Source organism: Juglans microcarpa x Juglans regia, chromosome 6S, assembly GCF_004785595.1.
Source record: "Juglans microcarpa x Juglans regia isolate MS1-56 chromosome 6S, Jm3101_v1.0, whole genome shotgun sequence".
NCBI classification, from domain to species: Eukaryota; Viridiplantae; Streptophyta; class Magnoliopsida; order Fagales; family Juglandaceae; genus Juglans; species Juglans microcarpa x Juglans regia.
Window position 1 is genome coordinate 19,286,700 of NC_054605.1, and position 60,948 is coordinate 19,347,647.

The following is a 60,948-nucleotide window of genomic DNA, read 5'->3' on the forward strand; positions in this document are numbered from 1 at the left end:
TTAATTAATGTATAGTGCCTTTTGAAGCTTATAATTTGAACCACTTTAAAAGTTAGAACCAAAGATAATGGCCATACCATCGGGTTCAGTCGTTGAGAGATTGCACGATCGTGATTGTTGCTTAAAGTGCAATCAATTTAGTGCATGCGGATCATATAATAGATCAGCTTTAATTTATTTATTTTCCCTTCCTTTTTGTTCTCATTTCTTTAATATTTTTACTTGTTCTCGATCGAATGTCGGATGCCCTTTGAATGATGACAAATGTGACAAGTTCTTTTTTTTTAAAAAAAAAAAAAAGAAATCCCCAATGCCCAATGGAGTATATTAATTCCTGGCCACTTTGAGTCTTTGACTTTGTCACTCGCTAATTATTATATATATACACACATTATCTAATAATTAGCGTAGCCGGCGGCCTGTGTAGCACGATGAGATCGAAGCGTTTAGGATAGAACTTAGGCCAGCACGCGCGCTTAAATAATTAACTATATCATCTTAATAAACTGTAGTCAAGAGATGGTATGTGTGTGTGTGTATATATATATATATATATATATATATATATATACAGTACTATTAGGTCAGTACTATATATAATTATGTGAACATGAGTGATTAAGTTGTAAATTGAGTAGTAATCACAAACATGAATATATAAAAATATTGGGTTATGGAGATGGCGATCTTTCACAAAATGCACCCAGCATGCATGATCTCTTGAAGATGAAAGACTAGCCGGAATTCTAATAATAAGCGTCATGCTTTACATATCATGCACATTCATTTTAGATGAAACTGATATATATATATATATATATATATATATATATATATATATATAAATGGTAAAAACAGTATAAATATCGTACCGAAGAAGTGTCACTTTGTACCCTATACTAGTATTGATTGCGATATATTTTATTCTCTAATGTATTTGGGTCATGATCATTTCATTGGTTGGTTGGTTGGATAATCATGAAGATCAATTCTTCTTTTATCATTGTACCTTGAAAAGAAAAATGTAAAATACACGTATGTCATTCAAGCAAGGGTCATCATGCGTCAAGACGTTGGTGGGACGTATGAACTACGTCTTAATTCTCAAAGTTTGACAAGCTTAAAGCTCATTCATAATCAAATATGTACACCATGTAAAGGATGTCGAGCAAGTCAAAATTGTAGGGAATTAAGTATATTTTCAAACGTATATATAGAATGATTATGATGAGAACTTATACTTCAACCGTCAAAGCATGATCACAAAGTTATACTTTGGTGGCGGCCTGGATCGTTAATGTGAAGGATTTATATTTAGTTCTCGTTGTTTCGAATACTATAATTAATGCGATCTTTATATTAATGACACAGAGTTGATCAACCGATCGAATATTTAATTAATGTTACACAAATTAAAAATTCATAAGGACAATAATAAATTATATTGTAGAGTCTACTTGACGTGTCTTTTGCTCTGGCCCTCAAGAATGGATAAAAACTTGAATGAACTTTTCTCCGATTTCTCTACTGTTCAACCTCATTTCTTAATCTAAATTTTCCAATATTTGAGTCTCTTTATTTGGAATGAAATCATAAGAAAATTGGGCAAATTAATATTCGTTTTAAAATGATGTAACATATCATGTACTGATGAAACACATCACGGTAAAGGCTAATTATCATAACTAACGAAATATATTTGTAGTACCTCTGCAGAGGGTTCGGTTATAACGCGTTACAGATAGAGCACTGCAGGCTATATTATATATATATATATATATCCAACTATATATATATATATATATATATATCCAACATAAACTAGCGTACGTAAAGAGAATCAGAAGAGTGCACAATGTTTTATTTTCCTTATAAGCAAAGTGATGATCAGTTAATTATAGTTAAGTAAGCAATTACAAAGTAATTAACTTAGTGTGCGGTAATCAGTTAGCTAGGGAGGGTTTTCCGCTTAATAGTAAACTTAGCATGTGGTTGTCACGAGTTAGCTAGGGTTTTTTCCGCTGTGGAAGTTGGGATGAGGGCATTGTTATATAAGTTGTATGAGTCAGGAGCTGGTAACTGCCCCATGCCAGAAGAAACTGTACCTACGTGTGTACAGCTAGGATCATGAGTCAGTTATTCATGACATCTTTTACACTATTTCCCAGTATATTGTTTTGTAGAACACATGCAATATTGTGCGTGGGTGATGCCATCATCATCCGGAAATCGATGCTTTTGAAGTTTTAAGCGATAGTAAAATCATTTTATTTTATTATTATAATTTTTTTTTAAAAAAAATTCATACAAAATATAATAAACAATTCAATTTTTTCAAATCTCAAAACAATAGTAATATTGAAAAATAATATTTTATTTAATTTTCAACTTTTATTTAAAACTATCTTATAATCTTACTATCAGCATTAATATTCTGCTTTATTAATCATGTTGCATATATACATTAATTTGGGCTTGTTCTGGGGCGGCAGATCATACTGATCATCTTCAGGTAGTTGGGGTTCGGATGTGGCATATCATAATTTGCTGAAGAATGAGAAAAGCTGCCCAGCTTGTGGTTCTCTAAGAAGTTAGTCGAGTTGTTGTTGGGATCCTTGAGTAGATTTATGGCATTGTGACGTTTTAGATCAATGATGGTGGAGACTAGAGATGCACAAATTTTGTGTTTTAAGTGAATTTTTCAGATAATTCATTTGTAACTGTGGTGCGTATTTTTTTTAATTAGTATTTATTAATAATAAAATCGGGGTATTTTTTTTTTTTTTATTTTACAAAAAACAAAACATCATGAAAGTCGACGTTAATGTGAGGCAAAATATTCCAAGAGTGGGGTCCTATTATTGCCGAATACTATTAACTGTTGAAAGAGTCACCTTAATGTTAGTTTAAAATGGATCCAAATTAACGGGGGGGATCCTGTAGTAAAGAATTAGTGCACGGATCTTTTATCTTGCCTAAAATTCTTCCAACTTAAAAAAAAAAATGACATACTTAATAAAAAACATAAACGACGTAATTTGATTTAGAAAAAAAAAATTAAATTTAAAATCTTACAAATCAAATGATCTTACTGAAGAAATTTATGAACTTAACTCATTTCATAAAATCGGTTCTACAAGAAATAATTGATCATTTCTTATAAACATGTCCAAGATTTTGTTTACAAATAATGCGAGATTATTTCTCAATACTTTCCATTTAAATAATATGGATAGTTTACTCTATGCACCAACTAAAATCGAAATAACTCTAAAAAGAGATTTTGGAAGAGATAGATCAGTATTACACAATATGGCTTTTTATAGGAGATTATGAAGATACTGTTTTCGATAAAATGGTATTCCCAATCTTTGATTATCAACGTTATACGTACGTGTCAGAGAATATGTTATAAACAAAACAAAAAGAACTTTTTTTCTTTATTATCTGAAACTTAGATATAATATATACATACTACAGCATGTACAAAAGGATATATATTCACATCGACGTACGTAGCCCACTCAGTTCACTAACACAACACTTAACATTGCTCACTTTGTCCATGGCTTACCTTCGACAAAAGACTACAACATCAATTATATAAGGAATCAGCAAATAATATCACATTTTTAATGATTCCTGCCTTTTGCACTATTGTTTACTTTGGTTGGTGAGGGACCTCAAAAGAGGCAAGGTACTTCACCTTCCACCTCCAAAGAATATTCGATCTGCAACACAATAGATAAAATTCACACCAACACATGAATGATGATCATGATCAATAGTACTCCAGTATCGTCATGATGCATCTACGTACGTACGACGTTCTAATGCTTTACTCCCATGTATAATATTCATGGGTTTAACACGTTTAATTCAATTTCAGTACTGAAAGAGTCGAAACCGAAGTCGTGAATACCGAAATCCTGACAATCCAATAACCATGAACAATTATCCTCCAGTGATGGAAAACCCAGATCATGACTGCAAATATCTTCCCCAGTAGGCTGCTGGTTTTCCCACGATGCTGCATCGACTAGGGGAACTTCGTCTAGCCACAAGCTGTTCCCTAAAGATTCAATATTGTTGCAGATATTGTCTGACAAAAGGGACTCATGAACATCGCTCGAACAGTTTTCGGTTGGTGAGCTGGAGTTGTTCTCTGAATTTATGATGCTGTATTCGTTCTCCGTCACACAGTGATTTCCGGCCGATTCTTGCGAGTGACTAGCAGTTGACGCCGTTTCCTCGGAAAAAGGTTGCTTATCATGAAGTGGTTCATGAGTAACGGGATCAAGTCCCATCTTAAGAAGCTTTTTCTTGATGTGGGTGTTCCAGTGATTCTTAATCTCATTATCTGTTCTTCCTGGTAATCTGGCTGCAATCTTGGACCACCTAAGAAGAAAATATTATTAAAAATGATGATCAGCAGAAGCACAATTATAGCAGAGAATTTAATGTCAACAACTAACATGCAATATTATGGCTTGCTTTGATGCTAAGATATTTAGCTCTTGAATCTTAAGCAAACAAAATATAGATGCATCATCTGAAAGCTAGCAATCAGACAAGGAGATTATAATGCACCGAGAATCGAACAACCAATAGGCTGTTAACCTAGCTAAATGATATTCTTCCATTTTCAAACCCATGACATGATCCGAAAATCCTTCCTTGCCCTGTTCAAGTTAACGTGCCATCAGAATGAAACTAAGCAGACGAAGGGTGTACGCTCTTGTCAAATGCGTCCGCTGTAAGTTGCCTTGTTGAATAAATAATTTTAAAATGAATTTATTGATCTATATCTTTCTCAACGTTATGATTGAAGACAAGAAAGTTGTATATATATATATATATATATAAGCTTGTATCTCACACAACGAGACTATTATTTTAACGTATCATTAAGGTAAAAAGAACATGTACACGAATTATTTCCACACCAAACACCATTAATTAATCAAATCATTTAAGTTCAAAAGTGCTCAAACACAACATAATGCAGAAGGATATTATTGAAACATGTAAATAACAAAGAAATTTGAGTGACCTATTGCCGAGACGCGCATGAAGATCAATAACCAGTTGTTCTTCAGCTTCACTGAGGAGGCCTCTCTTTAGGTCAGGGCGAAGATAGTTGGTCCAACGAAGCCGGCAACTCTTGCCGCAGCGTCGGAGCCCGGCGAGCTTAGGGACAGCACGCCAACAGCAGTGGCCATTGGTGAGAATGAAGTTGATGAGTTTCTTGTCCTCCTCAGCCGTCCATGGCCCTTTCTTTACCCCAAGCTTGTCACAGCAAGGTTGCCTCCCCATATCAGTTGCTAGCCTAGTATTGCTAATCTAATACAAATATTAGTGCTGATTATTGCAATATTGAGTATCCAAAAGCCCCACACCCACCTTCATATAATAAAAACCCCGACCCTTCCTAGCAAAAATTGTTGTAATATATATAATATGAACATACTGAAAACATAAATATATTATACAGAAAGAAAGAGACAGAGATAGGATCGGGGACCACCATTGGGGTTGTGAAAGGGACGTGAGAACTAAAATGGGGTTTCTCTCGTATGTGCTGCTACACGAATGTGTGATGATGAAATATTGGAGACTCAAAAGGCAGAGCTACATGTAAGCATCCAAAAAGATTTGTACTTGTACTTCTCATTTTCCTACACAAACCCACTACTCCAGATTGCACTCTTACTCAACCATTCCATCACCCATTTCGTCATCACCACGTTTACGTCTCCTGCTTCTTGTTGTGGAATATGGTATTGTTCTGCCTGCCGTTCTGCAGATTGCTACTATTCTCCGCATCCACACACAACGCCCGCCTGATTAACCCTTTGTGTAGATCAGGATGATCACTTGAAGCCCTAGCTAGCTAGCTTGGATGGGTTAATAATTGAATTCACGTCGGTCAAGAGATCGATCGATCTTACTTTGCGTAGTTATTATTCTAAATTATTATCTTGTTGAATTTTGTTTAGGCATGCATGCAGCTAGCTACTAGCACGTGGCAATGTTCAGAACAATTCATCATGTGTTGCCAATCTAGTTTGAAGAATACTTAATTAATTTGTCTCTTCAATTTACTCAATCATTTTGGACCGTTAATGCATTTAATTTTTTTTTTTTTTTAAATCTTAATAGTTAAGGAAGTGACTAGCTAGCAGCTAGTAGTGCATTTATAAATTTTTATTTTTTAAAAATATTTAAACATGTTTAAAAAATATTTGAAAAAAAAAGAAAAAAAAAAGTATAATTTGCACTAAGAAACACAATGAGCGGTCACTTGCAGGCAGTAGAGTAGCACCGCTCATTTAGTAATTTTGTGGTTCTTTCAACTGGAAGCCAGCAAAATATACTTGTAATTGTTCCGAGATTGACGCCTCTACAATTTAACGCGCGAATTGCCTTAAACTCGATCTGGCCATATTGTATCTAAGTTTGAATTAATAAATCCCGACGTCTCCATAACCAGAAATTTAGTGGGAAAATCAATTTCTTTCTTGCTCAACGTGGGGATCAACGGAATGATCACATTGATCTCCTAACGTGGAACTGATTGATTCGACAATATTCTCCTTTTCTCATTGGATATTCAATATGATCCGATCGATCATATATATATATATATGCAATTAGTACGGATCGAATTAGAGAAAATCAAATCATTAATTAAACTGATCTTCGCTGACGTATTTTTTAAGAACATGATTCTTGATGCTAGGGCCACACCCCACTCGATAGATCTAATATATATATATATTTTTTGAAGAAAAAAGCGGTACTCCAATTTTATTAATAATCCTCAACTTTATTGATAGATCTAATATACATTCGTGCAAATCTAATTGGTAAAAAAAACTCCCAAAAATGGTTTTAGCAACTTCGACGAAGGCCACAAATATATGCATATCTGGTACGTAACATTATTCTTAATAATATTCTAATTAACCTAGGTTAGAATATGATGACAATTAGTTTTATAATAATAATCAAGAGTCCAATCGAGCTATAATATATACTATATACCCTGATCATGTAATTAATAATATTGTTATTATATTTAGCCGTACAGATGAGATTTCCCAACATTTAATTAATAACATGATTTGATCTGCAGAGAAACCTTAATATATATCAATTCATATATATAGTTGATTAAGACGTACTATATATATACATGAGTAAACTCTCATGATCTGGCTGTAACATGTGTTGTGCCAGGAGAACCGCGGGAGTACCCCACCTCGAAATTCGAATCAACATGAACAATTTCTCTTAAGTACTATATATCACGAGTCATGAGTTTCCTCAATATTGTGATGAATTAAGTTGTTAGGTTTTACAGTATATTATGGCTAGATTAATGGGGGGTAGGTGATAATCCAATTTGTTGGATTTTGACTTTGTTAGGGGATGTAGGTGGGTATAGTTCAATGTGGACCCTTTTCCCTCAATCCATCCCAATAACTGATCAGTTTCCCACTTAATATAGTTACGTAATTTAGATCATGATCATCTCTAACCTTTGTACGTACGTGAGCTCTCACTTCTCCGGCCATTTATCTCTTGCTATATATACATATATAAATCAATCAAGTTATTATATTATAAGTTGATCTTGGTAATAGGAATCTGATCCAATTTTTCCTTCATGCGCGCCTTTGTGCACTTCTGCAGTGCCACGCATGCAGCTTGTGTAAATTATCAAATGGAAAAGTATTATGTAATTACTTGCAAGCCACTGCAACAGATAATTTTTTTATGCGTTTTATTTTCCTATACATATCTATATTGGGTTTTGTTTTGTATATAGGAACCACCACGTACCCATAAGGAAGATCAGGAATCGTGGGGAAGTCATATGCTATTTTACTTTAATAATTTACATGCAGTACTTCACCTATATATAAAAACCACATGTACATGACTTGCTGGGTTCTCCCATTAACCATTGTATTGATCATGCAAACACGACCACGTACAAGTTCTCAAATCCCGAAATCTCACATTGATTGACAGATGACCTTAATTCAATGGTGTTCCCTCGGCGGGCCGCAAGCATGCAGTTATTAAATCTATAGATTTTTCTGATATCGTGAGCAGCTGATCAATTAGGTTCATGTATTTCCCACGTACATGTCGTGTAGCAAGGGATCAGCAAACGTGGCAATATTGTATGGATTCACAAGGATGTTGGTGTGATGCTAATTATATACAATATTTCAAATGTGTTAACAAAATCGTACGTGCATGTTTAACGAACAAATTGCTGGCCACACATGATCGATACAATTATGCATGCATCCATTTTTTAGTGATCAAGCTCATCACCGTAAAAATTGTGCTGATCATAGGTACAGTACTTCCAAAATTTTAGAAAAAGCTCTATATATGTTTCAAACTGCATGGTGGGTATACGTACCTATGCATATAGTTTAGAAATTAAATTGTCAATTAAAAAAATGATATTTACAATTGAAAAATACTGTGCAAGTCTCACACACTCATTTTAAAATATATAATACTGACTGATCATAAATAAACCATGCACACGTTCTTTTGAGCTTATATACAATGAGACATGAACTATATATCCGGCCTCTTTTGTTTGATGATCATGATCAGCAGACAGCCAAAATCACATCATCAATTTGGATCCAGCAACATCAAAGCACTGCATCTAAAAGTGACAAACTAGCTACCTAGCTAATTGAAATTTCCAAAACGATGAAATTAGATAAACGTGCACCAGATCAGAGCATTTGATTTATGTACTTTAATATTGAAAATTAGTGGATTATAATATTCCTTAGAGGAGCTAGTTGCGTAGCTAGAGAGTAATGCAGTCGTCATTAAGGTTTAGATCTAATTAAAATAATAACAAAAAAAAAAAAAAAAAAAAGGAACCAAACAAAGTATGGAGCTCGATCGACGCTTGTCGAAGACTTATTTGGAGGTCTTTAATTAGTCTTGGGACATGGGAATATATAGCAGATATATATATATATATATATATATATATATATATATATATATATGTATGTATGTATATATAAAAGCATCTAATTAGCGAATTTCGTGCACACACTCGAGAACCAATCGGTCCACTGAAACATCGAAACATTCAATTAGAAGCGAGACCATTTTCCTCAGAAATTGAAAGGTTGGCAAAAATCAATCCTGTAATAAGTACTGGTCTAAGGATATGACATGTGAAGGGTGGAATATCTTGATCTCTTGGATGAAACCCAGATTTTGTTGGTTTTTGTCCTAGCTAGCTACAAGACGCATGCATCAGAGGTCGTATAAATGCCAAATGGAAATAAAAGTTGGTAGCTAGGCCGGAAAAGTAAGTTTGTTGTATATATATACGACGTTGAATTGCGGACCAAAAATATTGCCCATTAATCAAATAAGATCATGACAATTAAGCAGCTAGTTATATATACATGAGGCCGTATTATAAATATATGAACTCAAGAACTTTTACTAGTACGTACTCTTTGAGTATACATTAATTTCTTCGACAGTACGTAGATGGATTGCCTCCTGTCATCTGCTTCGGTTGGTTGGTTGGCTGGCTCTAAATAAAAATGTTTATTTGTTTTTATTTTTTCCTTTTTGGTCATGAGATCATGAAAACATGAAAAACACGCGCGCACGCACACATGATATATAGCTCACGGCCTACGGCCGGGGTTGCTCGGAAACATGACAATCACCAATAAATTAAGCAGCACAGGTTGCGCAAATTTGCTGTTCTTTCGATTCAAAGATGACTAGTTATATATATGTATCAATGTTCTTAATTGGTAATTAATTATACGGCCAACGTCGATCGATCATAGTCAAAATAAAAAGTCGATGATCAGGCCGACCGTGTGAAAACGAAGTGGCTTCAAAATCATTAATCATGCACCAGATTTGCCATTTAAACTGAATCTTGATTCAGTAGGTAAAGGATCATGAGGCGCTTTGCTTTGGTACTACGGACCTCCTAGCTATAAAGTTTTGCGTGTTCACAGAACTATACAACAATATGAAATGGACGAATGAACGAGAAATTTGGATACATGTCGGTACCAAGATGAATGGACTGATCATGTGTTCAAAAGAAGAAAGAGGAAAAACAAAAAAGAATTATTAATTCTATCAAAAGAAAAGCAGCATTAATTTCCAAAAGATGGGTTGACTGTTGGGTCGTGAGCAAGGCAATATTTTCTTACCCAACATTATGACGCATCCGTAAGCAAATAATTTATGGAAATGGTGTCAAGCTTGTCAATTAAAACAGATTAGGATTAAAAGTAAACCCTTCTCAAGGCTAACCATCATCATTGAGGAGCATTAATATAATTACTTGGCTTAAAATGGTGTCAAACTGTCATCGAGTGGGATTTTATGGGCAAGGCTGACTATATATACCACTCTAGAACGCTATTATGACGCTGATGATCAAGTGCATACCAGACCAAAACCACCCCTCGATCGCCGGCTACTCCTTACCGACAGCGTACAATACAACCTAGCTTTGTGAAGCCGACGACATGAACTAGGAATTACAATACGTTGTATATTAGTGACAGGTCAAAGAAGAAAAAATATTATACCGACAAGAAAATCGTCCACATTTTCCTGGGATCGTCACTCTAATTATATATATATATATATATATATATACACACACATATATATATAATTATTTTTGTTCTTTGTTGGTACATGAGTGTTATAATATTAACGTACGCTTATTGTTACGGGCGGCATGCATAGGCCATAGAGTCCATTATTGACCAGACACCCCATCCACGAAACATCGATAAAATAAAAAAGGGACAGTCTAATAAGAGAGAGAACACTTTGTTTTATCAAAATTAAAATAAAAAGGTAAGAGTCTAATGGAAACAGTTATAACGTCAAGCGATGTCATTGATCATCTGCATTGTTGGGGGTGTTGGGCAGCTTTGAGTGCTATTTCTCGGCTTCTGCCTTTGTACTTGGTGTTGGTCGTCTTATCTATGGGTTGCTATGCTTTTTTAGATATTACTCTCATGAATAATTAATATACTCTTAACTTACCCCCCTCAAAAAAAAAATAAATAAATAAATAAACGAGAAAAATATAGGGTATGTATATATATATCAGGTGATGACCATCGTGTGTGTGTCTATATATAATAATTCTCCTCAGCAACTCTACACCACGTACCTAGCAGAGAGAAAAAATAAAAAATAAAATTCAGAATGTAGTGTGGGGGTAACTTTATATGGTCATCACCTGATTTGAACATAGGCTGCAAGCCCAAGCCCAAGAACGGGCGATCCAATCTATCAATAATTTTCATGTAGAAAGACCGACCTGAAGAAAACTGAATCGGAGAGGTACAAGTGGTGTCTGACAAACGCATTCCTAGAGTACTAAAAATACATGCTGCCTTACCAGCACATATCGGCAAGATAGATTATCAAAATCAGCATTCAATTACAAGAAGGTCTAAATTGGTAAGTCCGAAACAGCCACACATCATTCGTACCACCATGGTTTTCGATGTTGGAATGGTTAATACAACCTCAATGTATCGTGAAAGATCCTGCCTACCTCAACTTACAGATGGTAGATCTCCCACAATCACTATTTCGATCTTAAAACAGCTTACTGAGGTCCTCCAAATTTGCCCATCATCTTAGCAATCACGGGAGCCACCTTGGGATTAGCTTGATGCTTTGCCAGATTTGCAGGGTTCTTCATTACTGCAAAATCATCACAAAGAACAGGAAAGACAGTCAGACAAGGTATACGGCATTGCAACCATTCCGGGGGCGATGAGAGTTCTAGATACTATCAATGATACAGCACGGTAAGTAATTAAATCTGGTTTACCAAATTTTAGATAGAAATAGTACTTTTGAATATTTGCTTTATTTCTGTTTTTGTAATAGATACTTTGGAAGCTTGGAACTGTAGTAATAGTTTTTTTTCTTAGAATGCATGATTTTCAAAAGCTTTGGTTTTGGGATTTATGTAACCCCCAAAGCTCTTACACCACTTGTAAAAGGTATTCCTCAATCATAAGAGAGGGTATTAATAAAATTAGGAGTACCGTCCCTCTTCTTAAAAAAAAAAAGTTAAGCAACTTTCATGTGTGCACAAACCGTGACAGATCTATTTAATCCAACCATTTTTTTTAAACTACAATCTGTGCGGTTCAAGGAGAGACGGTAAGTGAAATAATCATACCAGAAATCAAAGGATATGGGAATAGAAAAGGTACCATCTTGAAGAGCAGCCATGACTTCTGGATCACTAAATGCTGTCATCAGCTCAGGGTCCTATCAAATAAAAATCAAAAACAAAAATATCAAAGAACCAGTCCATGATACACATCCCAGATTTAAATGCTGAATTAATATAACCCTATGGAGGAATGGACAGAACATATACAGGACATAGCTCATTGCGTTTAAGTTTTTTTTCCCTCTGTATTAAAGCCAAAAATGAAATTGCAAACATCAGTAATATCTTGTCAATTTTTTTTTTTTTTTTTGATAAGAAAGAACTTATTAATAGAATCTTGGCAAAGACCGAGTATACAGGAAGGATACAAAAGAGACACCTAGTTAAGAAGAATATCATGGTGTATTATCCAGTCCAACATTGAGGTTCTATGTGTTATCTTCCTGTGCATACCTTCCGTATCTTGTCAAATATTCAGACCTACATATACCAATAACTAGAAACATTGGCAACATTCACAAAAAAAAAAAAAAAAAATACAAAGTACCATCAAACTCACATTCAATATTTTGCTAAAATCAACATTTCCAGGCACCCCTCCTGGCATGCTACCAGGGAAACCTCCAGGCATCCCCCCTGGAAAGCCTCCAGGCATCCCCCCTGGAAAGCCTCCAGGCATCCCCCCTGAAAAGCCTGGCATGCCTTCATGTTTCTTACTGGAAGATGACTGCTCTTGCTTCTTAGCCTTCTCGTATGCAGCCTTGAACAGATTGTGCAAGCAAATTCTTAGTCTTATAGCAAAAAGATAGTGGATAATTTTGGTAGGAGCCACCCAAAACAGCTTACCTGAGCTTCAGCACGGCGACGACGTCTTTCACGCTCAATCTTTCTCTCCTCTCTTTCCTTGTGCAACCTTTCATACTTCCGACAATGTTCCTCAATCCTGTGCACATTTGGTCCCACCTGGAAAATCCGAGGAGAGAGAGAGAGAGTAAACAATTCAAGACTTACGCAACAATATGCCAATTTATATGCATTGACAAACAGTGATGAGCATCTCAAAATATATAATTAAATTATTGCCAATATATAAATTTTTACTCCACACATATACTCCTAATTCTTACAAGTTACATTGAAACTCTGAGAGTACCTCATTAACACGATATGATACAACTACACAGCACAAGAACCACACAATGGTATCAACATATTGGTAAAACACATTCTAAACCTAAAGCCAGCCAACCATATAAATACTCATTTGACTCTGTGCATGAGAGAGAGAGAGAGAGAGAGAGAGAGAGAGAGAGAGAGTAAACCTTCTTCAAAACAGCATTGATTTCCTCATCATAGTCTAACTTTGATGCCAGATGAAGATCCTTTGCAGCATCTTCCCATTGACCAAGCATTGCTTGCGCCATGCCACGAGTCTTGTAACCTTTAGCAGAATCTGGATTAATCTGCAGAAATGTAAAACTCACCTTCTCAGAATATCACATCCACATTGCAACTAGCTCTAAAACACACATTTGAATATGTGGCTTCACCAAGCATATGAACTCAAATGAATAAAACATACTTCCAAACAAAAACACCATAGACCCAATGCTTGGCTTCACCAAGCATTTGTTTGCGTCATGTTGTATCAAAATAAGAATACAATGTGCATGCTTGTGTATATGTATGTTTGATCAAGTTTTTTTTTTTTTCCTTCTAAAGTATGTATGTTTGATGAAGTTAGGATCAGTGCTTTTTAATCTATAATGCTACGTATTTGTAAGCCTGCATATTGTTGCTTGTGTTTGAACCATATGGAGAAGTAAAATAACATGCTTCATGGCATACAAGGAAACAATACCAACCTCCAAAGCAGCATTGGCATCACGGACAGCTGCATTTGGTTTCTTCATCTTGACATAGACGCTAGCTGTAAAAAAGCATAACATGAAATCCAAATTAACAGTTTAATAAGCCAAAAATTACCTCAGAAATTTAAACAAAAACATATAACATAGTGAGAATAATATTCCGCTACGCACACCCACCCAACCCAAATCATACCTCTGGTCGCGTACATGATGGCTGATGTTGGATTGAGCAAAATAGCCTCCGTGAGATTCTCGATCGCTTCCTCCACGTTACCTACATTTCCACAAAACTACACCATTCACAAAATGCCTCGCAACATACTTGTCGGTTATACACATTTAATATTCATAAGTTCTATATATACTTATCTATACCTTCAGAAATAGCTTCCATGGCTTTGGCCTTAGCAGTCTGCGCGGCATCACGGCTCTCCTCGGTGACCTCGACTGATGGATCTCCCATCTGCAAGCATATAATATCATCCATATATCGTTGTTATACCAGAACACCCCCCCCCCCCCCCCCCCCCAAAAGAAGAAAAATAGCATGGTGGAATTAAAATGTAATTTAGATTCGAAGAGGAAAAAAAAGACCTTCTGCGGAGGATCATTATCAGGCTCCACCGTCTCGCCCTCGAGCTCGATATCGGACTCGACTATCTCGTCCTCCTCTTCTTCATCGTCCGCATTCCCTTTCCCGACATCCGTGTCCGCCACGTCCTCGTCGCTCTCCTCCACTACAAAGCTCTTCTGCACTCCCGATCATAAATATTTACATATATATAGTTGCATATAGTTCTAAAAAAAATATGTGATAAACCCTAAAAATTACAAAGAGCGGCGAGAGAGTACGGATTTGGAGTCGCCGTGCTTGTAAGCGGAAGGAGGGAGCTGGGCACCGAGGCTGTTTGGATACAATCAAGCAGAGAAAAAGGAAATGAAAAGGCCATCTCTGGTTTGTTTTGCTTTAATCAGCAGAAATGGAAAATGAGGAATGAATTCATTTATGCAATTACCTTAGGAGGTAGTCGCGGAAGAAGGAGAAAGAAGGGTCGCTGAGAATGGAGGGATCGGACTTAATCTGCTCGACGAATTGCTTCAATTGGTTCAGCTTCGACTCGTCCATTCTCTCTGGTTCACTTCGATTGGATTCCGAAGGCCTTTTTGGTTCTGAGCTTTTTTCTTCTTTCGGTCTTTCGTTTCTAACGTTAGCGGGGAGTGGCGAAGACTTCAGACTGGGAGTCTGGGACTTGCCTCACTTGGACTAGCCAGCCTCTTCCAGATCTGGTAGCTTCTATTGGGAACTCTTTTTTCTTTTTCTTTTGATATTATCATTATCATTTTTAATGACCCCTGTTAAATAATTTTAATTAAGTGATATTTTAAATCACTTTAAAATTGATGATCACACTAACAATAAATCGAATTAAAAGTTAGATTACTCAAGATGAGGTAATAATTATTTTGATATCATTACAAATATGTAGTGCATGGATATTTAAATTAACTAATTATATTATATGTTATAGACTTATAGTTATCTCCAACTTTTACTAACAATATATATATTTTTTTCTTGCAGAGTTATTTCACAAATATTTATTATGATAAAAAAAATAATATTTAATCCCATGAATTTACCCCATCAAAATTAAACGTCCGATTATTTTATTTTATTTTTAACTCTATACAAAGATTCTTCCTCCAATACGTACATAAGTTCTGGCTTCGGTGGAAGTTTTAAGAAGTTCTCAAATGAATTTAAAAGCTCTTTAATAGAAAAATTAGATTGTTTGAACGTTATATGTTTTTCATGTTTTTTCTCAAATATGTTTTTTTGGATAATGCAGAACATAATTTAAATTTTAAAAAGACTGTTGATGGACGAAAATACTCATACAATTTTTAGATAATTACAACTTTTAAACTTTTAAAAATATGGTTATAATCTTTAAAAATTCAAATAATAGTTATTTCTACCTCAAAAATTATTTTTTTAATTTGTTTCCAAATAATCGTAACGTGTTTAAAAGTGTTTTAAATATATAATTATCAAACAATAAATAAATTTTTAATAATAAAACTTATTATTTGAGTTATAAGTTATAAACCTTATACACAATCTCAATCATTCACAAAAGGTTGGAGAACTAAAATAAAGAGTCACTCAATATCTATTATTTTGTCACTTTCCTTTTAAGCAGCGCGAGGTCTATTATATTTTTCTCTCATATGTTAAAAGATGAAAGTATTTTGATTTTATTAAAAACTCTCGCTTATAACTAATGAATATATTATAAAATGGAGCTTTGGACATCTCATAAAACTATTAGAGCACTCTCAATGATTTTTTTATCTTATTATTTAAAATATATCACCATTTTTTTTTAAATATTAGCTTTTATTATATGTCATCGATCAGTTTATCTATTTTTTCTCTGAATTATTTAAATATTCTTTTTAAATATTTTATTTCTACCAATAAATTTACAATATTCATATATTTTTTATATTTGCAATTTGTTTTTATATACAATGTAAAATAATTCAGTCCTATACACGTAGAACAAAAATATATAAGCCAAATAAAAATAAAATCAAAATATGAAAAATTGGTTTAAAAATATTTCCAAGATATTTTTTAGAAGAAAATGAAATATATGTGTTTTTAAATGATGAACAATAAAAAGAATTTGCTTACATGATAAAATCAAAGTAAAAGAAAATGAGGGAGTAAATAAAATCTCAACAATAAAGAAAATAAAAATTAAAAATTACAGGATAAACAATACCCACTACATGTAGCGAGTTACTGTAACTAATTGTATTGTATAATTCCTTTTATATAATCAGATGGAACTCATTTTTAAAATAATTCTTCTAATAATTTACATTTTTTATATAATACAAAAGCTATTAAGAGTGGTCTTACATTTTTCTCGTAATCTCATAAATCAAAATGAAAGTATTGGGGAGTTGACCCCGTGGCCTAGTTGAATGGATGAGTTTAGTGATAAATTTAAAGATTGATAGATAATAACATGCCATTGTAATAAAATAAAAAACAAATTAACTATAAGTCTTCTAAAACTATCTCACAATTCATTTTATAATTAACAAATGTAATTATGTTACAACATAAAAATCAGTTTAAATTTTATACAATTTCCCTTCATTCAACATAAAATTATAAAAAAATTGTATCATATTTTATACAAAATAAAATGAGAACTTCAATATGTTTGGGGATTTATACAAATATGGTTAACCTACTGTTAAGTGAGGTGGGAACTTCGAAACGGATGATAATATTTTTGTTTTTTTCGAATTAAGCCACTCTCAGAAGTCTTCATTATTCATGATCTATCATTTTTTTTTTTATCCGATTTGTATTAAACATGATATTATAAATCAAAATAATGTATTTTAAGATCCATCAATACACTATTTTTTTTTTTTTGTGACTAATCTGGTCTTTACTATTCCTGATACTCTATATAGACAAACCTCCAAGAGACAACATTCTCTGTCCAAACAAATACTCAACCTCACTCTTCATAGAAATAGAAGACTCAACATCTACAATAAGAATTTGACATTGAGTTAATAATTAGAGCTGAGAGTCTCCTCTCTTTTTCTCTCTAGAAAAAGAGGTGGTGGGAAACAGTTATAACTAACTGTGAGGAATGACTGTGAGAGGTGGCCATGGAAGAGTCCTCTGGAGGAGGAATAAAGAATCTGGAAGCACAATGGGAGAAGTTTAAGCTCTCGGAGGAGGAAAGGCTTGTTGTTGATGTTGGAGAAGAAGCAGAGGAGGATGTATGGGAGTGTGGGGAAAGAAGTATTGTAGGGAAGATATGTATGGAAAGATCAATTGGAAGGGAGATTCTAGTGGCCACAATGGAGAAGATTTGGAGGATCAGCAAGCCTGCTGAATTTCGGGAGGTAGGCGATAATAAATTCGTGATTACCATCCAAACTTTGAGTGATAAATTGCGAGTGCTAGATGGTCGACAGTGGTTGTTTGACAACCACCTGTTTGCACTTAAGGCTTTTGAGGTTTTTGCCCAGCCAAATGTGTGGAAGTCCGACAGTGAGTGGTTCTGGATTCAGATCCATAATTTGCCAATGTTCTGCATGACGAAAGAAAATGAAAGAGTGATCGGAGAGTCACTTGGAAGATTGATAGATGTGGATGTGCTAGGAGATGGAATAGGTTGGGGGGAATTCCTACAGGTGAGGGTGGAGATACCGCTAAGAAGGGCTGTGGTTAGAGGAAGGTGGATTAAGGTAAATGGTGCAAATGTATGGGTTAATCTTAAATATGAGAAGCTGCCCAAGCTATGTTTTCAGTGTGGTTGGTTAATCCATGGTGAGAAGGGGTGTGTGAGTGAGGGTGAGGGTAAGGGGGTTGGGATTGTAGCTCAGGAGCAGTTTGGCTCGTGGTTAAGAGCTATGGGGGGATTTAAGAGAAGGAATTATAAGGGAGGGGGAGTAGGAAGAAATGGGGGATGGAATACTAACATGGAAAGATCCTTTGGGCGTGAGGGAAGTGAAAATGATATGACTGGTGGGGAGGGGCGGGGGATCAGCTTCTATTGGAGGTAATGATGAGGAGGCTGAGTCAATGGAGGAGAGGGTAAAGGGGTGTAAGGAGGTTAGGAAAGAAGGGGAGTGTATAGAGAGCCATGAGGTGGAGAAGGAGAAACATGAGGGTGTGGTATCCATAATTGAGGAGAGAAGAGTGGGAGGGATTACAGAAATAGAAGAAGATGGAAAAGAAATGGGGGAATGGTAAGGGCTAAGTCATATTAACGAGGGGAGTGTGAAAGTAAAGAAGAATGAGGTTAAAAAGACTTGGAAGAGAAGAGCAAGAGAAATGGGGAAAACAGATAGTGTGGGGCAAAGGTTGGTAAGGAAAAGATTGTTGGTTAGGAATGAGGAAGAGGTGGGAAGAGATGGGGATTATATTAAGAAATTGAGGGTGGATACAAAAGAAGTTGCTACTTTACTTTCGAGGGCAGGTGCTGCTAGACAGCTCTGCCAAGATCAATGAGGTCTCTAAGTTGGAATTGCCGAGGGCTTGGCAACCCTCAGACAGTTCAGGTCCTTTGTAATCTGAAAAGTTGCCAGACTTTGTTTTTATAATGGAAACAAAGTTGAGATCTAACAAAGTAGAAATAATTCAAAGGAAATTGGGTTTTGAAGGCTGTATGGTGGTGGAACCGAGAGGATTGAGGGGTGGTCTGTTAATGCTATGGAAGAATATCGAAGAGGTTGAATTGTTGAACTTCTCTCAATGGCATATTAGCCTTTGGGTGAAGATGAATGGGGAAAGTAAGGGGCTACTGACAGGATTCTATGGGCATCCAGAAACCGCCAAAAGGAAGGGATCGTGGGAGCTTTTGCAAATGCTAAAACCCTCTTCTGAGTTAGGTTGGTGCGTAATTGGTGATTTTAATGAGCTGATTTCTCAAGATGAAAAATGGGGGAGAAATGAAAGAAGAGAAAGCCAGATGGAAGAGTTCAGAAATGCCTTATCTCTTGGTGGGTTGAGTGATCTGGGATGGAGGGATACTAAGTATACTTGGAGCAATGGCCACTCAGATGGGTCTTTTGTAAAAGAGAGACTTGATCGTGCTGTTGCTAACCAAGTATGGAGATGGGGTTATAGCAGGGTTGAGGTTGAAACTTTGGTAGCATGGAGCTCTGACCACCTTAATCACCCCTTCCCTTTGAGCTTTCCCAAATAAGTGACTTAAGCCTTCTGCACATATCAAAAATAGATAGGAAGAAAGGGGATCTCCCTGTCTTAACCCCCTCGAAGGAATGATTTTCTTCCCTGGTTTGCCATTTACCACCACAGAAAAACTAACTGTTTGGACACATATCATGAGCAATCTAGTAATCTTCTCCCCAAAGCCCAATCTGGACAGCATAACTCTTAAAAATGGCCACTCAACTCTATCATAGGCTTTAGACATGTCAATCTTCACAACCATACTACCAAACTTTCCTTTATGCTTGGTTTGCATTGAATGAAGTAATTCAAATGCGACCATAATATTATTAGTAATAAGCCTATCAGAGATGAATGCACTTTGAGTTTGTGAAATAACATCAGGCAGTACCTTTTTCACTCCATTTGCAAGGACCTTGGAGATCAGTTTATACAAGACATTACAAAGGCTGATTGGTCTGAACTCCATCACAGTCGTAGGCATCTTAATCTTTGGGACCAAAGCTATGAGCGTGTGGTTTAAATCAGCCACCATAGAACCCCCATTTAGAAAGTCCAACACAGCATCACTAATTTCAGAGCCAATTGAATCCCAATGCCTCTAATAGAACCCAGCCCCAAAGCCATCTGATCCAGGGGATTTCCAAGGTGACATTTGTTTCAGTGCCATTTCAACCTCTTCTCTTCTAAAAGTTCCTTCAAGGCCCATTCTTTTTTCACTGGAAATTTTAGGCTCAATGTCTGAAATACATCTTTCAATATCAACTTCAGAGGGATGACTAGAAGAGTACACTTCTGAAAAATACTCACCAAAAGCCCTTTCAATAGCTTCTTGCCTCCTCACAATACGCCCATGCACATCAGCTATTTCAACTATAGAATTCTTTTTTCTCCTTTGGCTAGCACATGCGTGAAAAAACTTAGTATTATGATTCCCATGTTGCAGCCAATGGGCTTTAGCTCTTTGCCTCCACCAACTATTCTCCTGTTCCAACAATACCTCCAACTCACTATTCACCTATCTTATTTCATCTACATTAGCAGGCCCTTCTTTTTCTTTCAATACTTTGAGTTTTTCAGAAAGAATCTTAATCTCCATCCCTCTCCTCGAATTCATCCCTGTAGACCATTTTCTAAGAGCCTTGTTGCATGACATTAGACACCTCTGAACACTTAAGAGACTACCTTTCATCCCCTCCATCCTTTTCCAAACCTCTTTCACTGTGTCTCCACACTCATTTTCCTGATCCCAGCTCATTTCATAACGAAAGGGTCTCTCAACTCTTCCTTTCAAGGAACTGTCATCATAAGAGAAGCTAGCTATGGTGCCTTTGGAGCTAAGTGTTCTGCTATGTGGGAGGCTATGGTTCTATGTGAAGAGTTGGGAGTGAGAAAGGTCATAATTGAAGGGGATGCAAAGGGTGTGATCGAAGCTGTGAAGATGGGAGAGAGGAATGATTCAAGCCTGGGTCATCTGGTGGAAGATCTGCAGCAGAAACTGAGGCCCTATCCAGAGTGGGAGATTGGGTTTACTCATAGAGAAGGTAATGAGGTTTGTCATCAACTTGCAAAAGGGGCAGTACATGGGGGGAATGATTTGTATTGGATTGAGGAGGGTCCTGAGTGTATTACTAATCAGTTGAGGATAGACAAAATGTATACAGATACAATTACAACTTGAAATTGAATACAAAGAGGTTTATTTCAAAAAAAAAAAAAAAAAACATCTACAATAAGGAAACCAAAAAGGATGGCAGCAAGATAAATTCAAAAAATGATGGATTACAGTTTGGACCAACTCCGGTATACTTCAAAATCAATTACAGCCCGTGAAGACGATACACTTGTCTCTTTTTAGCCACAAAGATTAGATTTGAAAGGTCCAGTGGTGATGAGTTAGGTGATCTAACGTGTGTGTCAAGAAGAGCTGTCGGAAAAGGTGCGTGACAACCATGCGTGATTTTCGCAAAACCGCCACTTTTCTCCGAGCTATTTTCGACTTATAAATTTGCTTGTATCGTGCATGTCTATTGGGAGTTGCAAGAAAGCTGTAGATCTATTTTTTTCGACTTTGAATAAAGTAAAATAAAATTAAGCAAAAGAAACATTGATAGACAATATGAGTAAATGGAGGAATGAGGGAGGAGATGAAGGAGGTGAAGGAAGCCAAGACCTCCTCTCCCCGGCGAAAATCAAATATGGAGCCTTTAATTTTTTAGTTGTTCAAAGAGATAAAAGTTGGAATCTAATTAGCATCACACATCTATCTTATTGAACCATTATCTCTTTCCCACTTTTTTCCCGATCATTTTTTTTAGAGAAATTGTCATTATTCATTCTTCAGAGAAATTTATATCCATAAGCAAATACATTCTAGGATGTCCTCATATTAAATATGATATTATAAACCAAAATAATGCATTTGGAGATCCACCAATATACTATTTTCTTTTGTGACTGGTCTGGTTTTCATTATTGCTGATACTCTCTATAGACAAACGTTCAAGAGACAATACTTTTTAGCTAAACAAAGACTCAACCTCACCATTCATAGAAAGAGATGAATCAACCTCTACAAACAAAAATGATGAATTACAGTTTGGACCAATTCCAGTAGACTTCAAAATTTGTGACGGCTTGTGAAGGCAACGCACTTTTCTTTTTTCATCTATAAAGGTCATATCTGAAAGGTCTGGTGGTAGTGAGTCCGATGATCTGGCGCGTGTCAAGAAGAGTTGCCAAAATGGGTGACGTGTGAAGACCACGCACAGATGTGGGCAGCGCATGAGAATCACACACGGTGATTTTTGCAAAACCACAACTTTCCTCCGAACAATTTTCGACTTGTGAATCTGCTTGTGCCAAAAAGGAAAGCAGTAAAATAGATGTGAAAAATGACGGATTACAGTTTGGACTAACTCATATAAACTTCAGAATTTGTGATGGCTCGTGAAAGCAACACATTTGTCTCTTTTCATCCACAAAGGCCAGATTTGAAAAGTCTGGTGGTGGCGCGTCCGGTGATTTGGCGCATGCGTCGAGAATAGTTGCCGAAAGGTTGACGTGTGAGGACCACGCTCAGATGTGGGCGGCTCGTGAGAACCACGCACGATGATTTTTGCAAAATCACTACTTTCCTCTTAACGATTTTTGACCTATGAATCTGCTTATATCGTACGTGTCTTTCAGTAATTGTCGAAAAATTGTAGATCTCTCTCTTTCGACTTTAAAGAAAGCAAAATAAAACTATGCAAAACAAATCTTGATAGATAAGGTGGGTGAATGGAGGAAGGGGCGCCAGGCGTGGGGAGAAGGAGGCGTTAGGGTTTTTTCTTATTCATCAGTAGTAGAAATTGTTCGGTAACACATTACTTTTTAAATTAAGGGTTAGTTTAGATTTAGAGATGTGATGATATAATTTTAGATGAAAGATGAAAGTTGAAATATTTTTTTAATATTATTATTGTTTTAGAATTTGAAAAAGTAAAATTTTTTATTATATTTTATGTAAGAATTTAAAGAAATTATAATGATAAATTTAAATTAGATGAAACGAGGCAAAACAATTTACGAATCGGGGACCTAAGTGAAAATGATCCTTGACGAGGATAGACTCTTGTTTCTTGATGCCTTTATTATTGTTATTCCAATCCGTTTAAGATTCTATAAATTCGGACGGCTCTGATTGCCGCCACGAGAAAACGACCATTTGAAACCAAAATAACACCATCTTCACTTCTGCATCATCCAACCAAATTTCGAACGGATAACACAAAGTTACAATTCCCCATAACAGCTCCAAAAACAAGAGGTTGAGCACTCCCATCTCTCAGAAGGCCATCAATGGCCGCTCTCAGCATCGGCATAGCCACCACCGCCATAACAGCCCGTGCAACTCTCAAACCTTCTAAATCTTTCAGGCCCAGAATCTGCTGCAGCATTGGATGGGTACCTCTTACTCTTTCTCCCACACCATTAATCTATTAATTTCTCATAGCTTATTGAATTTAAGCTTAATTTTTGGGCAAATGAAGGACCCGGAAGGCGTATTGGGCCCGCCCCAGACCGGCCACCTAGCGAGGCGCGAGTTTAAGAAGCGGCTCGAGAGAGACGCCGAAGCCCGGGAGGCCTTCGAACAACAAGTCCGCGAAGAAAAGCAGCGTCGCCAAGCTCTTCGGCAGGTTATTTAATGGAGTGGGTCTTGGAGGTTTTCTTTCGTTTTATTCTGTATTCTGATTTTTATATGGTTCTTTCTGTTGTTTGTCGTAGTCTAGGGTCGCTCCCGAAACTCCAGAGGAGCTGATCGAGTACTTTCTGGACACTGAAGCTCAGGAAATTGAGTTTGAGATCGCGAGGTTGAGGCGCCGGTTAGTGTTTTTGCATTGTTACATGTTAAATGTCCACATGCTTACCAGTTATTTGTGGTTTTGATTGCTCCAATGCGGAGGTGCATTTCTGTGTGTTTAGGAGCGGAACCCAAGCATCTACTTTTATATATATGTATGTATGTATAAATGTTACTTGTAACACCAACGTGGCAGACATGTTTTTGAGGTTAAGGTTTGATTTTTGAAGTCTACCTTTTCGTTTATGGATAATGCAAGTCTGCTATATCAGTGGTGTTACATGCGCAGTACATTGATGCTGTTATAAGTAACATCATATACATGCATGCATATACATATATATAATAATGTTAGTATGGGGTACTTTTGTTAGAAATGATAAGAGAAATGGAGTAAAGCAAAAACGGAATCAAGCAAACACGATACAAGATTTACGCAATTCAGCAACGTGTCTATGCCCACGGAGTAGCAGAGGATTTTATTTAAGATTATAGTCGAATATACAGTACGCAGTACAACAGCGTACAGAAATAATATATATAACCCTAATTATCAGGTAAACTCTAGTTAGCGGGTCAGGTTTTGATTGTTTCTAATTAGCCCCCGGACCCCCACGAGACTTGTCCATGTTCGCTTTAGCTTGGATGGTCCCCCGCGCCCCATGGCTCAAGCCTCATTGAAAATCCATCAAAAAAACCACAACGAGACATTGTCGGGTCGGATCATTAAATCGGGCCGCACACAAACAAAGCCAGGCTCCACACAAACAAGCCCAACAACTTTGATTCCTCCAATCGTAATCCTTTTGCATACTTTGTTTTATACTTCATTCATAAATCATATTAGGATGGTCTTCTAAACTAGCAGCAAAGTTGACTGTTCTAGACCTCTTGGGGCCTTTTTTGTGCAAGTTGTTGTGCATTCTGTACGGTCAAAGAATCTACAAGTGGATTCTTTAATTTCTGATTTTTTTAGAATTAATTAACGCTAAAAATTCTCTTATGTTCTTTGCTGCAAAAATTTATCCTTTCCCGTCATATTTAAAAAATCACCCACATGACCATTACTCGAAGTATCTTATTGAGGGTGTAAAAGGATGTGCTGGCCTTATTCTTCTATATTATAAATGTGGAATTTCTTTAAGCAAAAAAAAAAAAAAAAAAAATGATGGCAGAAAAATCATAGCTCCCTTAGTATGTTCTATTTCTAAAAGTCTCATGTGGTTTTAGTACTTTACTGGGCATTGAAGGGACATGGTGTCAATAGAAAATCTACAATTATCAGAAAGTTATGAATGGTTATATCAACACTTACTGTATTTCCAATTACTCTTTGAATTTAAATATTTTTCTTCTTGTGCCCAAATCTCTACCTTGCCATCAATAAATGCCTGCTATAACATGTAATTTTGTCAGATTGAACCAGGAGGTTTTTTCACACCTACAATTTGAGTTGGGTCAGCTTCGGTTTGCTGTTTCAAAATCTCAGGTCCCCATTTTCAAACTATTCATTTCAGTTATATTCTGCACAGATGATTGGCTAGAGTAAAAACGCTCAAATGCTAATTATGATCTAGGATATGGAAGATAGATTGATTGAGCTAGAAGCGCTGCAGAAAGCCCTGCTGGAAGGAACAGGTATGTTACACCCCCAAACTGTGGTGCTGAGGGTATGCATCCTTGCCTTTTACTACAAACCCACAATCCTTTGGTTGCATCTTGTGTTACAGAAGCCTATGATAAAATGCAAGCTGAGCTCATAGCAGCAAAAGAAAGTCTAACCAAAATATTGACATCAAAGGATGTAAAAGCAACTGTATGTGCCACTCTTTTTGCTCATCAAGCCTCTTGGTTTGTTACAATTTTTTTTTATCATATATTGCTCAAATGGGTTAAATTTTACTGTGCAGTTATTGGAGATGGTTGAGCGGAATGAACTCAATAGATCCTTACTGACCCTTCTTGATGAAAATATAGCAAATGCACACAAGGGTAACCAGGTAATAGCCATTAGGGAACTCCTGGGCGGTCTAGTGTAAGTAGAATTTTTTGTTGAGTTGTTTTGAAATGTATAGAATGGGGAGGAGATCCCAGGATCCTTCACAAGTATACATCCCAGGATCCTTCACAAGTATATACCTTACTTTTCTATGCCAATAAGCTGCACTAAGTTCATGCAATTAAGAAATTTGTAGTGAAGTCTCTTGTGAAGTTACAGCCGCAAGCCAAAAGGGGAGATCATGTATGAGACCATTCTCTCTCATTGAACTGTTTGATTGAAATAAATTATAATGGCCCTCAATTCTTTGTTCTCTTGTCACACTGGCCGTTAATGAACGCACAAGGCATCATATCATATGGCCTAGTACGACCAAACTATAAATAGAAAACATTGCCTGAGATAGTTACCTGTTGTACAGAATTTACAAATAGCAGTTTCCTTTGAACAATAAAACATCTGTCCAGTTGTGGGAGTAGTCTTCTCACTCCTGATTTATCGCACCTGTTCATTAATTCCAACTCCACTGGGTTGCTTTATATATTGTCCCGATTTTCAACACTTTCAATGTTGACTTGATTCACACTTCCTCCAGTGTTCTTATGTTTTGAACAAGAAATTTGCATGCCATTTTTTTTCCCCAAAACTAAGCTAAATTGTTCGTTAACTGCATTCATTGTGAACTAACTCAGATTATGATCAATGTTGATGTCCAACATGCAGAAACAAGCAGCAGAATTCATGGAAAAGCTTCGCGGGGCTGTTCTCAGATACATGACAGTGTAGGACCCACGTGGTAATCATCAACTTTCCCTTTAGTGTTTTAAGTACGCTGCCACATAATTCACCAAATTATGATAAAGGAGTTGTAAAGTTGTAATTTTGTAAACATTAGAGGACTTTGTTGGTTTGATATATGATTAAGTACGGGCAATGCCAATGCAGATCTTTTCTCAAAGGGACCGTTAGGGCCAGCGACAGTTCCCACCGATAAGGCAAAATTCACTTTTTTTTTGTCTATTTTTTTCAAGTATTTATCATTTTAAACATTTAAAAAAAAATTCACATACTCATTAAAAAATATTTTTTTAACTATTTTAAGTTAAAAAAAAAAGAAAAAAAAAAAGCAAATCGATAGACACTCTCGAAAGAATTTATCGGTAACTTTAGCATTATTCTTTCTCAAAACAAAATTGGCAAGAGAGCGAAAATCATTGCGGAAAATCGTAAAACTCCAACTATGACTTGCCTGCAAGAGGATAACGCACTACCAGCAATTGGCTCATTTCAAGTGCCACGTTGAATATTACGAATTTCCATCAGCTCAATAGTCAATGAGCTTGTACGTGTTTAGACGTGGGAATGCGTTCAATATAACGGATTTCCACCGGTTTACGTTTAGAATTTAAACTCATCTTAACTCATAATTATAATTTTTTTAAATTTTAATATAAAATATAATAAATAATTTAATTTTTTTAAATTTTAAAATAATAATAATATTACAAAATAATATTATAACTATATTTTATTATCTCAACTTAATTCAATTTAACATCTAAATACAGCTTAATAATTAAGTAACAGTGCGTTCGAATCCCATTTTTGAGCAACAGTCAACGTCCGAATTCGTCACTGATATTTCCTAGAAGCATAAAGTCCAACGCAGGATAATATCTTGAACATGTTTTTTTCATTCATTTCGAGATAAGTTCCATCTTTTGACCACGTATGGGGGAGCTGATCGGCGAGAGATATTGGGTTGACTAGACGTCGGCCTGGAGGAGCCTAGTTGGTACTCATTTCCTGTTGGCAGCAATCCATTACAAAAGATTTCATGGGTCATTATTTATAATCCTATGAAAAATATTCATATACATTATTCAAAAAACATTTCACATCCTATAAAAAATTATAAATGTGAGGTCGTTACTGTAACCTGCACAGTGACTAAATCAGAGTAAATCTCCAATCCATTATAGTTCTCAAACACTAGAGACCGGAAGTTACATGCTTTTGTGCCAAACAAAATCCAAATCCGTGGACCGTGGTAGCAAGGCAGATGGAACGCACATCAAAGCTTAAAAATCTATAGGCACCTATTTACCAGGCACAAAGAGTACTCCACAATCCACTGTCTCCACTTGGCAAATGAGACGTATGTGAAAAAAAAAAGAGGAAGCATCACAAGTAGGCAGCCAAAAAGGGTGGCCAAAGGAAAGGCGAGTGACACCTCTTAGCCAAAGGAAAGGATAGAGATCATGTTAATCTGAAAAAATCTATTATGTCTTTTCTTATCATCTTTTCGTTATTTCGTATTAAACGATAATTTTATAAGTAAAATATAATAAATAATATATATTACTTAACATCTCTATCCTTATATATATATATATATATATATATATATATATATATATATATATATATATATATAACTTCCCACCTTCCCAGAATCCATTAGATTCATTGCTGAGAAAAATAATAGTCCTGCCCACCTCTATATTCTGCTGAGAAATGGTTAGACTTGGCCTTTCTGTACTGGTTCTCTCCTTCGTTCTTTACATGGCTGGCACAGCGCAATCCGCGGCCGTTGCCAGACATTCCAGCCCTACAAATTTCATCAAGGCCTCCTGCAGGGCAACTCGCTATCCTGCACTTTGCGTTCAATGCCTTTCAGGTTATGCAAGTGCAATCAGAAAAAATGAGCGACGATTAGCTCAAACCGCCTTGTCAGTGAGCTTAGCCAGGGTGCGGTCGGCTGCAGCGTTTGTGGCCAAGATGACTAAGGTTAGGGGGATCAAGTCCAGAGAGTTTGAGGCTGTGAAAGACTGCATAGAGAACATGGGTGATGGCGTCGACCGTCTTAGCCAGTCGGTTCGGGAGCTTGGCCATATGGGTCGAGCCGTGGGTCAGGACTTCGTCTGGCACATGAGCAACGTCCAGACCTGGGTTAGTGCTGCCCTCACCGACGAGAACACTTGTCTTGATGGGTTTTCTGGCCGTGTCATGGATGGAAGTGTCAAGACTGCTATACAGAAAAGGGTCACCCATGTAGCTCAGGTTACTAGTAACGCACTCGCACTGGTAAATCGTTTTGCTTCAAGACACCAAGCTGCTACAACCGTAGAAAAGCCTTAAATGTTGTCATAAAAGCCTTGGATTTTGTCTTGGGAATTTTGGTCCGTTAACACGCGTATGTAAACATGATGTATCTAACGTAAGCTTTAGATGCTATCTTGGGGGTCTTGGTTTTCTGCTTGATCTGTAAATTTGACACGAAAGGTTTGAGTCAAGCTTATGTTTATCTTGTAAAATATCAAAAGCTTTGATTGTAATAAAAAATTATAAAAGGCATGAACTCTAGATGGCACTCAAAAGTCCTGAAAAACCATGCAATCTTTCTTTTAGCGAAAAGGAGGAATTAAGAAGAAGATATAGGTCAAGCTTTAGATTTTAAACAAATATGGCACTTAAATTCAGGTCAAGGTTCTTGCAGATATAAGATCGATTGAATCTATGATCAAACTTCAGATTTTAAACATTAGCCACTACGAGAGGAAGAGGATAAGTAATTCAACTATGCAGACTCATTACTCCTGTTCTCTAGAACTGATCTCCTTTAATTACTTTTGTTGGAGGGAGGAGGATAAGGTTTTGGCTCAATCACCATAGTAGGTGCACAATAGGCTACAGATTTCTTGCAATTTTTCAAGTCTCTCTTTGAAAAGGCATTACAATTATCTAGATAACCAGAACCTACTACATAGTTTAAATGGTGTGGCACGAGGAGACAGGGTAGGTCCGACAGGAGGACAGCCCTGGCTTAAACTGCGTGCTTCAATCTGCAAAATCAAAAGCTTAACTCTAAAGCCAAGTGTCATTCTCAATGTGATTGTTGTGTTATTATTATTATTATTATCACCTTGTGACGACTTTGGACTTCCCCTACCGGCAAGACGACCAAATCCCATATTGTTGATTTTGCACATCATGGACACAGAAATAGATGAATATTTTATGTAAAAGGCTTATCTTCTAAACCCTTTCACGGTGTTTTAGAAGTATCTTTGAACACTTTACCATTAGACAAAGTGCAAGCGCATGCTCGCCTTTTTATGCTGTGTTTTGGTAGCTTTGTTAAAAGAATTTTGGACTCAATATTTCTAGATTCTTGTTCCTGGTGTTACAGTAAATTTCATGCTTTCTTTCAAGCTGGGCTTTAGATCACAATCGGATCAACCACATAACTGAACTTAAAGGCGAATCTTCAAGGAAAATTGACTTGGTAAATTAGCATTGATAAAATATATGAAACTCCGGGTGGGTGCCATGAGATTTTCTATAGAGATTAAAAAAAGGGTGCATGTATGACTAAAGGATGACCAAAATGGAAATCTAGTCAGTAGTCACCCAGAGTGACATGGTGGGGAGGGGACACGAGGCCTGCCCGAAAGCTGAAGATTAGAACAGAAAAAGATAGTCCCTAATCCCTGTCGCATAAAGAAATCTGAGGCCAATTGAAGCTCAATTTCCAAGAAAGTTAAGGGAATTAAAGCAGGTAGAGTAGAGTAGTGGACCCCTAACTCCATAAGGTTTGAACCTTACCATAGAGATCAGAGAAACGTCTTAACTTTTCTTCTTTAATTATTCGAAGAGGATAACTTTTCTTCTTTAATTATTCGAAGAGGATCCGAATACATAATAATTCACCGAAAGGTCTTTCTTTTGTGGGATATCAAAACATGTATAATTCATTGATCAGAATCTACAGGATTTGTCCAGTATTCTGAGCTGAAAATCCAGAGCCAGATCAAGATTTATCTGACCTTCGAGTCCGGTTTGATTGCGGAGTGAATTAGTTTTGTTTTATAGCTGGGATAGTTTGGTTATGGATGGTGATGTTGCCAACTTTTGACACAAGATACTGTGCGTTTTGGCCTTTCATCTGCCCCAATCCTCCGGATTCACGTCAAGATAACACCTCAAATCACTTTTAACTTCTATTGTCCCCAAAAAGGAGGGCAGAAAGAAGCTAGTCGGACAATTTGCAAGTGGTACTCACGCCGCATTGAGTTTACGTGCACGGTTCATCAATGACTTTACTTCTGCAATGGATACGATCATAACGATGTTTGTCATGTCATGTCATGTTACGTCGAAAATTTCTTCATTTAGTTGACGTTTCTGCTGTGGAAAATAATATATACCTTACCTCTATATTACAACTAAATTACACCTAAACTGTGTTGCCAGTAATTTTGAATTAAAGTAAAAAAAAAAAATTAATTAATTGTTTAAATATAAATTATATTTGAGTTGGTGATGTATAATTATCCGTCTACTCTTCAATATCATGACTGAGAGAGCCAATACCATTCATAACATAAGTAACAAAGTTTAAATATTATCAAACAAACAATGAAGTATGTGAGATAGATACTAATGTTTGATGGAAATATGCTTTATAAAAATAAATAATTATTTAGAATATGTGTTAATCCTGGCCCATATCTGAGTTGTTAATTGGCCAGACTTCAAACAACTTTGGAGGCCGATGATGGGCTAGGAGGAGATGCCCTCAGTTTAATGTATTGGGCTATGAAGTTTGAGCGGAACTCCCAGAATAAAAAGCCTAATATCTGGGCCTGAGCCCACAACAGACCAGAATAGTGGGACCCCTGGGACTCTTGCCTGCTGCAAAAGTGTGGGCGTTGCTTAGTTTGTTTTTTTTTTTTTTTTTGGCCTTTATGGTTAAAGTTTAAACAAACAGTTTGAAGCCTCAGGTTTGGAAAATGGATAGGTATGAAATTTTGAGTTATGTGGCATCTTTCGAGCCATTGTTTTTCTTCCTATCTACAAAAATAAAAACCTAGGTCTTCTTTTACGCATCTGACCATAACAACTTTCAAAATTACATATCCATCCCCCTTTTATATCATTTTCAATTTTTCAATGTTGAGTGACAAGCAAGCATGCATGGATGGCATGAATGCCAAGTTTTCTATGTCCTCTATCTTATGCGAAATTTAGTTATTTATTAATGTGGACTAATGCTGTCATAAAAATTTTCATTATTGGAAAAATATTTTGAAAAGTATTAAAAACTAATTATATCGTAAGGATAAATTTTATGAGAATAATTTTATTTAAATGCTTTTATACCGCACATCATTCACGTAATATAATTTGATTTGTAAGATTTAAATTTTAAAATGTAGATTCTCTATATGAAATATGTGGTAAGTCAGACCTCAAAACTCTCTAAAAATAAGGCTCTCAAGCCATTTATTAGGACTCATAATTGGTGGTGCATCATTTAAGATTTTTATAACTTTAAAAAAACTAAAATCAGTATATTTTGTTTTTTTTTTTTTTATGAAAAGTATATTTTGTTTTTTAAGTTACTTAATAAAGGAGAAAAAAATGAAATTTTTAATACGAGGGATATAAATCATTTTTCTAATATCATCATTTCATCATTCTAAAAAGTTACATTAAATTATTAGAGGAATATTTATTAATTTTTAGATATCTATCAATCATTTAATATTAAATAAGTGATGATGAAAGACATTAAGTAATAATGAAAAGATGATTAAAAATAATAATATTATTTTCCTTTTAATGCATTTGCATCATGTAGCCATTCCCATATGCTAGATAGGGTAGTTGGTAATTTCATCAAATAGAAGGCCAAAAACAGAAATGAAAATAAAATATTAAATGCAAAGAAAAATGAAAATGAGAAACAAAAAGTAATCGTTCGGTTCAGAACGACCGAAAACGAAAGGCAAACCCGAGCCGAAGTTCGCAAACCACCCCTGGCCTCTCGAGCTTTGCTTTATCTCCATTCAAACACTGAGCCTAAGATTAAAAAAACATAACGCACATCTACTCTCACTCAAGCAGACGAAAATGGCGACAGAATCAGTGCGAGTGTCTGCTTCTTCAGTTTGTAGTTTCAGTATAAATGGGTCTCAGAGAAGGGCTGCAATCCCTCTCTCTCCGGCTCGCTTTCTTGGTCTGCGTCCTCGACGACCACTCTCTTCTTCTTTCACTTCATCATCTTCTTCTTCCCAGCTCATTAACGCCGTGCGCTTCATATCAACATCTTCGAAGCCCTCCACTTTGCGGAGCAGAAGAGATTTCTCTGTCTTCGCCATGGCTGCTGACGGTCTCTCTCTCTCTCTCCGTCTTACTCTTAATTTCTATTGCTAGTATGGTGGTTAAAGTTAATTTTTTAAAACGATTTTTGTGTGCCCTTTTATTCTGCTTGTTAAATTATTTAGGATATTTTTTGAAATTGACGGGCAATTTATTCTTGAATTACTCACAGTTCAATTTATTTTCGGTTTCATTTGCTTCCGCTTAAAATGAATCCGGTTTATTTTTCATTTCAGGATCAAATAAGTTTCATTTTTGTACTACGCAGTCCTCTCTTTGGTGTGCAAACGTCTTTCTTTCTTTTATGTGATTTGAATTTTCAAGTGTGAGTTCAGTTGAAGATGGCATGGAGTTGCTTTCAAGTTCACTGAACGTTTACTGTCAATTTCAATTTTATTTGGCAAAGTGGTGATTGAGTATTTTTTCTTTCTCCTTCAAGGTTCTCAATTGAAGGTGTTAGGATGTTATGTGGAGATGAAATGAATCCATTACTGTGTAGACAGTATTTATAATTTAAACAAAAAAATTGAATATATGTCAAATGATGTGCTTTCTAAAGTGAGTTAGCCCCTACATGGTGTTGAATAGTACCATTTGGCTCCTTCAAATTGCAAGATACAAAAACAGTAGGTTTTCTCAGAAAGTGCATTTTGCACCCAAACTACCACTTTTTTGGTCATTTTCACTATCAATCGATAAAACCTGACCAAAAATCAGATAAGGGGCAGAATCTTGATACTCAAATCGTGATTGAGGTGCAAATTGTCAAAAAGTGGTACTTGGGTACAAATCGAAAATCGTTTTTGAAAAGTAAAAAAAATAAAAAAAATAAAATCAGTTTGTACCCTTGTGGTGCGAATTGAAAAATTTTGAGGGTGCAAAATGTATTTTCCCCAATAGATTTTGTTCCCAGAGCTGCTAACCATAAGTAGCTTGTAGCAATGTATCTATCTTGAGTGTTCTCTGGTGTATGCTTGCCAAAAGCTTCAATTTTGGACTATTGAGAAATGTGGGAAATTAGTTGTGAACTTTGTGTGTGGTTCCCTTTTAAGTATTGTGGTTTATGTGGCAGGGTTATAATTCATAAAACTTTGAGGATCAAAGCATCGTAAATGGTTTTGTTAGTGAAACCCATCCTTATTGTTGTTGTCTTCAATAGAAATTTGAACTCTATGGGTATGGACCATATGGTGGTGTTTTTGTGACATTAAAAATTACGAGGCTGCCCCTTTAAAAAGTTTATTGTGAACATTCATACATATTGTTTTACAAAATAATCATGCCATACTCAACCTCTAAGTGTGCCTATAAGTATTGGAGGGGTTTACCAATCATAAAAAAACATCTTTCTGAAGTTCGAATAGAGTGAAAAATTGTTGACAGGAAGCTTGGTTATTATTATTTGGGATGTTGATATTCTGCACCAGGAGCCACATATTTTGAGCATCAAGAAAAAAACATAGAAGTTCCTTTTACTATGTATTGGCAATAAATTCTGAAAGTGCTTGTGAGGTCAAGTAATATTAATTCTTGCCTATGTCATTGATTAGTTTATGGACTTCCACGCAAAAGCCATATAGTTTGCGCAAGTTTCTGTGTATGAGCTAACATAGCAGAGATGGATTTCTTTTGTCTTTTTGGCAGAGTCAAAGCGTGCAGTGCCGTTGAATGATTATCGCAATATTGGAATTATGGCTCACATAGATGCAGGAAAAACCACTACAACCGAAAGGATTCTTTACTATACAGGAAGAAACTATAAAATAGGTGAGGTACATGAAGGAACGGCTACAATGGACTGGATGGAGCAAGAACAAGAAAGAGGGATTACTATAACATCTGCTGCAACTACCACATTCTGGAACAAACACCGGATTAACATTATTGATACTCCCGGCCATGTCGACTTCACTCTTGAAGTGGAGCGGGCTCTCAGGGTATTGGATGGTGCTATATGCTTGTTTGATAGTGTTGCTGGTGTAGAACCACAATCTGAAACTGTGTGGAGGCAAGCTGATAAATATGGGGTACCCAGAATTTGCTTTGTCAATAAGATGGACCGTCTTGGGGCAAACTTTTTCCGCACAAGAGACATGATTGTGACAAATTTGGGTGCTAAACCACTGGTGATTCAAATACCAATTGGTTCAGAAGATAATTTTAAGGGAGTCATTGATCTTGTGAAGATGAAAGCTATAATTTGGTCAGGTGAAGAGTTGGGTGCTACGTTTGTGTACGAGGATATACCAGCAGATCTTCAGGAACTGGCACAAGAGTATCGATCACAGATGATAGAAACCATAGTTGAGTTAGATGATCAAGCTATGGAGGGCTACCTAGAAGGAGTTGAACCTGATGAGGAAACTATTAAGAAATTAATTAGGAAGGGAACCATCTCAAGCAGTTTTGTCCCAGTATTATGCGGCTCAGCTTTTAAAAATAAGGGAGTTCAACCACTGCTTGATGCTGTTGTGGATTATTTGCCTTCTCCAATTGACGTGCCGCCAATGAAAGGGACTGACCCAGAAAACCCGGAATTGACACTTGAAAGGGCTGCAAGTGATGATGAACCATTCTCCGGACTTGCTTTCAAGATCATGAGTGATCCATTTGTGGGATCTCTTACATTTGTGAGAGTGTATGCAGGGAAACTTTCTGCAGGATCGTATGTAATGAATGCAAACAAAGGGAAAAAAGAGAGGATTGGTAGGCTTCTAGAAATGCATGCAAATAGTAGAGAGGACGTTAAGGTAGCTTTAACAGGTGACATTGTTGCTCTTGGTGGTCTAAAAGATACCGTCACAGGAGAAACACTGTGTGATCCTGAGAATCCTATTGTGCTTGAACGGATGGACTTCCCCGATCCTGTGATTAAGGTTGCAATTGAACCCAAGACTAAAGCTGATGTTGATAAGATGGGAGTGGGGTTGGTCAAACTTGCTCAAGAAGACCCTTCTTTCCACTTCTCACGAGATGAAGAGATCAACCAAACAGTAATTGAAGGGATGGGGGAGTTGCACCTTGAGATTATTGTTGATCGGCTCAAGAGGGAGTTTAAGGTTTATATCTGAGAACCCATGTCACGTACTTGGTTTTCAATTTCATATGTTTCCTTACTCAGGTTCATAATTTGGTGTTGTGCACCTCCTAAGATGTCTCTGTGGGACAATAATACTCAAACCATCATGCACATGATCAAACACATATATATTACCAAGCTACTTGATAGAACTAGTAATTTTTTTTCTCAGCTTTTATGTTGAGTCATTAATTATTGTTGGTGAATCTACGAAGAACTAAATTCTTGGTTTTTATTTTATTTTATTTTTATAATTTGATTTGCCATAACTTGGTTGCTTGTTGCATATAGGTAGAAGCTAATGTTGGTGCGCCCCAAGTAAACTACCGAGAAAGCATTTCTAGAGTCTCAGAAGTGAAGTATGTTCACAAGAAACAGTCTGGTGGACAAGGTCAGTTTGCTGATATTACTGTACGGTTTGAACCCATGGAACCAGGTAGCGGATATGAATTCAAGAGTGAAATCAAGGGAGGGGCAGTGCCTAGAGAGTACATTCCAGGAGTGATGAAAGGTTTGGAGGAGTGTATGAGTAATGGTGTGCTTGCAGGCTTCCCTGTCGTTGATGTACGTGCTGCTCTAGTAGATGGTTCTTACCATGATGTCGATTCAAGTGTACTGGCATTCCAGCTTGCAGCCAGAGGAGCTTTTCGTGAAGGGATGAGGAAGGCTGGCCCAAAGATGCTTGAACCTATAATGAAAGTTGAAGTTGTTACACCTGAAGAACATTTAGGAGATGTGATTGGTGATCTAAACTCGAGGAGAGGTCAGATCAACAGCTTTGGTGACAAACCTGGTGGTCTCAAGGTATGCCTGATGACCTCTCACGTCTGGCTTAAATCTTTGGACTTGCATCTTGGAAGATCTCTTACAACTGCATCTACTCTATTTCTTATTTTTCTATAAACTGTCTGTATCTTGTCATTGCATGCCGTCATTCATATCATAATGATTACCATCTTTGATGAATGATTGCCATTGCAACTCTTGATTGTAACAGTGTATCCTTTTACACTTCTACCTTGGGTCTTTAGTGAATGTCTCAATTTTTGAAAGCCAGAATCCCTTCCACCTCACCCCACCCTCTGGAAAGAAAAAAATGGAAGAAAGAAAATGAATAAAAAATATATTTGACGGAAGGGAATTGTTGATGTTAACGGTTGCTCACCATGGGTCTTTCCTGTGGTAGTCTCGACTTTTTTGCCCGAAATGAATATCTCAAAACAAGAAACGGAAAGCTGATCGGCTCTTGATCATAAGCCATCTTCTTTATTTGCTTCTGTTCCCTTCTTTTTAGGCTAAGAACATCCTTTTTACCTGTGATTTCTGGGTGATTATTGCAGGTGGTTGATTCGTTGGTACCTTTGGCAGAGATGTTCCAATATGTTAGTACACTCCGAGGGATGACAAAAGGCCGTGCATCCTACACCATGCAATTAGCCAAGTTTGATGTTGTTCCTCAATACATCCAGGATCAGCTAGCTGCTAAGGAGCAACAGGTCGCTGCTTAAATTGTTCTCTTCAAGAACAGGGGAGCAATATATTTTTGGCATATTAAATTTTGAATGTTCGCTTCATCATTCCCTTTCCCCAAAACCTATAATTCTTCTGTACCATTTCATAAATCAATGTGACTGAAGGTTACCCAAAGCTGACAAAGAAAACAAAGGCCGTGATGAAAACATCTTCGCAAATTTGATTCCATACCTGAGGACACAATTGCGCTTCACAATTAAATGGAAAACATGAGGATAAGAGTTGGCAATGTGAGCAACAAAAATACTAATTTATATTGCTCTCCGCTAAAGCAGCGGTTTGTCGATGATGTTTCAGTCTTTGCGCAGCTGATGAGTTGAAAGCATGAATAATTATTAGCCGCTGAAACACAGGCTCCACGAACAATCAAAAACCTATACCTCCTAAGAAGAACAATCTGCCTTCACTATTTTGCAATGTTCCAAGGTCATGAAGGACTATATATACCTGGTCAAGTTTTTTTTTATAAGTAGAAATCTTGTTTAAAAAAAAAAAAAAAAAAACAAAAGGCGTAGTCCAAGTTGATCCAAGAATAAACTTAGCAGCGTCGCCACCGCCAGCCGTGAACGAATACAGGCCAGAGAGAGACTTGAATTAAATACCTCCACCAAACTTTAAAGCGAAAACTATCTCAAAATTTTTCGGATTCAAGACAATTTTTCATGAAATAATGTGTACTCAGTTCACACAAGTTCATGTTGAATAATACGAAAGATATTTCTCCATGTGATATCATCCATCTCAGATTCATTTCATCTGGACAATTCCTGCACTAACCAACTTCTGGATCTTGCTCATCACCATCGGGTTCTTTGCATGTTCCTGAGCAGCCTTGGGATTTTCTTGAAAATCTGTCAACACCTGCATCATAATCATAGGAATTTTTCTAGTCAGTCTATATTGCATCGGTATCGGTTAAAAAAATAAAATTTCACTCCAACAGAGAGAACATTCAAAATCAGCATGCCTGTCTCATAACGGGGTCTTGGAGGATGTTCTGAATCTCGGGATCCTGCATTCCCTTGGCCTGCAAGACGGAATCATATTTAAGACCACATCCCAGCATGGCTCCATGGTCCATGAATCAATTTTAACAAAAGTTTCATAAGTCATACCTGTCTCTCTTTCAATTCATCAGGGGTAAAATCCCCCCGACTAGCCTTGTTAATTTGTCCTACGCATCTGCAAAGAGATTTGGAAGGGGATGTTAATCAAGGCTCTAAACAATTATGCATGTGTAGACGGAGACACAAACATTGGAATTTAGAACCAAATTATATAGATGTATTTACGTAACATACCTCCTCACACCATCAAGCAATTCGTGGTTGTTAGGATCATGTTTCAGCCCCTCTTGATAAGTCTCTAAAGCTTTGTCGTATTCTTTCATGAAGAACTGAACCGCACCTTTTCTAGTATAACCCTTGGAAAAGGTTGGATCAAGCTCAATGCACTTCTCAGCATCCTTCAACCCCTCAGGCAAAGCCCCAAGTTTCGTGTAGCATGCAGCTCTATTACTATATGCCTGCAAGGTAGCAAGTATTTCACCTGGTGATCCATGGCATTCGCTCTGGGACAGAACATTTAAAATAGACTTTGTATTAGCAACTGAAGATGGTTAAAAAGCTTTTTTACCCTTGCATCTTTGGGGTTCCTTCTCAAGGATTCTGTGTAATGCTTAATTGCGTCAGGATACTTCTGCTGGTTGAAGCACTCATTGCCTGCATGGCACATGGAAACCATGTGATAAAGAAAAAGAACATAATTTTAAAAATGGAGTGCTGCCCATTCAGAGCAAGTCCATGGTTGCACTACAGTCCAATGAGTATACAAGGCACAAAGTACAGAAGTGAAATGAATTGATGAGTCTTCACCAAAGAAATCACAGCATCATCTGATCATGCATTAAGCAAATTAAACATTAGTTAAGTACTCCAGATGGGAACACCTCCCCCCAAAAAAGAAAGGAATACCTTTCTCACGTTCCTCATCAGCTAATTTGGGATCAAAGTACTCTTGTTGCTCGAGTTCTTTCTTCACTTTTTCAGCATCATTTAGTTTCTTCAATGTGTCTGGATTGCGATGCTCTGTAAGAGCTTTCTGGAAAGCCTCAATAGCAGGTTCATAGTCCTTTGAGCATTTAGCCATTTTCATCAGGGCAGTTCCCTTCCTAGTTAAAGCTTTTGCTATCATCTTAAAGTCTGATCTAAGCTCTCTTCCCCTTTCAATGGCCTTGTCACAATCTTTAACACATTCCTCATACTGAAACAACAATGCTAGTAGGGATTAGAGTGTGATTATAAAGAAATAATTACAAATATTGGAACTTTTAAAACCACCCAGCATAAAAGGTCATATGTTTGCAGTACATGTGTAAGGAAAGAAGTCTCAGTACATATACATATATATATATTTTTTATTCGGAACCGGGCGTCTAGGAACAACGTCCTGACTAATCCCGGAGGTGCACAGGCCCTTGGCAAGGAATTTCTTGCAAATGTACCTCGGGTAATTCAAGAGAAAAATCCCCTAGTCCGATGGCCCCAAGAGATTGTTTACACTCAAGGGGATTTAAACCTTAGACCTAAGGAGAGCACCCCTCCCAAGCCCAAGGCCTTACCACTTGAGCCAGTTAGTACATATATTTTAGAATCACCATGTATGTCAAACAGGAAAATAAAAACAAGTCGTGGTAAACTCTAGGGCCACTTTAGATGCTGAATTTTAAACCAACGATAGCATGCCATACACATCAACAGAAAAACAAAGGAATGAACTAACTCCAACTGATGCTGCTTTATGTATACGCTAGAAAAAGGGTCCATCAAGCCAACTCAACCTCAACATTTGAAAAATCAAAGTTTTAACATATCTCGGGTGAGATCAGAATAAGAATGGTTAAACAGGTCAGAGTGAATTAAGAACTGAAGGAAAAGAACAATCCTCCTTTATCACATTGTATTCGACGAATCAAATCAAAATGAAATTGACATCAGTATATCCAAGTCCAAATTCATTTACGTTGCAATTAGTTGATAGATGAAAACCTAACAACGTTTCAGTCAAACAGCATAAGCTAACTGCAAATCACATAATAAACCCCAATGTCCACATCCGCCTGAATCCCAATCAATTCATTATGCAGAACAACCCATACTGTAGCACTTAAATTGTAGCACCCAGCCCATGAGGCCAACCCCGTAGAAGCCAACTCCTGTTTAAGCTATTAGGCCCAAGGAGGGGTGGGGGAAAAGGTGCTAAACGCACCGTTTAGCCCTTAGTTCAGTCACCCCCACCCAAACTTTCCCTGTGCCGATGCCTCTCTTCCCTCTCCCCCTCAGTCAATTTCGCACGTTCCCCCATTTCCCCTCACTCAGTGTGCCCCATTTCTCTCAACGGTTTGCTTTCTCTCCATAACCACTCTCTCTCTCTTGTTCCCTTTGTCTGCAACCAACCATCTCAGTTTCTCCTCCACACCATGAGCTTCTTCCTCCAAGCATCAACCCTCCCCACACGGCAAGCCCTGTTCTAGCCAGCCAAAAACAAGCAGCAACCACGACCTCATTGTCATAAATGGTGAAGTTCCGCAACACCTCTAGCCACAAGCCATGTCTCAGTGTTATTAGCCGCTGCACTTTTGCCACCACTCACACAATCCAACCGTAAACCCCAAGCCCAATCGTGCCCAACCACAATAACCACCACCATAAACCTGCCTCCCTCAGCCTCTATAGCACGAAACACCAACCTCCATGCATTCAGCGGGCCACCCCGAACTGTTGCACACCCCAAGCTGCAGCACCTCCACCAACAGCAACCATCACTGTTGCCAACCCATGGATGAGTAAGCCACCCTCGGTCCCTCACGGCAAACCGCAAGCTTGCACCATCCGCTATAAACCAAACCAAAACACTGTTTTTGAAACTCAAAACAGAGCACGACCAAGGAAGCAAGACCCCACGCCTAACGGTTTCACAACCGCACGACGTTGCTAGCCGCCAAGTGCACCGAACGCCACCCACGTGAGACACAAAACCAGGAAACTACCTAGAAGGCCACCCAATGTTCGCCACCGATGACCACCAAGCAATTACACCGAGTACAACTGTGAAACCATAAACAAACCGAGACCACCGTGGGCCTCCCTCCCATCCTCAACCTCTTCAAACAGCCCAGCTCCACCCAAACCAAAAGCTCCACCTTGTGCGGCCGTTGCCTTGCACCATGGCGGCACAAGCCCCTTCCTCTTTCTCGACGTAAATTCTCTCTCTTTCTACGTGATCCTCTCTCTCTCTCTCTCTCTGTGAACTCCACCACGTGTCACGGAGGAGGTCGCCATGATTTCATCTCGACCAGCCTAGCTCCCTGCTCTATCAAGTGTCCTTTGCCTCTCAGTGAGGATGGAACTCCTCTTTGTCACACGACCATTTTCTTCCACAAGTGAGGCTGCCGTTTATTCTGCTGTAAGTATATTCACATGGAATGCTCATTTACATTATTACCCTTGGTGTTTAGTTTATGGCAGTAGCCATTTTGGCCCTCCTTTCACGTGCAACATGTTTTAAGTTTGGCTTAATTTTGAGAGAAAACCTTATAAACGGTCGGGCTGTTGAATACTCAATAACAGCCATCCAATTACAACCCGCCACGTAGCTCTTCCATTTTACATGCTGTGTACCTGTCTACACCGAAGCCTTCAATTCGTGACTAACATTTCATCTCCCTTGAAGCCTCACCGAAGCCCTCCTCCTCCCTTTTCCTCCTCCTCCCTCTTCCACCTAGGCACACACCAATCACCTTCATTGGCTCAGAAGCCTCATCCTCTCCCTCGAAGCCTGTCACCTTCTCCGGCGCGGAAGGCTCATCCTCTCCCTCTTCCTGCGAATGTCAGTCTGAAATCCTCTCCCTCGAAGCTTCATCCTCTCTGGTAAATGTTCAAAATAAACTTGCTTTATTTATTGATGCCTTCTTCTTTTTCTCCCTTTCTTTTTGTTTGCTTGATTGGGGAGTGTCGCCGCGAATGATTCATAAAATGTAATGACTCTGTTGTGTGAATTGCTTGTAAAGAGGAATATAATGAGTGCAATGGCTACTGGAATGATGGAAGAAAAAGAAGGCACACAAGATGTTTGATGAAAGGCTAAGTAGAGCCACTGATACTAGCTACTGAGCCTATTGTTGGCAGAAGATTTTGCTACTTTGCTCCTGTCCAAACAAAACAAACTAGCTACTTTGAATTTGTTGTTGGAATCCTTTATTAGCAACTATCCGAGTTTTGTTGTTGGAATCCTTTATTAGCAACTAACTGGAATCAAAATAAAGATCTCAATAGCTTGTTGCCACTCGGTGGATCTTATGGCTTGTGAAAATGATGTTGGTTCAATAAGGATAAGAATGTTGGTTCAGTAGTGAAAATGCTTTTGGTTTTGATGTTGGTTTTTTGTTATGGTGGTGACCTCTGTGGACGACGACGGCTACTGTGGTGGGCGATGGAAGAAGCTGAGGGAGAAAAGCTTCGACGGAAGAAAACCACAGTGGGGGCAACGGAGCTTGGTGGTGCGACGACATCTGGCTGTGGCAACAACGGAGCTGGTGCGGTGCGGTTGTGATTTGCGTATTGTGCGGCGGCAAGGCAAGTTTGAAAGATAAGCCAAGAGGTAAACTTGAAGTTGATTCTGAAGATTAGCTGAGAACGTCTGTTTTCTGATTTGTGTAAGCTTGCCTACGTGTCATTCTGTGATTGAGGGTTGTTATTCTCAAAAGTTCAGCCCGACCGTTCCGAAGAGGAACTGTAATTTTTAACTAAGGCTTACTAGTTGTGGGTTTGATATGGAAATCTCTGAATTTATACATAAAATATGTTTAAATTATATTACTAAGTATTAGTTTTAAAACTAAAAGTTTTGTAGTAAATAATAAAAGTAAAATTTATTCTTAACACTTTAATTACGAATAAGTCTATTTTAAGAAATGAATTTTTAGTGTTATTTAATATATATACACAAAATATCTTAAGCGAGCCGATTTTACTGATGAGTTAGAATTTTTAAGTTGAACTGATTTTAGATGTGGCAGAACACCACTATAATATTTTTGAAGTGAGCTAGGCTGAAAATATATTTTATGTTTAGGATATATGGGTTATTTAGGCATTTTAGGTTCTTAATTGTAAAGTACATGCTTAATTAAAGAGTTGCGCACGGTTGAAAATTGATGCAAGTTACGTGCCTATTTATAGGTGACGATTGATATTTGTTTGGCACTGTGGTGAGAAAATTCAGAGAAGTTAAAAAATTCAAGTAAGCGGGGTTCCTATACTAGATTGTGCATAAAAAAAAATGAAAAAAAAAATATGAGCAATCTCAATTTATAGTGATAGAAGAACTTATCCTCTTTTAATGTATTCTCTCTCCCCGTACATCCAAGAAAACCCTAAGGAGACCACCACCATCCCCCACTGCCGGCGAGTGACCCTTCACCGCCGTCACAGACAAAGCCGATGGACCCGGCGACTTCGCTAAAGGTTGTCCGGCGCTGGTCCTAAGGAGAGAGAAATTCTTACGAAATGAGAAAACCTTAGATCTGCCGCCAGCCACCCTTGCCGGCGAGAGATACCGACCGTTTCATCACAGATAAAGCCGACAAACCCCGGCGACTTCGCTGAGGGCCGTCCAGCGTCGGTCCACCCTCCGGCAACCTAGATTTCTCTGTGTCGTCTCTCAGAGTACTCCGACGACCCCCACGACAGCTCTGTTGGTCTTGCCGTTGACACAGAACGAGTCGACGCTTTCCGGCGAGTCTTCTGGGAGTACTCTGGCGTCAAGCAATGGTCTTCAGCCGTGGTCTATAGCCGTGTCCCTATGTCGCAGATTTAGATTCTCTGAGATGACGAACGGTTGTTGAAGGAGGGGAGTTCGTCAGCATGGGTTCTTCTATGGAGTTGGTCATAGAATCTAAATCCTTTATATTGATGAAGGAGGGGAGCATGTTGGTCATTACTGAAAGGAGTCGTAGGGTAATATCTAAGCTGGTTCTGGGTTTAACAACAGTACAGTGGCTGGCCAAGGCCATGGAAGCGTGCACAAAAGATGAGAAACAAGATTTTTTCTCCACAGTCCAGGAAGGTAGATGCAGTTTCACGGCGCATCGTTGCTCCAATGCTCAAGGACGTTATATGGCGGTGGCGGAGTATGGAGGTGGAGGGAGGAGGAATTTTATTTTCATTTCTGAGGAGGGGAGCAATGGCTAGAGAAGGATGGGGGAGGTGCTCCGTGATTTTTCCTTCGGCAAGAGAGGGAGTGACGGTTTGGAAGGACAAGGTGCTGTAGGACATGGCTCTGTCAGGGAGCCGCGTAGCAGACATGTGGCGAGGCAATCCTATGCAGCAGCTCTAAAGACGGGTCAGGCTTCGGGTGTTCAGAGTGAGGAGGGTCTACAAATTATGCCTCAAGACCAGCTTGTCGAGATGCACAATTCTTTAAAAGAGATGGAAACCCAACTTGGCAAGTTGAAGGCAGTGATAATTATATTATCTACAAAAATAGACCGGCTTTCAGTTGGAGGCAACAGGGTTGTAAGTAACAAGATAGGCCCGAATTCTTTAAAATCTAAAAAAGGAAAACGGAAGATCGGATTCGGCCTTTTCCCTATAACCAGATCCAGGAGAGTATGGCTAGTCAAAAGGAAATCTAGGTTATTTGAAGCGGGGTCTACATCGGGTATCGGCATAGAGACATCAATGGAATGTTATTCGCCTCATGTAACACAGGATAGACCAATAGTCAGCATTACACCCTTGGTTCCCGAAGAAACTATGGCTCCCTCGTCAGAGTTGAAGGAAAATTGTGTACTGCCGAGGTCTGAAGGAGATGTAGGATCCGCTATCACCCCAGAGGTGAAGGGACTTGTTGTCACCCCAGAATCTCCAATGGAGAGAACTAATGGAGTTGCTGGAGAACCTATGGGTTTGGCGTTGGTGCCTTGTGTAGAGTCGGGAGTGCAGTTGGATACTGTGTCTGGGGATAACGTTACTCCCCTGGTCTCTCTTCCTCCAATAGCAGACTGGATTCTACCTAAAGTTAACGAGATTCAGCAGTTTGTGGGAATCTCACATGGAGGATGTGAAGATCAATTTAAAGACCTTATCACTGTGATTGAGGCAAGCCACGCGCTTAAAACCAAATCAAATTTCAAGAAAAGCAGGGAGCTACAGCGTCTTTCTTGAGCAATCAACTACGACGCTAAGGGTGGTAGCTCAACTAGAGGGAAGCTTAAAGGGAGGGCATTGTGAAGACGGGGAATCAAGGGGTTGGGGTTGGGTGTTCAAGTAGAGTTTTAGTTCTAGGGGAAACAAGGGGTTAGGGTCAGGTCTGGTGTATTTTGGATTGTCTTTCCACGGGTTTTTTGGGTCATTAGGGGCTTTTTGAGTCATTTTGGGCAATGCGTTTTCTTGTATACATTCAGTGTACTTGGTTTCTCCTTTTTATATATATAATTTTTTACTTATAAAAAAAAAATTGAAATGAGGTTGATTTATAAAAATGTGCAAGATATGTTTTGAAAAGAAATGTGAAGACAACCTCAGTTATGTGTTCTGCATTACTCATGAAATCTATATAAAAGAGAAAGTGTTTTCTGACATGATTGGTGCAGACATGAGCAATATTTTGATATGCTGTTTCTAAAATGTGCAAAAGAGCAAATATGAAATCTGTGAATTTCGCACATGTTATATGAAGATGCTCTGAATCCATTTTGAATGTGTGAAAATGATATGAAAATCTCCAGTACTCTGTTTGATATGATATGACATCTGAAGAACCTTTGGCATGACTTTCTGATTCTATTTCTGGTTTTGATACGATGGTTTTAATTTTGTTATAAATTATAATGGTTGGTACCAACATCTTTGATATAAGTGCACCCACTTTGAAAACAAAGTGATTTTTCTACGTATTCTTTCCTATGTGCACACTCGAGACTCCGAGAATGAATAAGAGAAAGTTTTACATTGCGATACTACTTGATTTGGCCATCGAGAATAGCACAACCCTACCACAGAGGTTAAACATAGTATATGACATGATATGGTGATATAATATGATAAGATGAAGATGTTCATTCATGTTATGCCAAAGAGTCATTGAATATGAATAGTTTGAAATGTAGCTCTGATTTTCTGATAACACGTTTTGAAATCTGCATATTGAAATTGAAATGTTTTATTTCTGCATTCTGAACTCTTAGGAAAGGGTCATATTTATATATTAGTATATATTATTTGCTTATTAAGTTGTTGATAACTCACTTTTTATCTTCACAATATTTTCAGATGATGTCGATGGTTCAGCTGGGGTTCAGAAATAGAAAATGTGAGCAAGGCTAGCTGGTATTAGGGAGTCGAGTACCTAAGGGTACCATCACTAATAAAGGGGTTTTGTTTGATTATCTGGATTTATTTATATTATTTAGTTATCGGGACTTACGTAATTATTAGTTCTTTATGTTGTGGAAGCATTGGTTTATGTTATTGGATTTATCACATTGATGACCATGTAGTGGATTTTATGCGTCATGTTGAAACAAATAAATTTATGTTTATGTGTTTCAGAGCCTGGAAATGATATTTGTATATTGGGAGACATGATTATAGGTGACTAGTAATAACTCTCCAACCCATCCTGGTACAGGGCGTTCCTTAAATATTGTAGATTTTGGCTTCTTTGACCATGGTGGGCCCATCCACTTAGTTCCCACGCAAGTCATCTTCAAAAACAACTAGATTACGAAAGCTTCATCACATGCCAATGAAAAGCTACGGTTTCTCAAACCTTAAGCCTCCAGTGTATTTTGTTTCACTCCCAACATCATTGACCAGGTCAAGCACATCAACGATCATATGAACAAGCATAATTACAATTAATCAAAAGCAAAATCAGCACAAGCAAGAACCTTTATGACCAAGATTTATCATACCTGTCCCATTTCCAAATAAGTAGCAGCCCGGTTCGTGATATAGGAAACGTCCTCGTTATCCAACTCCATCGCCTTAGTATAATGAGCAATTGCCGTGTCGAAATCCTTATTCTTGTAAGCCGCATTGCCCAATTCCTTTTCCGTCTGCGCTTGCGCCTTCCTCTGCTTTGCGTCCTTCTCCTCCTCTGTTAGCTCCATTGGCTCCGGCTCAGCTTTCTTCACCGGCTCGGCCTCCGCGGGCCTCCTCCTCTCCGGACGTGGCTGCGGTGAAGAGGACGAAGACTCCGGCATCTCCATGTCCTCCGAAGTAGGTGTCCGGAAATTTATGTTCAGCAAAACTCCCAGCGCTTGCATAACCCTCTGATCTTGGAGATAGAGGTTAAGATTGCTAGGATTTTTCTGAAGCTCCTGCATCATCTTCACGAAATCAGGCTGTTGAAGGTAGGCCCTGGTGTTTGGATCGGCAGTGAGCTTGGCCCACATCTCGGACCCAGAGAAGGCGTCGCCGAAGAGGTTGTTCGGCGGTGGAGCGGCTCGGGAACGTGAAGCGGCGGATTGGGCGTCGGCTAAGCCGGATTTGAGGGCGTCGTTATTGGGGTCATACTCGAGGCCCTTCTTGTAAGCAGCGACGGCATCCTCGTGGAGGCCCAAGCCGAGGTGAGCGGCGCCGAGCCGGCTGTATCCCTTGGACCAGTCTGGCTTGAGCTCCACTGTTTTCTTGGCGTCGGACAACGCCTCGGAGTACTGATGGAGAGAAGCGTAGGCGGCGGATCGGTTCGAGTAGAGGACGTGGTTGGTAGGAGCAAGACCAATGGCCTCCGAGAAATGGCGCACGGCGCCAGAGAAGTCGCCGGCGGAGAAAGCGGCGTTGCCCTTGGCTTTCGCTTCGTCGGCCATGCTGTATTCCGATAAATCTGAAGAAATAATAATAATAACGATAAAAATACAAAACACAAAGTTAGGGGAAGGGGTTTAAGGAGCCAAATCAATTGGGGGTTGGGGGCTTGGGAACGAAAGGGTGCGAACGTAGCAAACCCTTGACCTTTATGAAACTATCAGGGACGAGAGACTCCTGGGGTTTCTGGAAACTTCGGTTCGGTTCGGTTCGTGCACGACTTCGGGGAAGGGACTAGGGAGTTGTTTGGGAATCGGAGGATTAACGTCTAGATGGATGGATAGTATCTTCGGTGTCGGTGTTTGGTCTCATTAACACTCGAAACGCAGCGTTTTGCTCCGTTGGCCGCAGACTATACTTCTTGGGGAAAATATATATTGGAGTCTACTGTGTGCTGCAGCCGCAGCACAGGATTTCTTTATTATTATTGCGTGTGGATTAAGGCTTACCTCTCTGGTACGTAGGAATGCGAGGAAATTTTAATACTAACTATTCATTAGATTATCGTTTGAGCGGGCACGCGAACTTTGATCTCTCTTTCTCTCAGGTTTGCAGCCTACGAAGAGTATGTAATTCAGCCTGACCTCCCAAAGCTCTTCGGTAACGAGCTCCTTCCTCTCTCCGTGTTAAGATTCCATCTCAGTACGTTCTTCGAAGATCTAAATATGCATCAGCTTTGATGACATTATCTATTCACTTTGACTGAATTCGATTAAGTTGCATGCATTCTTGGATTTGAATTTTAAAATGTGCTTTGTGTAGTCGTCTATTAGAATGCTCTCTACCTGTTTGGAAAAACTCCTCTTAGAACTCTGCTTCTTCCCCCGTCCTCCTCTTTGATGTAATGCTGCTGGTATTTTCACCCTCTGCTTAGTCGTTATATTTGGAACAATTTTGCATAGCATAGAAGAACCCTATTGATCGTATGTCCCATTGCACATCACAGTAGTCACCTCGTGCTTCCCACGGTTTAAGCCCTGTCCAGTTTGCATAATTGAGGAACTAATAACTGGTGTCTGAACAATTAATTTTCCAGGATTCCTTGTTGGTAACCAAGGCACGCAAGGTTTCTCTCAGCGGGATTGGTTCCTACCAAAGGTTTCTCAAATGGATAGATTGATTCTTCATCCCTTTCCCACCCCCTCCCCCTGAAAATGCTTTACCAACAAGAATCCTATTACGAAAATGGATTTTTTATTTTCTTGTTACGTCGTTCTGTTAACTTCGTTGTTGATGCAGTTGTATCTGCAGGAGGAACTACAGTGGGGATTTGATGAATGGTGCTTCTGCAGCTAGTAGCTTAAGGTCAGCATTCTCTTACTGTGTACAGCAGGTGCGAAGTTATGATTACCATCACTACCTCTGCCTCCTTGAACTTCCGCCTCACTCCCGAAAGGCTGCTTTCGCACTCCGTGCCTTCAATGTTGAAACTGCAAGAGCCATGGATATTGCTTCTGATCCCAGGATTGGTCTTATGCGCCTTGTCTGGTGGCAGGAAGCTATAGACAAAATGTATGCTGAAAAGCTAATCGAGCACCCAACTGCACAGGCCCTATCATCAGTGATATGCGAGAATAAAATAAGCAAGGGGTGGCTGAAACGGTCTGTTGAAGCTCGGATCAACGATGCAAGAAGAGAGGTTGCCGACATTCCTGAAACTATTGAAGAGTTGGAGAAATATGCTGAAGACACTGTATCAACCATTCTGTATATGACACTTCAAGCTGGTGGGATCAGGTCCACTGCAGCTGACCATGCAGCATCTCACATTGGTAAAGCAAGTGGCCTCCTTTTGCTGCTTAAGTCACTACCTTACCATGCTAGCCGCAACCGTCATTTTTCTTACATACCGGCTAAAGTGGCTGCCAAGCATGGGTTGTTGGTGAAGGAGGGAGGTCGATCAGAGATCCACTTGGATTCTCATGAGCGCTTGTGTGATGCAGTCTTTGAGATGGCCTCAGTTGCTAATATCCATTTGCAGAAAGCTCGTCAACTTGCTGGAACAGTACCGGCCGAGGCTCGCCCGGTGCTGTTGCAGGCAGTTCCTGCCCAAGTTCTCTTGGACTCCCTCAGCCGGGTACAGTTTGATGTATTTGATCCAAGGTTATCACGAGGGGTATTGGGTATTCCTCCTTTGTGGTATCAATTGAAACTGAAGTGGCATTCATGGATGGGGAAATATTGAGATATATAGTCCTGGCCTTTTTCCCAATTGAGGAGGAAATCCTTCATCAGATTGGAAATCAATTTGCGGATTTAAATTTTGTCATTTTGGTTTCTTCACAATAATGGGGCCTTACCCGGTCAAACCATGTCCAACACCCTCAGTTTTTTATTTTAGTTTACTTGTAAGGACTTTCGGAGCGGTTCCGATTGGGCATAACTTATGCAGCCAGCAGGTTGGGCTTGTACGCTTTAGAGCATTCATATTGGTTCTCTATAAATTTCTTTAAAATTTGGCTTAAAAACACACTTTCTAAATTTTTTTATAAATTTTACTCATCTTTCAAAAACTTCATACATCTCATTCCCTATTATTTTTCTATTCTATTAAAATAATATTCATTTATTTTTTCTTTAGTATTATTTTCTCTCACTTACGATTACATACTTAATTACTCATTATTTTATATTTTTTTCTTATGTTTTGAACCATCACTCTCTAACGAATATTTTAGAGCATTTATATTTGGTGCCCCAAAGCACCGAATTCCCTATAATTTAAGGTTTATTTTACGGTTTTGATCAAAATATCCTTAGATCTGAATTCCTATTTTAGGGAAAAGATTTAGGAGATGAACAGTAGTTTCTCAAATATAGGGAATTACTATTCATTCCCTAAACCATTTTTTTATCAATATTTTTTTCTAATACATAAAATAAATTCTTCTTCCAATCATTTATATTTTCTCTCATACTCATATTTGTTATAGTTTTAAATAATAATTTAATTAATTACGAAAATATAAAAAATTAATTTTAAAAATGTAATCATATCCACAAAAAATATTTTAAATTTTTGTTTAAAATATTCACTAGAGTAATAGTTCAAAATATAAGTAGTTAAGTTTGTAAATAGAAGTGAGAAAAAAATAATAAAGAAAGAATAGATAAATATTATTTTAATAGAATAGAAAAATGATAGAGAATGAGATGTAGGAAATTTTTGAAAGATGAGTAAAATTTAGGAAAAAATTTTAGAGAATGTACTTTTTTGCTAAATTATAGGGAATTTTATTAGAAATGGGATGAGAATGCCCTCAAACAAAAATTTAAATTTTTTTTTGCTGGTATGATAATATTTTAAAATTTTTTTTAAAATTTTCATAATTATTTAAATTATTTTTAAAATTATTACTTAAAACTATAATAAATATGAGCATGAGAGAAAGTGTAAATGATTAAAAAAAATTATTTTATTTATTAAAATAAAATATTCATATTCATAAAAAATGATTTAGAGATAAATAGTGACTCTCTATATTTAGAGAGCCACACTTCACATCTCAAAAACCTTTTCTTAAAATAGGAATCAATGAAAAGGAGTTTTTCTTAAAAGTAAAATTTTTTTTGCTAAAATTTAGGAAATTAGGGGCTTGCATCCGGATGAGGATGCTCTTATGGGTCACTTATGGCGCTACTTCTAGTCATTATCGGAGTGATTATGGTACCGGCATTTGCCTTTACGGCATCCTTTTAACATTGTTGTTTGGTATCTTGGTCAATGTTTTAAATTTTGTACTGTACTGGTCGGTACTGTCGAAATTTTTTGTTTCGGCCGTCCGGTCTGTACAGGTACTATACCTGTTCCGTACCGATCAAAATACCAATCGTATCGGCCTCAATTTCGGCCTGTACCGGCCTATATCTATGTCGGTACCGGTCGATATTTCGGCCAGTGTGTTTTTTTTTTCAAACTACAAACTTATTTTTTAACTCCCAATTCAAACTAGACTATTTATAATTTATATATATATATGTATTTATATATAATTTATTTATATATCGACTATCCCGAAACGTTATTCCGAAACGGTATCATATTGAAATATTTCATTTCAATGCTTTAACCGATATAACGTCCAGTACCATATTCAAAATATTGGTAGTGATCGTTAGTTCTCGTAATAAATTTTGTGATAATTAAATCCAATGGTATCCGTATCTCCTTATATGACATGGTTGTTTACAATTTCCAAAGCAAAAAAGCTGCGTTAGCCAAAAGAAGGGACAAAACACAAAAACAAACCGCTAGAGGAAGGGCTTGAACCTTCGACCTTGTGGTTAACAGCCACACGCTCTAACCAACTGAGCTACTCCAGCTTTATGCTGGCCGTTGCAATCAAATGATTATATAAACCAAAACAATCGTAGATTGTTGAAATGGACCGACTAAGAGAGAGTTATTGTAAAATACTTACTTTTATAAAATATTTTACAAAATTACCCAACACACTTTTATAAATCATTTTTTAAAAATAAAAATGTTAGACAAAGCACGGTACAAAAATAGGAATATGATTTTTCTAAGAAGCTGTGGGCCTTTTGACTGTGACAATGAAGCCCTTGAACGTGAGAATCACTTGAACACCCAGATCAAATCCATATTAATTCCTTCATTTCATAACAACGCCCTTCCACTTGAATTCATGCCATGGAGGCACATAGATAGATAAGACTGTTGATATAGCTATAGTCTTAACTTTTGAGGATTTGGACATCTATCTCCGTTTGTTACGGCAGATGATCATCGCTTATAATAATTTGTTCTTACGAATTATATATAATAGGTACGTAGTTATATATACTATATTAAGAAAAATATTTATTTATTGTCAGTTTTTTCTTACAAAAAATGATTATTTTTTGTTAAAATAAATATGTTCTTATAAAAAATAATTATTTTTATAATAAATAACTCGTCATGAATGTTCATTTTACTTTGATATTTTGTGCAGAAAATGAAAAATCTGTTGGATAGTGTAAGAAATTAAAATCTGAATGGAGAATATGGCAAGAATCAGAATGCCAACTTACCTTCTCCTTAAGCTATATTTCATTTTAAATAGTGCAGTACAGCTTTACAAGAGTAAGAAAGGTAATTTACAGAACGGAAAGAAGGTAAATATGGTAATGTACAAGATGTAAAGTATGACTATTAAGCATGATACACGTGAAAGAGGAAATCAAGAAAAATTGATCACTCTGATTCTGGAGAAGATTGAGTTGCAGACTTATTATTGGAATGTGCAGGAATATTTGGTCTAACACCCCCCTCCCTCCCCCAGTCCCCCAAAAGTGATGGGGATCAAAATCACCATTAGTTTGGACCTTAAGAAAGTGAATCTCGCCACTGTTTGGCCCTTGGTAAATAGATCTACAATCTGATCTTGTGTAGAAATACATTTCTCTTAAGTGTTTTTGTTGAGAACTTTTTCTCTGATGAAGTGGTAGTCTACCTCAATATATTTGGTCCGAGCATGAAACACTGGATTAGATGCCAAGGCAATGGCTCCAATATTGGCACACCAAATGGTTGGTGTGGAAGTTAGAAGCAAACCAAGCTCCTTAATTCATGAGCATCTGTATCCAGTATATTTCAGCAGTAGCAATGGCCAAGCTGCGATATTCTACTTCTGTGCTACTCTTGGATACAATTGGTTGTTTCTTTGTTGTCCATGTGATGAGATTTTTTCCTAGAAATATGCTATAGCCTGTTGTGCTTCTACGGTCATCCTGATTGCCCGCCTAATCGGAGTCACAATAAGCTTATAAATTTATATCACCAGGAGTAAAGAAAATGCCGTAGTCAATACTACCCTTAAGGTAGCGAAGCACACGCTTAACAGCAATCCAATAGGGCTCATGGGGATTGTACACAAATTGGCACAATTGGTTTTCGGCATATGCAATATCAGGGCACGAGATTGTACAATATTGAAGAGTCCCAACTACTCGACGATATTCAGTAGGATCAGACAATAATTCACCATCTTCAGAGGAGAGTTTCAGACCTAAGGTTGTCGGACAGCTAAGGGGCTTAGCACCCACCATTTTGGTGCTTTCTAGCAGATCAGTTATGTATATTGTTTGGCATAGGTGGAGCCCATATTGATCACGGCTAGCCTGGACACGTAGAAAAAAACTAAGCTCACCTAGATCTCTAACAAGAAAAGAATCTTTGAGAGATGAGACAAATGAATCAATCGCACTCTCGCTAGAACCAATGACCAATATGTCATCAATGTAAACCAACACATACAATTTCATAGAACCAGTAGCATAGATGAAAAGTGAATAATCAACAATAGACTCAATGAAACCATACTCCAATAGCAATTGTGAGAGGCATGGAAACTAGGCACGTGGCTCTTGTTTAAGGCCGTGCAGAGACTTATACAATCTACAAACATAATCTGGATGATTCTCATTAATAAACTCTTGAGGTTACTCCATAAAAACTTCTTCATCTAAAAACCCATGTAGAAAAGCATTTGAAATATCTAATTGCGTATATTCCAATTGAAAGAAACTGCTAAAGTAAGAATCATGTGAACTGTGGTGTGTTTCACTACTGGTGAAAAAGTTTCTGCATAATCAATTCCATACTGTTGATCAAACCTCTTTGCAATTAAACGTGCTTTATAGCGCTCAACACTGTCGTCAAATAATCGTTTTATCTTAAAAATCTATTTATTTCGAACAATATGCTTACCTGGTGGGTGAGGGCAGAGTGACTAAGTCTCATTTACCATCAATGCGTCAAACTTAGTTCCCATCACAGCACGCCATTGTAGAGAGGAAGCGGCTTGTGTGTAGGTGGAAGGCTCATTATCGGTGATGACCGTGGAGAGTACCTGTAGGGGATGCCGAGTGGAGTAGAAGACGTTAAAATCGCGGAAGGTTTTGGGTTTGGAGTTCCTGGTCATCGATCTGGTTGTGACTTAGCTTGGGTTATGTGTTTGGTTGTTGGGTGGATTTAAGGCTGATGGAATCGGTGGTGCGTTGGTTGCAGTTGCAGGTGGATTGGTTGGAGAAACGGGTTGACTGTTGATTTCTTGGTAAGGGACAACGTGTTGGTTTTCAATGTTGGGAGTGAGTTCAATTGATTCGGTTTCAAGGGTGGGTGATGTTTGGCAAAATTGAAGGGGTTCGATTGCAAGTATGAGAGATGGCTGAGAAAATGTAAAGACTGGAACTTGTAAAGGAGAAGGAGACATACTTGGGGAAACTGTACTCGGTGAGGCAAGAGAAAAGAGGACTCCATGCTTTGCAATAAAATTTTGTTCATTGAAAATTACACTGCGTGACACATACACACGGCAAGTATTATAATCAAGACACCTATAGCCACGTTGCTGGCTAGCATAGTCGATAAAAATGCATTCTTTACTCCGAAAAGATAATTTGTGAGGTTCATATGGTTTGAGTAAAAGAAAGCATGCAAATCCAAAAATTTTAAGATGTGAATATTTGTGAACTTTTTTATGAAGCATGTAGAAAGGCATTAAATTTTTTTGCAGATAAACGGATGTTAAAAAAGCATCGGGCCAATATGTATTCGGTAGGTGGGACTGAGCTAGAAGTGTTAGCCGGGTTTCAACAATATGATGATGTTTTCGTTCAATAATCTCATTTTGTTGAGAGGTACGCGTGCACGTTAATCGATGAAAAATGTTATGTTCTTGTAAAAAAGATTTGAAGGCAGTGGAGATAAATTCACCACTGTTATCAATTTGTAATTGTTGAATTTTACAAGAGAATACATTTTCGACTAGAGCCTTAAATTGTTTAAAATTGCAGAAACCTCATTTTTAAACTTAATGGGATATAGCCAAGTGAAACGAGAAAAATCATCAATAAAAAGCACATAATATTTGGATCCACCAACCTAATACACATGAGATATCCATGCATATGAATGAATAAGTGCTAAAGGCCGATTGGTTTGATGAGTTGAGTCACTGAAGGGTAATTGTTTAGATTTCTCTAAAGGACACGATTGAATGAAACAATTGATTTAAAATAGCTTGAAATGGGTGGCCTAGTCGATCATGCCATGTGTCAAGAGTTGTGGACACGCCAAGTTTGGTCGCAAAATAGGAAATTTTATTTGAACAAGATTTATTGTCTGCAATTGGATAGAATCCGTTCTGAACTTGCCATTGGAGTAAAAGTTGTCCCGTGTGGTTCTCCTTCATAAAAAAGTCATTTCCAATAAGTACAAAGTAGCAATCATTATCCAAACAAAAACGATTAATAGAGATCAAATTTAAGGATGCATTTGGATAATGAAGAAGATTGGATAGAGTGAAATTTGAATGATTTATGGAGAGAGATGTGGTACCCATATTTTTTTTATCACCAAACCTAAGTCATTTCCAACTGTGATAGTTTCTTCTCCTTCATAGGGTTGCGAGTTGGTGAGATTTGTCGTATTGCTGGTAATGTGAGCATTGGCCCTACTGTACGGATACCACACATGTAGAGCATAAGAGGTATTACCTTCAGCAACCATAACAGCTAGATTCGATGGTGGGTGGCGGCCTTGATAGGAAAAATCAAACTGGTGATAACAATCAAGAGCCGTGTGGCCTTTTTTACCACAAATTTGACAAGTGGATCGGTTGTCAAGGGAGTGGGGCACATCAGGCTTGTTGTTGGAAGAGGCCGCATGAGCAAGGGGCGACTATATTGTGTTGGCAAACGGAATTGGGAAGAAAAATCAGGCCTTTTTGTTTTCTTTAGGGACATAGTTTTTTACTGGGTTGCCGCAAAAGTAAAATTAGTCTCAGAAGGTACTGAGGAGTTTGAGGCCTCTATTAACGTCTCAAAGCTCATAATTTCTGTCTGAAAATCATCAAGAGTAAATTTTGTCTCTGGTTGCAAAGGTGAAGGTAGTGACAAAGGGCATGAACTGAGGCTTTAGTCCATTCAAGAGGTATGTGATGAGATCTTGTTCCTCCATTGGTTTGCCGGTAGTGGACAGTAGATTGGATAAGAGCTTAGCCTCTTCAATGTAAGAGAGGCAGGATCAGTTGCCCTGTGAAATTGTTTGAAGTTGCCCTTTGAGAAAAGGCAATGTGAGACTGTGAGGTAGAGGAAAAAGGAGCTTGAAGGGCATCCCAGACCTGCTTGAAGGTCTCAAAATTGAGAATTGTGAAGACAAGTTTTTCAATAATAGAGGCATAAAGCCAATTGAGAACGTTGTTATCTTGTTTAGACCAATAAGTGTACTTTGAATTTGGGGAGTTATCAGGTAGAGTCTTGGCTGGAGTAGGATTAGTGCCATCAACTAGGCCAACCATGTCATGACTCTTCAAAAAAACCAGATATTGGATCTGTTAGGTAAGATCATTGGGGCCATCCAATTTTGGAAACTGAGGTGTAGTTTGTTGGGAAGAAGCCATTGTGTTGAGTTATTGGGGTGCGGAAGTGTGGTCGTAGGATCTTAGTTGTTGGGCGTGAGGCTTAGAGGGCTGATACCATGTAAGAAACTAAAATCTGAATGGAGAAGATGGTAAGAATCCGAAGGCCAACTTACCTTCTCCTTCTACTATATTTCATTTTAAATAGTGCAGTACAACTTCACAAGAGCAAGAAAGGTAATTTATAAATATGGTAATGTACAAGATGGAAAGTACAACTATTTAGCATGATACATGTGAAAGAGGAAATCAAGGAAAATTGATCGCTCTGATTCCGATCGAAGAAGATTGAGTTGCAGACTTATTATTGGAATGTGCAGGAATACTTGGTCTAACAAATAGGCCACTCATGCACATGTGAATGGAGGGCATGAGATGTTGGGAATGAGATCGATCAACATTTCCAGTTGTTGCATGTGCGATCAGCTGATCACCATGCTGCTAATGCTTTGTTTTATATATTTTCACTGATCATGTCGAACAAGAAGAAAAAAGAAGAAGACAAGACAGTACGAGAGCATGCAACAGTACTCGGAGACAAATAAACATCCTCTTCCTCGCTTTGTCAACGATCGAGTACTTTCGCATATGTTTTAGCTGCGCCACCGTTATTTTGAGGTCACTACTTGTGCCTCCCTTGTGCAGCTTGTTCATGTGTTGATGATCTGAGGTGGTCATTGTTAATAATTTGTTACTTGCACTAATGAGGTACGTACTAATTTAATGTTCACGGTGTATTCTCATGTCAGCTGCTTCATGTTCTGCATGCATATGCCCCTCATGTCTATATATATAGCCAATATTATACTATTTTCTTTTCTTTTTAGTAAGATAAACAAGATACAAATAATTTAATCCATGAGATTTAATTCAGGACAATCACATTACATCGGATTAATGAAAAAATTAATGCATATATATATATATATATCAGTCAAGGATCAGTTCTAATTCTTTTACAGTCACGTACATATATCGCTTTTGCTTCTGATCTCGTACTTAATTGCATTAATTGGTTCGTTTGACAAACATCGATCTATACATCCAAGCATATATATATATATATATATATATATATATCAGAGAGATCAAAGAGAGATATATATATATAAATTCTATATACTATATTACCATCTAATTAGTTTTATCTCATTAAGTATGATGTGACACATTTATCACCATTAAATGATAATTTATTGCATACTTTTTTATCATCTAATAGTAAAAAATGTGTCACATATCACTTAGTGTAATTAAAATAAGATGAGAGTGTGGTGTATAATATTATTAATATATATACAGAGAAGCTGGTTTTTGTCTTAGGTATGGTAGGTAGTACTGCACACGTGCGCACACGAGTCTAATGCTATTACATTTTTATTTGGTTTGAAAAAGTAGGTTAAACTTTTGTTGGATTCATTGGCAATAACCCAAAAAAAAAAAAAAAAACACAAACATAATCATATATAGATGTGCAATTTATTGGATACATGATCCTGAAAGTTGTCAATATCTTTCTTCGATTTGGTTCAATTAATAACGATCGACAAGGACAAAATTAAAATAAATAATAATGAAAGTTTCTCCCATTTTTGTTATTATGGCGCGCGTTGGTCCATACACTTAATTAACAAACTTCGAAAGCATATTACTCCATTATTAGCTACATATATTATAAACTTGAGGTTGACTTATTTATTTTTATCGTCAACGTGAGGTTGACGACATATGTTAATCCAATTTCCATATATGCGATCATGGTGGGGACAAGCTGACACTTGTATCACGTGTTAGACTTTTGCTTCACTTCTTTACTTTGTTCCATAAAATTAAAAAAAAAAAAAAATACCAACTATATATATATATATATATATTAGCTTTTGACATATATTTACTCTTTGAATGCCTTAACCCTAGGCGACGAAACGGCCCGATACGACGGAAACTTAACTTGCCGGCACACTCAAGCACCAAACACATTTCTACACGTGGCAATCCAGCAAGGCATGAGCTTCTATGGCAGAAAAGCTGCGAGAAGAGGGGCCCTCTGAACGGGGGGTGGGGCGCACTCAAAAGAACCAGCATGCACCCAAATCGTGAGCATAATGATCGTGGGCTAGCCCACGCCGGACCATGAGCCGCCACGTACTGATTCCCGAACATCATTCCGTTCGGTGGGGCCCGGTCTCCACCACCAGAGGTATAGAAACACACTCTACAGACACCGTTGGATAGACAGCAGCTCGGCCAAAGTTTTTTTTTTTTTTTTTTTTTTTTTTAATAATATTATGCATTTGAATTTTTCTTATTTTAGTTATGATAAATATGACTGCGGCATGATAAAATATAAGGTATAAAAAAATTATTATTTTTATAAAGAAGTATTTGGAGAGGTGTCTCAATCGTATTGTCTAAGGTCGGTTCTTCGGGGTCCAGCTCGTGAAAGCTGCCTTTGAGGACAGAATAAAAAATAAGCGAACTAATTATATATAAATTATTAATATAAAATTGGGAACCAACCAACCAGCGAGGACTGCTGGTGCACGTCTTTTATAAATGATAATACCTGCTAAATATTTTACTGCTCAAGAAGCTAAAAAAAGGCGAGTTCAAGAACTGCACTGTTAATTAATAAAGTTCAAACTTTTTGTCGGTCTCG

At 37.7% G+C, this 60,948-nt stretch overlaps 8 protein-coding genes and 1 non-coding gene across 14 annotated transcripts; 5 read left to right on the forward strand and 4 right to left on the reverse strand.

Annotated features, from left to right (window-relative positions):
- Positions 1-3,423: 3,423 nt before the first annotated feature.
- Positions 3,424-5,462, reverse strand: LOC121237611 (MYB-like transcription factor ODO1). The gene is made up of 2 exons (XM_041134441.1): positions 5,054-5,462; positions 3,424-4,398 (listed from the first exon to the last, which is right to left on the reverse strand). Exons 1-2 carry the CDS (start codon positions 5,314-5,316, stop codon positions 3,858-3,860), a joined length of 804 nt encoding a protein of 267 aa, XP_040990375.1. The 5' UTR covers positions 5,317-5,462; the 3' UTR covers positions 3,424-3,857.
- A 5,995-nt stretch (positions 5,463-11,457) lies between these two features.
- Positions 11,458-15,434, reverse strand: LOC121237582 (FAM10 family protein At4g22670-like). The gene is made up of 11 exons (XM_041134397.1): positions 15,144-15,434; positions 14,980-15,031; positions 14,722-14,877; positions 14,503-14,590; positions 14,321-14,401; positions 14,122-14,186; positions 13,579-13,719; positions 13,103-13,219; positions 12,816-13,016; positions 12,294-12,351; positions 11,458-11,772 (listed from the first exon to the last, which is right to left on the reverse strand). Exons 1-11 carry the CDS (start codon positions 15,251-15,253, stop codon positions 11,675-11,677), a joined length of 1,167 nt encoding a protein of 388 aa, XP_040990331.1. The 5' UTR covers positions 15,254-15,434; the 3' UTR covers positions 11,458-11,674.
- A 3,320-nt stretch (positions 15,435-18,754) lies between these two features.
- Positions 18,755-19,880, forward strand: LOC121236682. The gene is made up of 2 exons (XM_041133115.1): positions 18,755-18,921; positions 19,439-19,880. Exons 1-2 carry the CDS (start codon positions 18,755-18,757, stop codon positions 19,878-19,880), a joined length of 609 nt encoding a protein of 202 aa, XP_040989049.1.
- Positions 19,881-23,598: 3,718 nt separating this feature from the next.
- LOC121237897 lies at positions 23,599-27,155 on the forward strand. The gene is made up of 8 exons (XM_041134825.1): positions 23,599-23,815; positions 23,902-24,048; positions 24,137-24,234; positions 25,629-25,701; positions 25,790-25,850; positions 25,943-26,028; positions 26,123-26,212; positions 26,935-27,155. The coding sequence occupies exons 1-8, from the start codon at positions 23,711-23,713 to the stop codon at positions 26,995-26,997; spliced, it is 723 nt and encodes a 240-aa protein (XP_040990759.1). The 5' UTR covers positions 23,599-23,710; the 3' UTR covers positions 26,998-27,155.
- A 1,492-nt stretch (positions 27,156-28,647) lies between these two features.
- On the forward strand, positions 28,648-29,577 carry LOC121237955 (21 kDa protein-like). The gene has a single exon (XM_041134891.1). The coding sequence runs from the start codon at positions 28,729-28,731 to the stop codon at positions 29,350-29,352; it is 624 nt and encodes a 207-aa protein (XP_040990825.1). The 5' UTR covers positions 28,648-28,728; the 3' UTR covers positions 29,353-29,577.
- Positions 29,578-33,002: 3,425 nt separating this feature from the next.
- Positions 33,003-38,104, forward strand: LOC121237726 (elongation factor G-1, chloroplastic). 2 transcript variants are annotated; one of them, XM_041134584.1, is made up of 4 exons: positions 33,003-33,388; positions 35,020-36,437; positions 36,749-37,261; positions 37,798-38,104. In XM_041134584.1, the coding sequence occupies exons 1-4, from the start codon at positions 33,130-33,132 to the stop codon at positions 37,963-37,965; spliced, it is 2,358 nt and encodes a 785-aa protein (XP_040990518.1). In that variant the 5' UTR covers positions 33,003-33,129; the 3' UTR covers positions 37,966-38,104. The 2 variants fall into 2 exon arrangements, with proteins under 2 accessions (XP_040990518.1, XP_040990519.1); XM_041134585.1 differs by having other exon boundaries at positions 33,004-33,388; positions 35,023-36,437.
- Positions 38,105-38,603: 499 nt separating this feature from the next.
- Positions 38,604-49,115, reverse strand: LOC121237727 (hsp70-Hsp90 organizing protein 3-like). Its single transcript, XM_041134586.1, has 7 exons — positions 47,967-49,115; positions 39,964-40,252; positions 39,626-39,711; positions 39,292-39,515; positions 39,106-39,172; positions 38,958-39,017; positions 38,604-38,851 (listed from the first exon to the last, which is right to left on the reverse strand). The coding sequence occupies exons 1-7, from the start codon at positions 48,861-48,863 to the stop codon at positions 38,738-38,740; spliced, it is 1,737 nt and encodes a 578-aa protein (XP_040990520.1). The 5' UTR covers positions 48,864-49,115; the 3' UTR covers positions 38,604-38,737.
- A 165-nt stretch (positions 49,116-49,280) lies between these two features.
- Positions 49,281-51,323, forward strand: LOC121237873 (NADH dehydrogenase (ubiquinone) complex I, assembly factor 6). 5 transcript variants are annotated; one of them, XM_041134785.1, is made up of 4 exons: positions 49,281-49,317; positions 49,409-49,503; positions 49,898-49,959; positions 50,113-51,323. In XM_041134785.1, the coding sequence occupies exon 4, from the start codon at positions 50,135-50,137 to the stop codon at positions 51,044-51,046; it is 912 nt and encodes a 303-aa protein (XP_040990719.1). In that variant the 5' UTR covers positions 49,281-49,317; positions 49,409-49,503; positions 49,898-49,959; positions 50,113-50,134; the 3' UTR covers positions 51,047-51,323. The 5 variants fall into 5 exon arrangements, with proteins under 5 accessions (XP_040990719.1, XP_040990718.1, XP_040990717.1 ...); XM_041134784.1 differs by lacking the exon at positions 49,898-49,959 and having other exon boundaries at positions 50,101-51,323; XM_041134783.1 differs by lacking the exon at positions 49,898-49,959.
- Positions 51,324-53,110: 1,787 nt separating this feature from the next.
- Positions 53,111-53,184, reverse strand: TRNAN-GUU. The gene has a single exon. It is a non-coding gene; the product is annotated as a tRNA-Asn (tRNA).
- Positions 53,185-60,948: the final 7,764 nt, after the last annotated feature.

Bases quoted from the DNA above. Each gene is read 5' to 3' on its own strand.
- LOC121237955 (XM_041134891.1), top strand. From the start codon at position 28,729: ATGGTTAGACTTGGCCTTTCTGTACTGGTTCTCTCCTTCGTTCTTTAC.
- LOC121237727 (XM_041134586.1), bottom strand. From the start codon at position 48,863: ATGGCCGACGAAGCGAAAGCCAAGGGCAACGCCGCTTTCTCCGCCGGC. The intron at 40,253-47,966 runs GTATGATAAATC...TTGTTGTTTCAG, and splicing joins CTTATTTGGAAATGGGACAG to TATGAGGAATGTGTTAAAGA. The intron at 39,173-39,291 runs GTATGTTACGTA...ATCTCTTTGCAG, and splicing joins TTGCTTGATGGTGTGAGGAG to ATGCGTAGGACAAATTAACA.
- LOC121236682 (XM_041133115.1), top strand. From the start codon at position 18,755: ATGGAGGAGAGGGTAAAGGGGTGTAAGGAGGTTAGGAAAGAAGGGGAG. The intron at 18,922-19,438 runs GTAAGGGCTAAG...ATGGCATATTAG, and splicing joins GGAAAAGAAATGGGGGAATG to CCTTTGGGTGAAGATGAATG.
- LOC121237897 (XM_041134825.1), top strand. From the start codon at position 23,711: ATGGCCGCTCTCAGCATCGGCATAGCCACCACCGCCATAACAGCCCGT. The intron at 24,049-24,136 runs GTTATTTAATGG...TGTTTGTCGTAG, and splicing joins GTCGCCAAGCTCTTCGGCAG to TCTAGGGTCGCTCCCGAAAC. The intron at 25,851-25,942 runs GTATGTTACACC...CTTGTGTTACAG, and splicing joins AGCCCTGCTGGAAGGAACAG to AAGCCTATGATAAAATGCAA.
- LOC121237611 (XM_041134441.1), bottom strand. From the start codon at position 5,316: ATGGGGAGGCAACCTTGCTGTGACAAGCTTGGGGTAAAGAAAGGGCCA. The intron at 4,399-5,053 runs GTCACTCAAATT...TTTTCTTCTTAG, and splicing joins CATGCGCGTCTCGGCAATAG to GTGGTCCAAGATTGCAGCCA.
- LOC121237726 (XM_041134584.1), top strand. From the start codon at position 33,130: ATGGCGACAGAATCAGTGCGAGTGTCTGCTTCTTCAGTTTGTAGTTTC. The intron at 33,389-35,019 runs GTCTCTCTCTCT...TTGTCTTTTTGG, and splicing joins CTTCGCCATGGCTGCTGACG to CAGAGTCAAAGCGTGCAGTG. The intron at 36,438-36,748 runs GTTTATATCTGA...TGTTGCATATAG, and splicing joins GGCTCAAGAGGGAGTTTAAG to GTAGAAGCTAATGTTGGTGC.
- LOC121237582 (XM_041134397.1), bottom strand. From the start codon at position 15,253: ATGGACGAGTCGAAGCTGAACCAATTGAAGCAATTCGTCGAGCAGATT. The intron at 13,720-14,121 runs GTTGGTATTGTT...ACATTTCTGCAG, and splicing joins ATGCCAATGCTGCTTTGGAG to ATTAATCCAGATTCTGCTAA. The intron at 13,017-13,102 runs GTAAGCTGTTTT...AATCTGTTCAAG, and splicing joins GTCGCCGTGCTGAAGCTCAG to GCTGCATACGAGAAGGCTAA.
- LOC121237873 (XM_041134785.1), top strand. From the start codon at position 50,135: ATGAATGGTGCTTCTGCAGCTAGTAGCTTAAGGTCAGCATTCTCTTAC.